The sequence below is a fragment of the Dryobates pubescens genome, unplaced genomic scaffold (genome assembly GCF_014839835.1).
Source record: "Dryobates pubescens isolate bDryPub1 unplaced genomic scaffold, bDryPub1.pri scaffold_75_arrow_ctg1, whole genome shotgun sequence".
Classification (NCBI taxonomy): domain Eukaryota; kingdom Metazoa; phylum Chordata; class Aves; order Piciformes; family Picidae; genus Dryobates; species Dryobates pubescens.
The window spans coordinates 29-65,161 of record NW_026530794.1 but is presented as its reverse complement, the minus strand read 5'-3'; the positions used below and the strand labels follow the sequence as shown (position 1 = coordinate 65,161).

General features: G+C 68.5%; 3 protein-coding genes across 3 annotated transcripts in view; 2 read left to right on the top strand and 1 right to left on the bottom strand.

The window, feature by feature from the left end:
• Window positions 1-2,281, bottom strand: part of CCDC61 (coiled-coil domain containing 61) — a 4,990-nt gene extending 2,709 nt beyond the window's left edge. Inside the window, exons 1-6 of the mRNA XM_054179522.1 lie at window positions 2,132-2,281; window positions 1,926-2,008; window positions 1,448-1,608; window positions 344-496; window positions 197-233; window positions 32-70 (exon numbers count right to left, since the gene is read on the bottom strand). Of these exons, the coding sequence (XP_054035497.1) occupies window positions 32-70; window positions 197-233; window positions 344-496; window positions 1,448-1,608; window positions 1,926-2,008; window positions 2,132-2,279 (621 nt within the window). The 5' untranslated portion in view covers window positions 2,280-2,281. The remainder of the gene's footprint in view (window positions 1-31; window positions 71-196; window positions 234-343; window positions 497-1,447; window positions 1,609-1,925; window positions 2,009-2,131) is intronic.
• A 5,402-nt stretch (window positions 2,282-7,683) lies between these two features.
• Window positions 7,684-59,977, top strand: SYMPK (symplekin scaffold protein). Its single transcript, XM_054179521.1, has 27 exons — window positions 7,684-7,791; window positions 9,433-9,498; window positions 9,604-9,657; window positions 10,591-10,664; window positions 10,780-10,906; window positions 12,646-12,895; window positions 14,761-14,931; window positions 17,644-17,883; window positions 21,866-22,023; window positions 22,736-22,886; window positions 24,840-25,050; window positions 28,799-28,949; window positions 31,922-32,160; window positions 33,727-33,808; window positions 33,918-34,031; window positions 37,016-37,163; window positions 40,012-40,172; window positions 43,258-43,366; window positions 44,322-44,422; window positions 50,702-50,792; window positions 51,674-51,775; window positions 53,661-53,848; window positions 57,505-57,681; window positions 59,215-59,301; window positions 59,414-59,476; window positions 59,594-59,707; window positions 59,816-59,977. Exons 1-27 carry the CDS (start codon window positions 7,684-7,686, stop codon window positions 59,975-59,977), a joined length of 3,699 nt encoding a protein of 1,232 aa, XP_054035496.1.
• A 579-nt stretch (window positions 59,978-60,556) lies between these two features.
• On the top strand, window positions 60,557-64,855 carry DMWD (DM1 locus, WD repeat containing; the record flags this gene model as incomplete). The annotated part of the gene is made up of 3 exons (XM_054179529.1): window positions 60,557-60,763; window positions 62,482-62,664; window positions 63,434-64,855. Coding segments are annotated over exons 1-3 (1,737 nt in total), but the record flags the coding sequence as incomplete, so codon positions are not given.
• Between the last annotated feature and the right edge of the window lie 278 nt (window positions 64,856-65,133).

Sequence of the window (65,133 nt, the reverse complement as noted above, 5' to 3'; positions counted from 1 at the left end):
GCCAGCCCCCTGCCCACCACCAGCCCCCCACCTCGCCGGCCAGCCGCCGGTTCTCCCGCTGGGACCGAGCCTTCTCCCTCCGCAGCTCCTCCTCCAGCCTCTTCATCCCTCGGCGCAGCTCCTCCTCCTCCTCCTCCTCCTCCTCCTCCTCCTCCTTCCCTCCCCCCTGCCGCCGCCGCCGCCGCCGCAGCTCCGCCTCCGCCGCCGCCTTCTCCTCCAGCGCTCGCTGCAGGCTGAGCCGGGGAACGTTACGAGGGGGGGACGGGGAGAGGTGGGGGGGGGGGGTCCCGGAGTCGGGGGGTGGGGGGAGGACCCTCCCTTCCCGTCCCCTCCTCCTCCTCACTCGTCCCGGAGCCGCCGGATCTCCGCCTCCCGCCGCTCGTCCCCGCGCCGTGCCCGCAGCTCCCGCAGCTGCTCCCGGAGCTCCCGCAGCGAGCGGCACAGCTCGGCCGGCTCCGGCCGCCCCGCGTAGCTCAGCGGCAGGGGGTAGTGGATCCTGCAACCGGGTGGGGGGCAAGGGGAGGATGGAGACCCCCACCCACCCCGAGCTGCACGGCCCCTGCTCTGGGGCTCCTCTTTCAGCGACCCCGGCTGGGCTTTGGGAGGTCCCCGGGTGGCTTTTGGGGGTCCTTGGGTAGGATTTGGGGGTCCCAAGGGGGCTTTTGGGGGGGTGTCTCTGGGTGGCTTTTGAGGGCCCCTGGGTGAGTTTGGGGGTCCTTGAGTGGCGTTTGGGGGGTCCTTGAGTGGCATTTGGGGGTCCCCAGGTGGGTGTTGAGGTTCTTGAGTGGCTTTTGCTGGCCCTTGAGTAGCTTTTGAGGGCCCCTGGGTGAGTTTGGGGGTCCTTGAGTGGCGTTTGGGGGGTCCTTGAGTGGCGTTTGGGGGTCCCCAGGTGGGTGTTGAGGTTCTTGAGTGGCTTTTGCTGGCCCTTGAGTAGCTTTTGAGGGCCCCTGGGTGAGTTTGAGGGTCCCTGGGTGGCTTTTGGGGTCCTTGAGTGGGCTTTGGGGGTCCCCAGGTGGGTTTTGGAGGGGTCCTTGTGTAGGATTTGGGGGTCCCTAGGTGGCTTTTGGTGAGCCCAGGCTGGCTCTTGGGGGTCCCCAGGTGGGTGTTGGGGTTCTTGAGTGGCTTTTGGGGGTCCCTGGGTGGCTTTTCGGGGGTCCTTGGGTGGGTGTTTGGGTTCCTGAGTGGCTGTTGGGGATCCCCAGGTGGCTTTGGGGGGGGGGTGTCTCTGGGTGGCTTTTGGGGGCCCCTGGGTGAGTTTGAGGGCCCCTGGGTGAGTTTTGGGGGTCCCAGGGTGGCTTTTGGTGGCCCCTGGGTGAGTTTGAGGGCCCCTGGGTGAGTTTTGGGGGTCCCAGGGTGGCTTTTGGTGGCCCCCGGGTGAGTTTTGGGGGTCCCTGGGTGGCTTTGGGGGATCCCCAGGGTGGCTTTTGGGGGTCCCCCCCCGTGTCACCTGTCGAACTCCACGGAGTAGACCAGGATCAGGTAACGTTTGGTGCCCAGGGGGGAGGGGGCAGCACGGGGGGGGCGGGGGGGGGACACCCCGGTTTTGAGGCTGTGGAGGGTCTTCAGGTCGCTGTAGGTGAGGAGCTCCAGGCTGACAGAGTCACTGCTCTGCAGAAAATGGGGGGGGGGAGGCTTTGGGGGGACCCCCAAAATCCTTCCCCCCTATTTAGCCTCTCACAATCTGCTGTGGGCACCCCCAAACTCCCTCCCCCCCCTTATTTAGCCTCTCACAGCCTGCTCTTGGCACCCCAAAACTTCTTTAGTGCAACCCCAGCAGCCTGGGGTGGGGGTTTGCACCCCCCCCCCCCCCAGCCCCCCCCTTCCTTTGCTGTACCACATCCCCGAGGGTGAAAGCCACCCAAACCGCGGCAGGAAGGGGAGGAAGAGGAGGAGGAAGGCAGCTCTCCCTCTCCCCTCTGCCTCACCTGCAGCAGGGCAGCCTCCAGCATGCTGCAGAAGATGCCAAACTGCTTGAAGTTGCCCGTTTTGTGGCTCAGCTCCTCGATGGCTGCGGGGCAGAGGGGATCAAAAGGCTTCAGCCCGACGCTGCTGGGGGGGGGGGGGGGGGGAGGGCTGGAAGGAAGGGTCCCCTCGCGGGGTGGGGGTTGGGGGGTGGGGGCGGGGGTCTCACCGGCGGCATCGAAGCGACCCCTCCAGCGCTCGGCGCTCCGATGCGCTTCCACCTCCAGCTCCAGCAGCGAGCGGCCGAGGCTCAGGCGCAGGCTGTGCGCCCCCTGGCGGAAGCTGTAGTCGGCCTGCAGGCGCCGAGGCTGCTCCATGGCGCTGCGAGAGGCGACCCGGGGGGAGGGGGGGTGAGGACCCGAGCGGGGCGACCCCTGGAGGGGGGGGGGTGTGGGGGTTTAAGGTGCAGGATGGGTGCACTAAGGGGGGGGGCAGGGGGGAGAGCAGGGCACGGGGGGGGCTGTATGAGGGAGCCCAGGGCATTGGGGGGACTGCTTAAGGGGGAGCAGGGGGGACCCCGGGGCATTGGAGGGCTCCTTGGGGGACCCCAGAGCACTGGGGGGCTCCTTGGGGGTGCCCAGAGCATTGGAGGGGCTGTATGGGAGACCCCATGGCATTGGGGGGCTCCTTGGGAGACCCCAGGGCACTGGGGGGGCTGTATGGGGGACCCCATGACACGGTGGGGGGCTTATGGGGGGACCCCAGGGCACGGGCGGCCTTCATGGGAGGCACAAGGAGGAGCCTGGGGCTGGACTTGGGGTACAGAGGTGGAGGGGACCGGGCCCAGGGGGCTGTTTAGGCGGCAGATCCCGGGGCAGCCCCACCCGAGGGGGGGCTGCTGGGGGTCGGAGAGTCCCCCGCGGACGGTCACCGGGCCGGGGAGAGGGCCCCAACTCGGGGGGGGCGGGGAGGGGGGCAAACGGAGGAACCCCGGTCCCGGGCACTCACCGGCGGCCGCGCTCCTTCCTCGCCTCAGCCGGAGCTCCGCCTCCCCGGCAGCCCTGCCCCCTGCCATTGGCCAGCCGCCGCCCGCCTACCGTCTCATTGGCTGCTGCCGCCGCCTGTCGCCCCACGCCCCGCCTCCCTCCCGGGCTCTTAGCAGCGTCGCGCTTCTCCTCCCGCCCTCCAGCCTCCCTTCCTCTATTGGCTGTGGAGCGGCGCCCGCCTCCCGGCTTCGCACAGTCATTGGATGCTGTAGCTGTCAGCCACCCCCGCTGTGAGGAGGGGAGGAGCGCCCCCGGTTGATGCCGCTTCCTGATGGAAAGAGACCGCGGGTTCGAGGCCGGCGTCGACACTGAACAGGGGGGGACGGACGACCCCCTTGTGACTGGCGGGGGGAGGGGGAGGTGTGACAGGGCTGCACCGGGCGGGGGGGGGCAAAGACCGATCTTGAGAGCTCCGTTCGCTGGGGTCAGAATCCCAGACCCGACGGGGAGGGGAGAAAGTAGCCGCCTGGCGCCGGGGCTGTGCGCATGCGCAGGCCCCCCTCTCCCACCACCTCCCAAGTCGCCCCTCCCGGAGCCGCTGAGCGCACGCGCATTGCCGCCCCGCGCGTGCGCCGCGCCATCCCGCCCCCGCGCATGCGCATTGCCGCCGTCCTCCCGGCCCGCCGCGCTCCCGCTCCCGGTATGTAACGGGAAAGAAGGGAGGGAGGCAAAGGGAGTACCGCCGAGGGGGGGGGGGAGGGGGAGACGAGACTAGAGGGGACCCTCCGAGGGGGAAATCCCTCCGCCGAGAAGGGGCCCTGAGCGGACCTCCTCCCCCCGTGCTGCGGGAGCAGCCCCGGACGGACCCCCGCCGCGGGAGGACCTCCGTGCACCGCAGCCGCGACCGGAGCGAGAGCCCCCGCGGTGAGAGCCCTGGCAGCCGCTCCCTCTGTCCCACCGGAGCGTCCTTGGCCAGCGGGTCCCGGTGGCCCCCTGCAAAGGGTCCTGGCAGCCGGTCCCGGTGCCCCTCTCCCGGCGGATCCCCGCGGCCCCGCCATGCCGTGGCGGCGGCGGCAGTGGTGCTACCTCTGCGACCTGCCTAAGATGCCCTGGGCCGTGGTGTGGGACTTCAGCGAAGCCGTTTGCCGCGGCTGCGTCAACTTCGAAGGCGCCGACCGGATCGAGCCCCTGCTGGCCGCCGCCCGACGCCTCCGGCACAGCCACGCCGAGCCCCGGCCCCACCGGGAAGCCCCGGACGAAGCCCTCCCGGAACGCCGCTGCCCTCCTCCGCCTTTATTGCCGCCGGTGCCTTGCCGCCCGCGGGGCAGCGAATGCTTGGCGGAGCTCAGCGAGGCCATGCGGGGCCACGCCGAGGACTGGCCGGGCAAGCCGCCGGCGGTGCGGGAGCGCTTGGCCGCCCTCGCCGGTTGCGCTCCGTTTAACGTCCGCTTCCGGAAGGATCACGGCTTGGTGGGGAGGGTTTTCGCTTTCGACGCTTCCCCCCGGCCCGGGTTCGAGTTCGAGCTGAAGCTCTTCGCCGAGTACCCCTCCGGTTCCGGCAGCGTTTACGTCGGGGCGCTCGGTTTGGCCAAGCAGATGTTCCAGGACTGCCCGCGGGCACCGGGCAAAGCCATCTCCTCCGGTTACAAGTACCTGGAGTACGAGAAGCGGCAGGGCAGCGGCGACTGGCGGCTGCTGGCCGAACTCTTTACCGAGGCCGTTCGCTTTTTCCGCCACCCCCCGGCCCCCGAAGCCCTCCCGCAGCCTCCTCCCCTCCCTCTCCCCCTCCCTCCCTCTCCCCTTCCTCCTCCTCCTCTCCGCCGCCGCCGCAAAGCGTCGCCGGAACCGGACGAGCGTTTCCCTCCGCGGCAGCAGCACCCCACCGGGGAGGCTTTCGCTCAGGAGGAGCCTTCCGTCGGGGCTGCTCGGCGCTCGCCGGAGGACGCGGCGGTAGCGTTGGCGGCGCCGTTACCGGCAGCGGTCCCGGCGGCGGCGGCGGCGGCAGCGGCGGCGGCTCCGTTCCCGGCGCTGTGCTGCGGTTTGTGCCGGCAGCGTTTGGAGGACACTCACTTCGTGCAGTGCCCCTCGGTGCCCGCTCACCGGTTCTGCTTCCCGTGTGCCCGCCGCGCCATCCGCGCCCGGGGGGGCGCGGGGGGAGCGGAGGTGAATTGCCCCAGCGGGGGGCGCTGTCCCCTCGCCGGTTCCGGGCTGCCCTGGGCCTTCATGCAGGGCGAGATCGCAGCCATCCTGGCCGGGGACGTGCGGGTCAAGAGGGAGAGGGACCCCTGAGGACCCCCGCTCCGCCCCCCCGCTTTGGGTTGGGGAGGGGGAGGGGGGAAGGGTCCTCCCCTCCAGCCCCCTCTCGTTGTGCCTGGGTTGGGGGGCTTTGGGGGGGGGGGGGGGGCCCTTCCCTGGAGGCCCCCTCTGGAGACCCCCTTGGGGTTTTTTGGGGGGGGGGGGTCTCTCCCCTCGAGACCCCTTCCTTGTGCCTCAGTGCTTGGGTTTGGAGGGGTCCTCCCCTCGAGACCCCCTCCTTGTGCCTGGGTTGGTGGTTTTGGGGGGGCCCTCCCCAGAGACCCCTCCCTGGAGACCCCTCTCATTGTTTTTTTTGGGGGGGGTCTCTTCCCTTAAGACCCTCCCTGAAGACCTTCTCATTGTTTCTGGGGGGCTCTCCAGACCCCCTCCTTGTGCCTGGGTTTTGGGGGGGGGGCCTCCCCGAAGCCCCCCTCATTGTTTTGGGGGGTTCCTTTCCCTCCAGACCCCCTCCTTGTGCCTGGGTTTTGGGGGGGGGGGGCCTCCCCGAAGCCCCCCTCATTGTTTTGGGGGGTTCCTTTCCCTCCAGACCCCCTCCTTGTGCCTGGGTTGTTGGATTTGGGGGGGTCCCCCTCCTCGTGCCTCATTGATTGCTTGGGGGGGGGGGGAGGGGCTGAGATCCCCTCCCCCTCATTGTGCCTCTGGTGTTATTGGGGGGAGGGGGGGAAGGGGTCTTTACTGGACTCCACCCCACCCCTGTTGGGTTGGGGGGTACCAAGTGCCTGTCTGGGGGGGGGATCGGGGGGGGGGGGTCCCCCAAAGCTCGGGGTGGGGAGGGGGAGGCTTCCAGTAATAAATTTGGGACTTTTTGGAGGAGTTTGGTTAAATTTTGCCTGGGAGGCAACTGGGGGGGGGGGGGCAGGGGAGGACTGGGAGCAACTGGAGGAGGATTCAGGGCGAGCTGGGGGTGGGGGGCAAAGGGAGGAGTGGGAGGGGGCTGGGGGGGGCGATTGGGGGGCTAGGGTGGGACTGGGAGGCACAATTGAGGGGTCAGGGAAGGGCTGGGGGCAATTTGGGGGGGGGTCAGGGGGAGGACTGGGATGGGGGAGGGGGACGATTGAGGGGTCAGGGAGGGGCTAGGGGGGGCTAGGGGAGGACGGCGGCACCTGGGGGGGGGGGGCAGGGGAGGAGGGGGGTGGGACTGGGGGGGGGGGCGCAATTGAGGGGTCAGAGAGGGGCTGGGGGGGGGGTTAGGGGAGGACTGGGAGGCACCTGGGGGGGGGGGGTGGGGCAGGGAGAGGATGGGGGTGGGACTGGGGGGGTCAGGAAGGGGCTGGGGAGGGGACCTGGGGGGGGGGGGGTAGGGGGGGCTGGGGGCCGATCGGGGGTCCGGGGGTGTGCCGGGACGGAGTCCGTGCAGCGATCGCTGGGCGGGGGGGGGGGGGAAAGCCTGGCCACGCATTCCCCTTGCGTGACGTCATCACGCAGCGCCACGCAGCGCCCCCGCCTCGCGACTTCCGGCGCGGGCGCCGCTCAGTGACGTCACGGCGGCGCGGCGAGGCGGCTGGCGCGAGGGGCGCGCGGGGCGCGCGGGCGGCGGTGAGGCCCCGCGGGGAGGGCTTGGGGGGGGGGGGGGGGAGGGGAGCTGGGGGGTCCCTAGGGGCCGGGGAGGGGTCTGAGGGGGCCACAGGGGCTGGGGGTGAGGCCTGGAGGGTGTGGAGAGGCCTATGGAGGTTGGGGGAGGGAGTCCATAGGGGGTGGGGAGTGGGGTCTGAGGGGGCCGTAGGGCCTGGGGTGGGGGTCCAGAGGGGCTGGGGGGTGCTAGAGGGTATGGAGAGGCCTGGGGGGGCTATGGGGGGGGGTCCATAGGGCCTGGGGTGGAGTCCATAGGCGTTGGGGGTGTCTGAGGGGTTCTTAGGGGCTGGGAGAGTTATGGGAGGGGTCTCTAGGGGGGGTGTAGGAGGTCCATAGGGGCTGGGGAGGGTCTGGAGGGCCTTGGGGGTGTCTGAGGGGTCCATAGGGGCTGGGGGAGTTATGGGAGGGGTCTCTAGGGGGGGTGTTGGAGGTCCATAGGGGCTGGGGAGGGTCTGGAGGGCCTTGGGGGTGTCTGAGGGGTCCATAGGGGCTGGGGGAATTATGGGAGGGGTCTCTAGGGAGCTGTTTGGGGTCAGTAGGATATGGGGGGGGTCCATGGGGGCTGGGGGAGTTATGGGAAGGGTCTCTAGGGGGCTGTTGGGGGTGAGTAGGGTATGGGGGGGGGGCGGGCCATAGGGGCTGGGGGAGTTACGGGAGGGGTCTCTAGGGGGGTGTTGGGGGTTAATAGGATATGGGGGGGGAGGTCCATAGGGGCTGGGGGTGGGGGTCTGAGGGGTCCACAGGTGCTGGGGGGGGAGGCCCTTGGGGGGAGGGGGATTGTCTGTAGCCCCCTATAGGAGGCCGTGGCAGTTTGCACGGTGGGATTGGGGGGGGGGGAGGCCTCCCTGAGGTGTGTGCCCCTCCCCCTCCCTATCCTCTCCTCCCCTCCCCCCCCAGGGCTGGGGGCATGGCTGGGTCAGGGGGACCGGAGGGGCCCAGCCCCCGCATGAGCGTGGCCTCCCAGTTCTTCAGCGAGGAGGAGTGCGGCAGCGACGGCATGAGCACCTCCGAGAGGGTAGGCCTGGGATCCACTGGATCCCCTGGGATCCACCCCGGGGCTGCAGGGAGGGGGCAGCTGGGGGCTGGGAGTGCTGCTGGAATTGGCCTGGGGAGGGAGGCGGGCGGGGGGGGGAGAGGGGGTAAGGTTGGGATCTGCCCTGGAGATCCCCTGGGATCTGCTGTGGAGATCCCCTGGGATCTGCTGTGGAGAGCTTTGGTGTGGTGGTTTGAGGGGAAAGGCTCTGCTTTCCCTCCCCCACTGAGACAGAGACCACGGCTAAAACCCAGTCGGTAGAGCATGGGGCTCTTTAATCTGGGTTGGAGCCCCACGTTGGGCTCCACATTGGGTGCTCTGAGGGGAAAGGCTCTGCTTTCCCTCCCCTGCTGAGACAGAGACCACGGCTAAAACCCAGTCGGTAGAGCATGGGGCTCTTTAATCTGGGCTGGAGCCCCACGTTGGGCACCACGTTGGGTGGTCTGAGGGGAGAGGCTCTGCTTTCCCTCCCCCGCTGAGACAGAGACCACGGCTAAAACCCAGTCAGTAGAGCATGAGGCTCTTTAATCTGGGTTGGAGCCCCACGTTGGGCTCCACGTTGGGTGGTCTGAGGGGAAAGGCTCTGCTTTCCCTCCCCCACTGAGACAGAGACCACGGCTAAAACCCAGTCGGTAGAGCATGGGGCTCTTTAATCTCGGGGTTGTGGGTTGGAGCCCCACGTTGGGCTCCACGTTGGGTGGTCTGAGGGGAGAGGCTCTGCTTTCCCTCCCCCACGGCTAAACCCCAGCGGGAGGAGCGAGCTGGAGCTTCACAAGGGAACAGGTCCTGCGTCACGCCGCGAACGCGGGGGGAAGAGACGAGGACGGTTAGCAGGACAGGGAAAAGCAGCGGGCAGGCCTGGCGCTGGGAGTTAGTTAGCTCTTATCTCTTGGCGAGAAGCCCAGAAGCAGATCCAGCCGAAAGGGACAGCGAAGGAAGGAAGACTGAGAGAAAGTTCCAGCCGCGCTGGGACTAACCTCACCTCCCGCCTCAGCTTGGCCACTCACTTAGAACACCAAAACAGTCTATAAAGGCTTAGCCAGTGTGCCCCGGGGGGGGGTTGGGGGGTGGGGGTGGTGGGAGAGGGTTGGGATCTGCCCCTGGGGCCAAGGGGAAGGATCTGGGATCTGCTGGGAGATCCCCGGGATCGGGGGGTGGGGACGCCGGGGATCCACTGGATCCTCCCCCCTGGGGCTGGAGGGAGGGGGATCCAGGAGCTGCTGGGTGGAGGTGGTCCTGGGAGTGGTGAGGGTGGGGCCAGGATCCGCTGGGTGGTTCCTGGGATCCACCGTGAGGATCCCTGGGATCTGCTGCAGGGATCTCTGGGGTGGGGGGGGGTAGGAGAGGGCTGGAGTCTATTGCCAGGGGACTGGCCCTGGGACTGAGAGGGAGGACCTGGGATCTGCTGTGAGGGTGGGGGGTCTGGGATCCACTGGATCCACACACCCCCACCCCACCCCCCCCGGAGCTGGAGGGAGTGGGGTCCAGGAGCTGGTGGGGGAGGTGGGAGTGGGATCTGTTGGGGGATCTCTGGACTCGGGGAGGGGGGGAGGGGGGGCTGGCTGTGGGAGCAGCTGGCAGATCCCTGGGATCACTCTGGGGACCCCTGGGCGCCCCCTGCAGGTGGTGGAGCTGCTGAACCAGGCTGCCCTCATCAGCAACGACTCCAAGATCAACATCCTCAAGCAGGTCAGCTGGGGGGGGCTGGGGGGGCACAGGGGGGATCAGGGGGGGCACAGGGGAGGGTCTGGGCAGGGGGGGATCCTGTCCCCACTGAGTCTCCTTTGTGCCCAGGTCCAGGAGTTGATCATCAACAAGGATCCAACCCTGCTGGACAACTTCCTGGATGTGAGCAGGGCAGGGGGGGTTGGGATGGATCCCAGGGGGGTTGGGATGGATCCTGAAGGGGTTTGGATGGATCTCAGGGGGATTAGGATGGATCCCTGGGGGGGGGGTGTGGGATGGATCTTGAGGGGGTTGGGATCGACCCAGGGGGTTGGGATGGATCCCAGGAGGTGCAAGCTGGATCTAGGGGGGTTAAGGTGGATCCCAGGGAGACTGGGATCAATCCAGGGGGTATTGGGCTGGATCCAGGGAGGTGTGGGCTGGATCCCAGTGGGGTTGGAATCAATTCAGGAGGGTCCCAGCAGGGATTGGGATCGCTCTAGGTGGGTTGGGCTGGATCCCAAGGGTTGTGGGTTGGATCCCAGGGGGGATTGGGATCGCTCCAGGTGGGTTGGGCTGGATCCCAAGGGTTGTGGACTGGATCCCAGGGGGGATTGGGATCGCTCCAGGTGGGTTGGGCTGGATCCCAAGGGGTGTGGGTTGGATCCCAGGGGCTGTGGACTGGATCCCAGGGGGGATTGGGATCGCTCCAGGTGGGTTGGGCTGGATCCCAAGGGGTGTGGGTTGGATCCCAGGGGCTGTGGACTGGATCCCAGGGGGGATTGGATCGCTCCAGGTGGGTTGGGCTGGATCCCAAGGGGTGTGGGTTGGATCCCAGGGGCTGTGGACTGGATCCCAGGGGGGATTGGGATCGCTCCAGGTGGGTTGGGCTGGATCCCAAGGGGTGTGGGTTGGATCCCAGGGGCTGTGGACTGGATCCCAGGGGGGATTGGGATCGCTCCAGGTGGGTCAGGCTGGATCCCAGCCGAGGGCCCTCGCTGGATCCAAGCGATGGAGCTGGGCCCAGGGGAGGGTTGGGATCAAGCCAAGGGACCCCTGGACCGGATCCCAGTGGATTCTGGGCCGGATCCAGCCTGCTGCTGCTGCCTCCCCCAGGAGATCATCGCCTTCCAGGCCGACAAATCCATCGAGGTCCGGAAGTTCGTGGTGGGATTCATCGAGGAGGCCTGGTGAGGGCCGGGGGGGGGGCTCGGGGGGCGCCCATGGTGGGGGGTCCTCCCTCCCCTCTGCTCTCCCCTGCCCCCTGCTGGTCGCCCCCTCAGCGCCCTGCTGTGCCCCCCCCAGCAAGAGAGACATCGAGCTGCTGCTGAAGCTGATCGCCAACCTCAACATGCTGCTGAAGGACGAGAACGTCAACGTGGTCAAGAAGGCCATCCTGACCATGACCCAGCTCTACAAGGTGGCCCTGCAGGTCAGCTCCTGGCCCCTGGGGGGCGCCACCTCACTCCCCCCCCAGCCCGGGGAGGGGCCACAGCCCACCGCTGGCCAACCCTCCTTGACCTTGCTCGGCCCTCGTTGAGCGTCGGCCAACCGTAGTTGAGCGTTGGCCAACTGGGGTGGGCTTCTGACCAGCCTGGTTGACCTTTAGCCAGCCCTGGTTGACCCTTGGCCAACTGGGGTGGGCTTCTGACCAGCCTGGTTGACCTTTAGCCGGCCCTGGTTGACCCTTGGCCAACTGGGGTTGGCTTCTGACCAGCCTGGTTGAGCTTTAGCCGGCCCTGGTTGACCCTTGGCCAACTGGGGTTGGCTTCTGACCAGCCTGGTTGAGCTTTAGCCGGCCCTGGTTGACCCTTGGCCAACTGGGGATGGCTTCTGACCAACCTGGTTGAGCTTTAGCCGGCCCTGGTTGAGCCTTGGCCAACTGGGGTTGGCTTCTGAGCAGCCAGGTTGACCTTTAGCCGGCCCTGGTTGACCCTTGGCCAACTGGGGTTGGCTTCTGACCAGCCTGGTTGACCTTTAGCCGGCCCTGGTTGACCCTTGGCCAACTGGGGTTGGCTTCTGACCAACCTGGTTGACCTTTAGCCGGCCCTGGTTGACCCTTGGCCAGCTGGGGTTGGCTTCTGACCAGCCTGGTTGACCTTTAGCCGGCCCTGGTTGGCTCTTGGCCAACTGGGGATGGCTTCTGACCAACCTGGTTGAGCTTTAGCCGGCCCTGGTTGAGCCTTGGCCAACTGGGGTTGGCTTCTGACCAGCCTGGTTGACCTTTAGCCGGCCCTGGTTGAGCCTTGGCCAACTGGGGTTGGCTTCTGACCAGCCTGGTTGAGCTTTAGCCGGCCCTGGTTGACCCTTGGCCAACTGGGGTTGGCTTCTGACCAGCCTGGTTGACCTTTAGCCAGCCCTGGTTGACCCTTGGCCAACTGGGGTTGGCTTCTGACCAGCCTGGTTGACCTTTAGCCGGCCCTGGTTGAGCCTTGGCCAACTGGGGTTGGCTTCTGACCAGCCTGGTTGACCTTTAGCCGGCCCTGGTTGGCTCTTGGCCAACTGGGGATGGCTTCTGACCAGCCTGGTTGACCTTTAGCCGGCCCTGGTTGAGCTCTTGGCCAACTGGGGTTGGCTTCTGACCAGCCTGGTTGACCTTTAGCCACCCCTGGTTGGCTCTTGGCCAACCCTAGTGACTCTTGGTTAACCTTGCTTGACTCTTGGCTGACCCTGGTTGACTGTTGGTCAACTCTCATTGACTCTAACCAGCTCTGGTTGACTCTTAGGCAACTGTGGTTGATCATTGGCTAACTCTTGTTGAGTTTTGGCCAACTGTGATTGGCCATTGGGTAACTGTGGTCGACCATTGACCAACCTGATTGGTTCTTAGCCAACTGTGGTTGACTCTTAGCCAACCTGGTTGACCATTGGCCAACTGTGGTTGACTTTAGGCCAACTGTGGTTGACCACTGGCCAACTGTGGCTGACCTTTGACCAACCTGGTTGACTTTAGGCCAACCTGGTTGGCTCTTGGTCAACTGGGGTTGACCACTGGCCAACTGCAGTTGACTTTTGGCCAACGTGGTTGACTTCAGGCCAACTGTGGTTGGCCATTGGCCAACTGTGGTTGACTTTTGACCAACCTGGTTGACTCTTGGCCAACCTGGTTGACTCTTGGCCCACCCCACTTGCCCGTTGGCCAACCCTTGGCCTCCTCTCGCCTTGCCTCAGTGGATGGTGAAGTCCAAGGTGATCAGCGAGCTGCAGGAGGCCTGCTGGGAGATGGTGGCCACCATGGCCAGCGACATCATCCTGCTGCTGGACTCGGACAACGACGGCGTCCGCACCCACGCCATCAAGTTCGTGGAGGCCCTCATCATCACCCTGTCCCCCAGGGTGGCCGACTCCGAGGTGCCCAAGCGGCAGGAGAACGACATCAGCCTGGAGAAGGTGCCCAAGGACCACCCCTACATCAAGTACAGTGAGTCCCAGCCCCCCCTCCCCCATTTCCCTCTCCCCTCCCCCATTTTGCTCTCCCCTCCTCCACTTTGGTCTCCCCTCTACACTTTTGGCCTCCATTCCCCCCTCTTCTGACCTCCCTTTCCTCCCTTTCGGCCTCCCCTCCCTCCCTTTTGATCTTCCCTTTCTCCCTTCTGGTCTCCCTCCCCCACTTTTGCTCTCCCCTCATCCATTTTGCTCTCTTCTCCTTCCCTTTTGGTCTCCCTCCCCCCCCTTTTAGCCTCCCCCATCCTTTTGGCCTCTCCTCCCTCCCTTTTGATCTTCCCTCCCTCCCTTTTGGTCTCCCTCCCCCACTTTTGCTCTCCCCTCATCCATTTTGCTCTCCCCTCCCCCCTTTTGGCCTCCCCTTCTCCGCATTTTGACCTCCCCTCCCTCCCTTTTGATCTTCCCTTCCTCCCTTTTGGTCTCCCTCCCTCCCTCTTGGTCTCCCTCCCTCCCTTTTGATCTTCCCTGCCTCCCTCTTGGTCTCCCTCCCTCCCTTTTGAAGTCCCCTCCCCACTTTTCTCTCCCCTCATCCATTTTGCTCTCCCCCACCCTGTTTTTGGTCTCCCCTCCCTCCCTTTTTTGCCTCCCCTTCCCCCACTTCTGGTGTCCACTCCTCCACTTTTGCTCTCCCCCCACACACTTTTGCTCTCCCCCTTACCCCCTTTTGGCCTCCCCCCTCCCTCCCTGTTGGTCTCCCCTCCCCTTTACTCTTCCTCCCCTTACTTTTAGTCTCCTTTCCCTCCCTTTTGACTTCCTCTCTCTCCCCCATTTGTTCCCTTCTCCTTCCCTTTTGACTTCCTCTCTCTCCCCCATTTGTTCCCTTCTCCTTCCCTTTTGACTTCCTCTCTCTCCCCCTTTTTGCTCCCTTCTCCTTCCCTTTTGACTTCCTCTCTCTCCCCCATTTGTTCCCTTCTCCTTCCCTTTTGACTTCCTCTCTCTCCCCCTTTTGTTCCCTTCTCCTTCCCTTTTGACTTCCTCTCTCTCCCCCATTTGTTCCCTTCTCCTTCCCTTTTGACTTCCTCTCTCTCCCCCATTTGTTCCCTTCTCCTTCCCTTTTGACTTCCTCTCTCTCCCCCTTTTTGCTCCCTTCTCCTTCCCTTTTGACTTCCTCTCTCTCCCCCTTTTTGCTCCCTTCTCCTTCCCTTTTGACTTCCTCTCTCTCCCCCATTTGTTCCCTTCTCCTTCCCTTTTGACTTCCTCTCTCTCCCCCATTTGTTCCCTTCTCCTTCCCTTTTGACTTCCTCTCTCTCCCCCTTTTTGCTCCCTTCTCCTTCCCTTTTGACTTCCTCTCTCTCCCCCTTTTGCTCCCCTCTTCTTCCCCACCTCTTGACCTCCTCTCCCTCCCTTTTGACTTCCTCTCTCCTCTCCCTCCCCTCCTCTTGACCTTCTCTCCCTCCCTTTTGACTTCTTCTCTTTCCCCCTTTTGCTCCCCTTTTCCTCCCCTCCTCTTGACCTCCTCTCCCTCCCTTTTGACTTCCTCTCTCTCCCCCTTTTGCTCCCCTCTTCTTCCCCACCTCTTGACCTCCTCTCCCTCCCTTTTGACTTCCTCTCTCCTCTCCCTCCCCTCCTCTTGACCTTCTCTCCCTCCCTTTTGACTTCTTCTCTTTCCCTCTTTTGCTCCCCTCTCCTTCCCCTTCTCTTGACCTCCTCTCCTTCCCTTTTGACTTCCTCTCTCTCCCCCTTTTGCTCTCCTCTCCCTCCCCTCCTCTTGACCTCCCCTTCCCTTGCTCTCCCCTCTCCCACCCCTCAACCCTCCTCAGGCCTCCCCACCCCTCCGGGCTCCCCCTTGGGCCTCCCCTGGGGGTGTCCATCGCCTCAGGAGGCCTCTGTGGTGCCTTGCAGACGTGCTGTGGGAGGAGGGGAAGGCAGCCCTGGAGCAGCTGCTGCGCTTCATGGTGCACCCTGCCATCTCCAGCATCAACCTCACCGCGGCCCTGGGCTCCCTGGCCACCATCGCTCGCCAGCGCCCCATGTTCATGGCCGAGGTCATCCAGGCCTACGAGACCCTGCACGGTAATGGGGCTGGGGGGGGGGCTGGGGGGCACCTCCAGCAGCGGCCTGGGGCAGCCAGCAGCTCCTCCAGGGCTCCCTGGGGCAGCCAGCAGCTCCTGCAGGGCTCCCTGGGGCACTCAGCAGCTCCTGGGGGCAGCCAGCAGCTCCTGCAGGGCTCCCTGGGGCAGCCAGCAGCTCCCTGGGGCAGCCAGCAGCTCCTGCAGGGCTCCCTGGGGCAGCCAGCAGCTCCCTGGGGCAGCCAGCAGCTCCTGCAGGGCTCCCTGGGGCAGCCAGCAGCTCCTAGGGGCAGCCAGCAGCTCCTGCAGGGCCCCCTGGGGCAGCCAGCAGCTCCTAGGGGCAGCCAGCAGCTCCTGCAGGGCTCCCTGGGGCAGCCAGCAGCTCCTGCAGGGCCCCCTGGGGCAGCCAGCAGCTCCTAGGGGCAGCCAGCAGCTCCTAGGGGCAGCCAGCAGCTCCTGCAGGGCTCCCTGGGGCAGCCAGCAGCTCCTGCAGGGCTCCCTGGGGCAGCCAGCAGCTCCTGCAGGGCTCCCTGGGGCAGCCAGCAGCTCCTGCAGGGCTCCCTGGGGCAGCCAGCAGCTCCTGCAGGGCTCCCTGGGGCACTCAGCAGCTCCTAGGGGCAGCCAGCAGCTCCTGCAGGGCCCCCTGGGGCAGCCAGCAGCTCCCTGGGGCAGCCAGCAGCTCCCTGGGGCACTCAGCAGCTCCTGCAGGGCCCCCTGGGGCAGCCAGCAGCTCCTGCAGGGCCCCCTGGGGCAGCCAGCAGCTCCTGCAGGGCTCCCTGGGGCACTCAGCAGCTCCTGGGGGCAGCCAGCAGCTCCTGCAGGGCCCCCTGGGGCAGCCAGCAGCTCCTGCAGGGCCCCCTGGGGCAGCCAGCAGCTCCTGCAGGGCTCCCTGGGGCACTCAGCAGCTCCTGGGGGCAGCCAGCAGCTCCTGCAGGGCTCCCTGGGGCAGCCAGCAGCTCCTGCAGGGCTCCCTGGGGCAGCCAGCAGCTCCTGCAGGGCTCCCTGGGGCAGCCAGCAGCTCCCTGGGGCACTCAGCAGCTCCTAGGGGCAGCCCCATCTCCCCCACCCACCTCCAGCTCACCACCAACTCTACATCTCCAGAGCCCAACTCCAGCTCTCCCCCACCCAACTCCAGCTCCTCCCCACCACCTCTGCACCTCCATAACCCTGCTCCAACTCCTCACCACCCATCTCCAGCTCCTCACCACCACTGCTCATCTCCACCACCCACCTCCAGCTCCTCACTATTAGCTCCACATCTTCAGAGCCAGACTCCAGGTCCCTACCATCACATCTACATCTCCAGCACCCACCTCCAGCTCCTCACCACCCACCTCCAGCTCCTCACCACCCACCTCCAGCTCTCCACCACTCACCTCCAGCTCCTCACCACCCACCTCCAGCTCCTCACCACCCACCTCCAGCTCCTCACCACCCACCTCCAGCTCCTCACCACCCACCTCCAGCTCTCCACCACTCACCTCCAGCTCCTCACCACCCACCTCCAGCTCCTCACCACCCACCTCCAGCTCCTCACCACCCACCTCCAGCTCCTCACCACCCACCTCCAGCTCTCCACCACTCACCTCCAGCTCTCCAGCACCCACCTCCAGCTCCTCCCCACCACCTCTGCACCTCCATAACTCAACTGTAGGTCTTCACCACCCACCTCCAGCTCCTCCCCACCACCTCTACACCTCCATAACTCAACTGTAGGTCTTCCCCACCCAACTCCACACCTCCAGCACCCAACTCCAGCTCCTCACCACCCACCTCCAGCTCCTCCCCACCACCTCTACTCCTCCATAACTCAACTGTAGGTCTTCCCCACCCACCTCCAGCTCTCCACCACCCACCTCCAGCTCCTCCCCACCACCTCTACACCTCCATAACTCAACTGTAGGTCTTCCCCACCCACCTCCACACCTCCATCACCCACCTCCAGCTCCTCCCCACCACCTCTACTCCTCCATAACTCAACTGTAGGTCTTCCCCACCCACCTCCAGCTCCTCACCACCCACCTCCAGCTCCTCCCCACCACCTCTACTCCTCCATCACTCAACTGTAGGTCTTCACCACCCACCTCCAGCTCCTCCCCACCACCTCTGCACCTCCATAACTCAACTGTAGGTCTTCACCACCCAACTCCACACCTCCAGCACCCAACTCCAGCTCCTCACCACCCACCTCCAGCTCTCCACCACCCACCTCCAGCTCTCCAGCACCCACCTCCAGCTCCTCCCCACCACCTCTGCACCTCCATAACTCAACTGTAGGTCTTCCCCACCCAACTCCACACCTCCACCACCCACCTCCAGCTCTCCACCACCCACCTCCAGCTCCTCCCCACCACCTCTGCACCTCCATCACTCAACTGTAGGTCTTCCCCACCCACCTCCAGCTCCTCACCACCCAGCTCCACACCTCCAGCACCCAACTCCAGCTCCTCACCACCCACCTCCAGCTCCTCCCCACCACCTCTGCACCTCCATCACTCAACTGTAGGTCTTCCCCACCCAACTCCAGCTTTCCACCACCCAACTCCAGCTTTCCACCACCCACCTCCAGCTCCTCACCACCCACCTCCAGCTCCTCACCACCCACCTCCACACCTCCACCACCCGCCTCCAGCTCCCTACCACCGCACCTCCCCCCTGCCCCCCTCCAGCTCTCTCCCCCCTCACCTCCCCCCTGCTCCCCCCCCTCCCCCCGCAGCCAACCTGCCTCCGACGCTGGCCAAGTCGCAGGTGAGCAGCGTGCGGAAGAACCTGAAGCTGCAGCTGCTGAGCGTGCTGCGGCACCCCTGCGCCGCCGACTTCCAGCCGCAGATCACCACCCTGCTGCTGGACCTGGGCACGCAGCAGGCGGAGCTGGCGCGCAGCCTGCCCGGCGCCCGCGAGCCCCGCAAGCGCGCGCGCGACGAGCCCGAGCCCGGCCTCAAGCGCGTCAAGCTGGGTGAGGGCGCCCCGGGGTGCCCCCTGCTCCTCAGCCCCGGGGTGCCCCCTGCTCCTGACCCCTGGAACCCCCTGCTCCTGACCCCCGGGGTGCCCCCTGCTCCTGACCCCTGGAACCCCCTGCTCCTCATCCCCGGGGTGCCCCCTGCTCCTCACCCCCTGGGTGACCCATGCTCCTCACCCCCTGGGTGCCCCCTGCTCTGCCCCCTGCTGCTCTGCCCCTGGGTGTCCCCTGCTCCTCACCCCCTGGGTGCCCCCTGCTCCTGACCCCCGGGGTGCCCCCTGCTCTGCCCCCTGCTCCTCACCCCCTGGGTGCCCCCTGCTCCTGACCCCCGGGGTGCCCCCTGCTCTGCCCCCTGCTCCTCACCCCCTGGGTGCCCCCTGCTCCTGACCCCCGGGGTGCCCCCTGCTGCTCACCCCGGGGTGCCCCCTGCTCCTCAGCCCCGGGGTGCCCCCTGCTCCTCGGCCCCGGGGTGCCCCCTGCTCCTCGCCCCCGGGGTGCCCCCTGCTTCTCACCCCCGGGGTGCCCCCTGCTCTGCCCCCTGCTGCTCTGCCCCCTGGGTGCCCCCTGCTCCTCACCCCCGGGTGCCCCCTGCTCCTCACCCCCGGGGTGCCCCCTGCTCCTCACCCCGGGGTGCCCCCTGCTCCTGACCCCTGGCACCCCCTGCTCCTGACCCCCGGGGTGCCCCCTGCTCTGCCCCCTGCTCCTCGCCCCCAGGGTGCCCCCTGCTCCTCACCCCCTGGGTTTCCCCTGCTTCTCACCCCCAGGGTGCCCCCTGCTCCTCACCCCGGGGTGCCCCCTGCTCCTCACCCCCGGGGTGCCCCCTGCTCCTCACCCCCGGGGTGCCCCCTGCTCCTGACCCCGGGGTGCCCCCTGCTCTGCCCCCTGGGTGCCCCCTGCTCCTCGCCCCCTGGGTGCCCCCTGCTCCTGACCCCTGGCACCCCCTGCTCCTGACCCCCGGGGAGCCCCCTGCTCCTCACCCCCGGGGTGCCCCCTGCTCTGCCCCCTGCTCCTCACCCCCGGGGTGCCCCCTGCTCTGCCCCCTGCTCCTCGCCCCCGGGGTGCCCCCTGCTCTGCCCCCTGCTGCTCTGCCCCCTGGGTGCCCCCTGCTCCTGACCCCCTGGGTGCCCCCTGCTCCTCACCCCCTGGGTGCCCCCTGCTCCTCACCCCGGGGTGCCCCCTGCTCCTGACCCCCTGGGTGCCCCCTGCTCCTGACCCCCTGGGTGCCCCCTGCTCCTGACCCCCTGGGTGACCCCTGCTCCTCACCCTGGGGTGCCCCCTGCTCTGCCCCCTGCTGCTCTGCCCCCTGGGTGCCCCCTGCTCCTCGCCCCCTGGGTGCCCCCTGCTCCTCGCCCCGGGGTGCCCCCTCCTCCTCACCCCCTGGGTGCCCCCTGCTCCTGACCCCCTGGGTGCCCCCTGCTCCTCGCCCCGGGGTGCCCCCTGCTGCTCACCCCCTGGGTGCCCCCTGCTCCTCACCCCGGGGTGCCCCCTGCTCCTGACCCCTGGGTGCCCCCTGCTCCTCGCCCCCGGGGTGCCCCCTGCTCCTGACCCCCTGGGTTCCCCCTGCTCCTCACCCCCTGGGTGCCCCCTGCTCCTGACCCCGGGGTGCCCCCTGCTCTGCCCCCTGCTGCTCTGCCCCCCGGGTGCCCCCTGCTCCTCACCCTTGGGTGCCCCCTGGGTGCCCCCTGCTCCTCACCCTGGGGTGCCCCCTGCTCTGCCCCCTGCTGCTCTGCCCCCTGGGTGCCCCCTGCTCCTCGCCCCCTGGGTGCCCCCTGCTCCTCACCCCCTGGCTGCCCCCTGCTCCTCACCCCCTGGGTGCCCCCTGCTCCTGACCCCTGGGTGCCCCCTGCTCTGCCCCCTGCTCCTCACCCCCTGGGTGACCCCTGCTCCTCACCCCGGGGTGCCCCCTGCTCCTCACCCCTGCTCTGAACCCTGCTGCTCTGCCCCCTGGGTGCCCCCTGCTCCTGACCCCCGGGGTGCCCCCTGCTCTGCCCCCTGCTCCTCGCCCCCGGGGTGCCCCCTGCTGCTCTGCCCCCTGGCACCCCCTGCTCCTGACCCCCGGGGTGCCCCCTGCTCCTCACCCCGGGGTGCCCCCTGCTCCTCACCCCCGGGGTGCCCCCTGCTCCTGACCCCCTGGGTGCCCCCTGCTCCTGACCCCCTGGGTGCCCCCTGCTCCTGACCCCCTGGGTGCCCCCTGCTCTGCCCCCTGCTCCTGACCCCCTGGGTGCCCCCTGCTCCTCGCCCCCTGGGTGCCCCCTGCTCCTCATCCCCTGGGTGCCCCTTGCTCCTCACCCCCTGGGTGCCCCCTGCTCCTCACCCCCTGGGTGCCCCCTGCTCCTGACCCCTGGAACCCCCTGCTCCTGGCCCCGGGGTGCCCCCTGCTCCTGACCCCCAGGGTGCCCCCTGCTCCTCACCCCAGGGTGCCCCCTGCTCTGCCCCCTGCTGCTCTGCCCCCTGGGTGCCCCCTGCTGCTCTGCCCCCTGGCACCCCCTGCTCCTGACCCCCTGGGTGCCCCCTGCTCCTCGCCCCCTGGGTGCCCCCTGCTCCTCACCCCCTGGGTGCTCCCTGCTCCTCACCCTTGGGTGCCCCCTGCTCCTCACCCTTGGGTGCCCCCTGGGTGCCCCCTGCTCCTCACCCCCTGGGTGCCCCCTGCTCTGCCCCCTGCTGCTCTGCCCCCTGGTACCCCCTGCTCCTCATCCCCTGGGTGCCCCCTGCTCCTCACCCCGGGGTGACCCCTGCTCCTGACCCCTGGCACCTCCTGCTCCTCACCCCGGGGTGCCCCCTGCTCTGCCCCCTGCTGCTCTGCCCCCTGGGTGCCCCCTGCTCCTGACCCCGGGGTGCCCCCTGCTCCTCACCCCCTGGGTGCCCCCTGCTCCTCGCCCCTGCTCTGTCCCCTGCTGCTCTGCCCCGGGGTGCCCCCTGCTCCTCACCTCCTGGGTGCCCCCTGCTCCTCGCCCCGGGGTGCCCCCTCCTCCTCACCCCCCGGGGTGCCCCCTGCTCCTGACCCCCTGGGTTCCCCCTGCTTCTCACCCCCTGGGTGCCCCCTGCTCCTCACCCCCTGGGTGCCCCCTGCTCCTGACCCCCTGGGTTCCCCCTGCTCCTGACCCCCGGGGTGCCCCCTGCTCCTGACCCCGGGGTGCCCCCTGCTCTGCCCCCTGCTGCTCTGCCCCCTGGGTGCCCCCTGCTCCTCACCCCCGGGTGCCCCCTGCTCCTCACCCTTGGGTGCCCCCTGGGTGCCCCCTGCTCCTCACCCTGGGGTGCCCCCTGCTCTGCCCCCTGCTGCTCTGCCCCCTGGCACCCCCTGCTCCTCACCCCCTGGGTGCCCCCTGCTCCTCGCCCCCTGGGTGCCCCCTGCTCCTCGCCCCCTGGGTGCCCCCTGCTCTGACCCCTGGGGTGCCCCCTGCTCTGCCCCTTGGCAACTCCTGGTATCTCCTGCTCTGCCCCCTGGCACCTCCTGGCACCCCTTGCTCCAACCCCTGGCAACCCCTCCTGCTCTGCTCCCTGGCCTCCCCTGGCATCTCCTGGTGCCCCCTGCTGCACCCCCCACTCTGCCACTGGGACCCCCTGGTACCTCCTGCTCTGCCCCCTGCTCTGCCCAGTCCTCCTAGTGCCACCCAAGGTCTTCCAGTGCCACCTAGGGTTATCCTGGTGCCACCCAAAGTCCTCCCTAGGGACACAGATTGGCACAAGGTAGCCTTGGAGGCCTCCCAGTGCCACCCAAGGTCCACCCAGTGCCACCCAAAGTCCTCCCAGTGCCACCCAAGCTCCCCCTGGTGCCACCCAGGCTCCCAAACCCCCCTCCCTGTGCCACCCAAGCTGCCCCCAGTGCCACCCAGACTCCCAAACCCCCCTCCCTGTGCCACCCAAGCTGCCCCCAGTGCCACCCAGACCCCCCTCCCTGTGCCACCCTTCCCCCCCCGTGCCCACCCCCCACCCCCTTCCTGTCCCTCCCCGGTGCCACTTTGCCCTCTCCCCCTGGCAGAGCCCCCCCTGGGTGAGGATGATGAAGACAAAGACCTGGAGCCCCCTGGCACGGTGGCAGTGCCCAAGGGGGGTGGCCAGGGCATGGTGCCCTCCGACACCGACATCACTGCCGAGTTCCTGCAGCCCCTGCTCAGCCCTGAGAACGTCGCCAACCTGGTGAGGGGCAGGGGGTGGGCACCCCAGGGGGCACCCCTGGCACCCCCTTGGCCCTGTGGGCACCACCATGGCCCTGATGGGCACCCCAGGGGGCACCCCTGGCACCCCCTTGGCCCTGTGGGCATCCCCTTGGCTCTGATGGGCACCCCAAGGGGCACCCCTGGCACCCCCTTGGCCCTGTGGGCACCACCATGGCCCTGATGGGCACCCCAAGGGGCACCCCTGGCACCCCCTTGGCCCTGTGGGCACCACCATGGCCCTGATGGGCACCCCAAGGGGCACCCCTGGCACCCCCTTGGCCCTGTGGGCATCCCCTTGGCTCTGATGGGCACCACCTTGGCCCTGGTGGGGGTCTGGGCCCTGATGGGCACCCCCTTGGCCCTGATGGGCACCCACTAGGCTCTGATGGTCACCCCCTTGGCCCTGGTGGGGGTCTGGGCCCTGATGGGCACCCCCTTGGCCCTGATGGGCACCCACTAGGCTCTGATGGGCACCCCCTTGGCCCTGGTGGGGGTCTGGGCCCTGATGGGCATCACCCTGGCCCTGGGTGGGGGTCTGGGCTCTGATGTGCACCCACTGGGCTCTCGTGGGCATCCCCTTGGCCCTGTGGGCACCACCCTGGCCCTGCTGGGCACCACCTTGGCTCTGCTGGGGCTCTGGGCCCTGCTGGGCAGCACCCTGGCCCTGATGGGCACCCCTTGGCACTCCCCAGGTGCTGATCAGCATGGTGTACCTGCCCGAGGCGATGCCAGCCTCCTTCCAGGCCACCTACACCCCGGTGGAGTCGGCTGGCACCGAGGCCCAGATCAAGCACCTGGCACGGCTGATGGCCACCCAGATGACTGCTGCAGGCCTGGGGCCAGGTGGGCATCACTGGGGGCATCACTTGGGGGCATCACTGGGGGCATCACTTGGGGGCATCACTTGGGGGCATCACTGGGGGCATCACTGGGGGCATCACTGGGGGCATCACTTGGGGGCATCACTTGGGGGCATCACTGGGGGCATCACTTGGGGGCATCACTGGGGGCATCACTGGGGGCATCACTGGGGGCATCACTTGGGGGCATCACTGGGGGCATCACTGGGGGCATCACTGGGGGCATCACTTGGGGGCATCACTGGGGGCATCACTTGGGGGGGGCATCACTGGGGGCATCACTGGGGGCATCACTGGGGGGGGCATCCCTTGACATCCCTTTGCTATTGGCCAATCACTGCTGACCAAAGACCACTGACCGGTGACCAAAGACCGATGGCCACTGACCGACAGCCATTGATCAACAGCTGTTGACCATTGGTCATTGACCGCTGCCCACTAGCCCCTGGCCATTGCCCACCACCCATTGTCCATTGACCACTGCCCAATGCCCATTGACCACTGTCTGTTGACCACTGACCATTGACTACTGACCATTGCCCATTGCCCACCACCCATTGACCGCTGACTATTATCCACCAACCCCTGACCAATGACCACTGGCCACTGCCCAAAGGCTGTTGCCCACTGCCCACCAACTACTGCCCACTGCCCATTGCCCACTGCCCACCACCCATTGCCCACTGCCCATTGCCCACTGACTGTTATCCACCAACCCCTGACCAATGACCACTGACCATTGCCCAAAGGCCACTGACCATTGCCCACTGCCCATTGCCCACTGACTGTTATCCACCAACCCCTGACCAATGACCACTGACCATTGCCCAAAGGCCACTGCCCATTGCCCACTGACCATTGCCCACTGACTGTTATCTACCAACCCCTGACCAATGACCACTGACCATTGCCCAAAGGCCACTGACCATTGCCCACTGACCATTGCCCACTGACTGTTGTCCACCAACCCCTGACCAATGACCACTGACCATTGCCCGTTGCCCACTGCCCATTGCCCACTGACCATTGCCCACTGACTGTTATCTACCAACCCCTGACCAATGACCACTGACCATTGCCCGTTGCCCACTGACCATTGCCCACTGACTGTTGTCCACCAACCCCTGACCATTGCCCACTGACCATTGCCCACTGACTGTTATCTACCAACCCCTGACCAATGACCACTGACCATTGCCCAAAGGCCACTGACCATTGCCCACTGACCACTGCCCACTGACTGTTATCCACCAACCCCTGACCAATGACCACTGACCATTGCCCGTTGCCCACTGACCATTGCCCACTGACTGTTATCTACCAACCCCAGACCAATGACCACTGACCACTGCCCACTGACTGTTATCTACCAACCCCTGACCAATGACCACTGACCATTGCCCGTTGCCCACTGACCATTGCCCACTGACTGTTGTCCACCAACCCCTGACCATTGCCCACTGACCATTGCCCACCGCCCATTGCCCACTGACTGTTGTCCACCAACCCCTGACCAATGACCACTGACCATTGCCCACCGCCCATTGCCCACTGACTGTTGTCCACCAACCCCTGACCAATGACCACTGCCCATTGCCCACTGCCCATTGCCCACTGCCCATTGCCCACCATCCACTGCCCACCACCCACTGCCCATTGTCCATTGCCCACTGACTGTTATCCACCAACCCCTGACCAATGACCATTGCCCAAAGGCTATTGCCCACTGACTGCCCACTGACTGCCCATTGACTGCCCACTGACCATTACTCACTACCCATTGTCCACTGACCCTTGCCCACTGCCCACCATCCATTGCCCACTGGCTATGATCCACCAACCCCTGCCCAGTGCCCACTGCCCATGGCCCACTGCCCCTTGCCCCCTGCCCGGCGCCCGGCCGGGCCGCAGCCTCAGGGCAGGGCTCCCCCTGCAGGCGTGGAGCAGACCAAGCAGCTGAGGGAGGAGCCCAAGGAGGAGAAGGCCTCCAAGGCCGAGAGCGTGGTGATCAAGCGGCGCCTCTCGGCCCTGGGCCAGGGCCAGGCCATCGCCGTGCTGGGGGCCCAGGGCTGCGGCCCCAACCCCCTGGAGGAGGCTCCGCAGGCCAAGCGGCGCCCGGAGCCCATCCTGCCGGCCAGCCAGCCCAGGTGGGCACTGCCCCCCCCTGCCCCCCCCCCCGCCTGGCACCTGCTTGGCACCGGGAGGGGCTCGGCTGGGTGATACCGGGAGGGGGCACTAGGTGGTGATACCGTGAGGCTCCACCAGGGGGAGCCAAACCGATGGCACCAGGGGAGCTCAGCTGGGTGATGCCAGGAGGGGGCACTAGGTGGTGACACCGAGAGGCTCCACCAGGGGGAGCCAAACCGATGGCACCAGGGGAGCTCAGCTGGGTGATGCCAGGAGGGGGCACTAGGTGGTGACACCGTGAGGCTCCACCAGGGGGAGCCAAACTGATGGCACCAGGGGGGGCTCAGCTGGGTGATGCCAGGAGGGGGCACTAGGTGGTGACACCGTGAGGCTCCACCAGGGGGAGCCAAACTGATGGCACCAGGGGAGCTCAGCTGGGTGATACCGGGAGGGGGCACTAGGTGGTGACACCGAGAGGCTCCACCAGGGGGAGCCAAACCGATGGCACCAGGGGAGCTCAGCTGGGTGATGCCAGGAGGGGGCACTAGGTGGTGACACCGAGAGGCTCCACCAGGGGGAGCCAAACTGATGGCACCAGGGGAGCTCAGCTGGGTGATGCCAGGAGGGGGCCACTAGGTGGTGACACCGAGAGGCTCCACCAGGGGGAGCCAAACCGATGGCACCAGGTGGGGCTCAGCTGGGTGATGCCAGGAGGGGGCACTAGGTGGTGACACCGTGAGGCTCCACCAGGGGGAGCCAAACCGATGGCACCAGGTGGGGTTCAGCTGGGTGATGCCAGGAGGGGGCACTAGGTGGTGATACCGTGAGGCTCCACCAGGGGGAGCCAAACCGATGGCACCAGGGGAGCTCAGCTGGGTGATGCCAGGAGGGGGCCACTAGGAGGTGACACCGAGAGGCTCCACCAGGGGGAGCCAAACCGATGGCACCAGGGGGGGCTCAGCTGGGTGATGCCAGGAGGGGGCACTAGGTGGTGACACCGTGAGGCTCCACCAGGGGGAGCCAAACCGATGGCACCAGGGGAGCTCAGCTGGGTGATACCAGGAGGGGGCACTAGGTGGTGACACCGTGAGGCTCCACCAGGGGGAGCCAAACCGATGGCACCAGGTGGGGTTCAGCTGGGTGATGCCAGGAGGGGGCACTAGGTGGTGACACCGTGAGGCTCCACCAGGGGGAGCCAAACCGATGGCACCAGGTGGGGTTCAGCTGGGTGATACCGGGAGGGGGCACTAGGTGGTGACACCGTGAGGCTCCACCAGGGGGAGCCAAACCGATGGCACCAGGGGAGCTCAGCTGGGTGATGCCAGGAGGGGGCCACTAGGTGGTGATACCGTGAGGCTCCACCAGGGGGAGCCAAACCGATGGCACCAGGGGAGCTCAGCTGGGTGATACCGGGAGGGGGCACTAGGTGGTGACACCGTGAGGCTCCACCAGGGGGAGCCAAACCGATGGCACCAGGGGGGGGCTCAGCTGGGTGATGCCAGGAGGGGGCACTAGGTGGTGACACCGAGAGGCTCCACCAGGGGGAGCCAAACCGATGGCACCAGGTGGGGTTCAGCTGGGTGATGCCAGGAGGGGGCACTAGGTGGTGACACCGTGAGGCTCCACCAGGGGGAGCCAAACCGATGGCACCAGGGGAGCTCAGCTGGGTGATGCCAGGAGGGGGCACTAGGAGGTGTCCCCACAAGGTGCCCCCCAGAGGTGCCCACCTGGTGCCACCAGGAGGTATCCTCAAGGGGTGCCAGACCTTAGTGCCAGGCTGTGATGCCAAGCCTCAGTGCCATGCTGCGGTGCCAAGCCATGGTGCCAGGCCTCAGTGCCAATGTGTGGTGCCAAGCCGTGGTGCCAGGCCTCAGTGCCAATGTGTGGTGCCAAGCTGCAGTGCCAGGCCTCAGTGCCAGGCTGTGATGCCAAGCTGTGGTGCCTGGCCTCGGTGCCAGGCCTCAGTGCCAGGCCTTAGTGCTAGGCTTCACTGCCAAGTCTCAGTGCCAGGCTGCGGTGCCATGCTGTGGTGCCAAGCCATGGTGCCAGGCCTCAGTGCCAATGTGCGGTGCCAATCTGTGGTGCCAATGTGCGGTGCCAACCTTTGGTGCCAGTCTGTGGTGCCAACCTTTGGTGCCAACGGGTGGTGCCAATCTTTGGTGCCAATGTGTGGTGCCAGCCGGTGGTGCCAACCTTTGGTGCCAACCTTTGGTGCCAAGGGGTGGTGCCATTGCTTGGTGCCAACGGGTGGTGCCAACCTTTGGTGCCAAGGGGTGGTGCCATTGCTTGGTGCCAACGGGTGGTGCCAACCTTTGGTGCCAATGTGTGGTGCCAGCCGGTGGTGCCAACCTTTGGTGCCAACCTTTGGTGCCAAGGGGTGGTGCCATTGCTTGGTGCCAACGGGCGGTGCCAACCTTTGGTGCCAAGGGGTGGTGCCATTGCTTGGTGCCAGCGGGTGGTGCCAACCTTTGGTGCCAACGTGTGGTGCCATTGCTTGGTGCCAACGGGTGGTGCCAACCTTTGGTGCCAACGGGCGGTGCCAACCTTTGGTGCCAAGGGGTGGTGCCATTGCTTGGTGCCAACGGGTGGTGCCAACCTTTGGTGCCAAGGGGTGGTGCCATTGCTTGGTGCCAACGGGTGGTGCCAACCTTTGGTGCCAAGGGGTGGTGCCAACCTTTGGTGCCAACGGGCGGTGCCAACCTTTGGTGCCAACGGGCGGTGCCAACCTTTGGTGCCAAGGGGTGGTGCCATTGCTTGGTGCCAACGGGTGGTGCCAACCTTTGGTGCCAGTGTGTGGTGCCATTGCTTGGTGCCAAGGGGTGGTGCCAACCTTTGGTGCCAAGGGGTGGTGCCATTGCTTGGTGCCAACGTGTGGTGCCAACCTTTGGTGCCAAGGGGTGGTGCCATTGCTTGGTGCCAACGGGTGGTGCCAACCTTTGGTGCCAAGGGGTGGTGCCATTGCTTGGTGCCAAGGGGTGGTGCCAACCTTTGGTGCCAACGGGCGGTGCCAACCTTTGGTGCCAAGGGGTGGTGCCATTGCTTGGTGCCAACGGGTGGTGCCAACCTTTGGTGCCAGTGTGTGGTGCCATTGCTTGGTGCCAACGGGTGGTGCCAACCTTTGGTGCCAAGGGGTGGTGCCATTGCTTGGTGCCAACGGGCGGTGCCAACCTTTGGTGCCAAGGGGTGGTGCCATTGCTTGGTGCCAACGGGTGGTGCCAACCTTTGGTGCCAACGGGTGGTGCCAACCTTTGGTGCCAGTGTGTGGTGCCATTGCTTGGTGCCAACGGGTGGTGCCAACGGGTGGTGCCAACGGGTGGTGCCATTGCTTGGTGCCAGCGGGCGGTGCCAACCTTTGGTGCCAATCTTTGGTGCCAACCTTTGGTGCCAACAGGTGGTGCCAACGGGTGGTGCTGGTGGTGCCAACGTGTGGTGCCATTGCTTGGTGCCAACGGGTGGTGCCAACGGATGGTGCCAACATGTGGTGCCAACGGGTGGTGCCAACCTTTGGTGCCAAGGGGTGGTGCCATTGCTTGGTGCCAATGGGTGGTGCCAACCTTTGGTGCCGGGGGGTGGCGCCATTGCTTGGTGCCAGCGGGCGGTGCCAACCTTTGGTGCCAAGGGGTGGTGCCAACCTTTGGTGCCAACCTTTGGTGCCAGTGTGTGGTGCCATTGCTTGGTGCCAGCGGGCGGTGCCAACCTTTGGTGCCGGGGGGGTGGCGCTGAGGGGCGGTGCCACCCGTTGGTGCCACCCTTGGGTGCCCGTGCCAGGCTGGCGGGCGCGGGGGGCCGCAAGAAGGTCTTCCGGCTCGGGGAGGTGCTGAAGCCGCTCAGCGACGTCCAGCTGGAGAAGCTGAAGCTGGCAGCGCTGCGCCGCATCCTGCGGGCAGAGCGCGCCGTGGCCTGCAGCGGCGCCGCCCAGGTGCCAGCCCCGGCGCGGGGGCACCGGCGGGGGGTGCCCTGGGGGGGGTTGGTGATGCCCTGGGGGGGGTTGGTGGTGCCCTGAGGGACATTAGTGATGCCCAGGGGGAGGTTGGTGGTGCCCTGGGAGGGGTTGGTGGTGCCCTGGAGGGGGTTGGTGATGCCCTGAGGGACATTAGTGATGCCCAGGGGGAGGTTGGTGGTGCCCTGGGAGGGGTTGGTGGTGCCCTGGGGGGGGTTGGTGGTGCCCTGGGGTTGGGTGGTGGTGCCCTGAGGGACATTAGTGATGCCCAGGGGGGGGTTGGTGATGCCCTGGGGGGGGTTGGTGGTGCCCTGAGGGACATTAGTGATGCCCAGGGGGGGGTTGGTGATGCCCTGGGGGAGGTTGGTGGTGCCCTGGGGGGGGTTGGTGATGCCCTGAGGGACATTAGTGATGCCCAAGGGGAGGTTGGTGGTGCCCTGGGAGGGGTTGGTGATGCCCAGGGGGGGGTTGGTAATGCCCAGGGGGGGGTTGGTGATGCCCAGGGGGAGATTGGTGCCATCCTGGGAGGGGTTGGTGCCACCCTGGAGGTGGTTGGCGGTGCCCTGAGGGACATTAGTGATGCCCAAGGGGAGGTTGGTGATGCCCTGGGAGGGGTTGGTGGTGCCCTGGGAGGGGTTGGTGATGCCCTGGGGGGGGTTGGTGGTGCCCTGGGGGGGGTTGGTGGTGCCCTGGGAGGGGTTGGTGATGCCCTGGGGGAGGTTGGTGGTGCCCTGGAGGGGGTTGGTGATGCCCTGGAGGGGGTTGGTGGTGCCCTGGGGGGGGTTGGTGATGCCCAGGGGGGGGTTGGTGGTGCCCTGGGGAGGTTGGTGGTGCCCTGGGGAGGTTGGTGATGCCCAGGGGGGGGTTGGTGGTGCCCTGGGGGGGGGTTGGTGGTGCCCTGGGAGGGGTTGGTGATGCCCTGGGGAGGTTGGTGGTGCCCTGGGAGGGGTTGGTGGTGCCCTGAGGGACATTAGTGATGCCCAAGGGGAGGTTGGTGGTGCCCTGGGGGAGGTTGGTGGTGCCCTGGAGGTGGTTGGTGATGCCCTGGAGGGGGTTGGTGGTGCCCTGGGGGGGGTTGGTGATGCCCTGGGGAGGTTGGTGATGCCCTGGGAGGGGTTGGTGATGCCCTGGGAGGGGTTGGTGGTGCCCTGGGGGGGGGTTGGTGGTGCCCTGGGGGGGTTGGTGATGCCCTGGGGAGGTTGGTGGTGCCCTGGGGGGGTTGGTGATGCCCTGGGAGGGGTTGGTGATGCCCTGGGGTTGGGTGGTGATGCCCTGGGGGAGGTTGGTGATGCCCTGGGGAGGTTGGTGGTGCCCTGAGGGACATTAGTGATGCCCAGGGGGGGGTTGGTGGTGCCCTGGGGGGGGTTGGTGATGCCCTGGGGGGGGTTGGTGATGCCCTGGGGTTGGGTGGTGGTGCCCTGGGGGAGGTTGGTGATGCCCTGGGGAGGTTGGTGGTGCCCTGAGGGACATTAGTGATGCCCAGGGGGAGGTTGGTGGTGCCCTGGGAGGGGTTGGTGATGCCCTGGAGGTGGTTGGTGGTGCCCTGGAGGGGGTTGGTGGTGCCCTGGGAGGGGTTGGTGGTGCCCTGAGGGACATTAGTGATGCCCAAGGGGAGGTTGGTGATGCCCTGGGAGGGGTTGGTGATGCCCTGGGGGTGGTTGGTGATGCCCTGGAGGGGGTTGGTGGTGCCCTGGGGGGGGTTGGTGGTGCCCTGGGGAGGTTGGTGGTGCCCTGGGGGGGGTTGGTGGTGCCCTGAGGGACATTAGTGATGCCCAGGGGGGGGTTGGTGATGCCCTGGGGGTGGTTGGTGATGCCCAGGGGAGGTTGGTGATGCCCTGGGAGGGGTTGGTGGTGCCCTGAGGGACATTAGTGATGCCCAGGGGGAGGTTGGTGGTGCCCTGGAGGGGGTTGGTGGTGCCCTGGGGGGGGTTGGTGGTGCCCTGGGGGGGGTTGGTGATGCCCTGGGGGAGGTTGGTGGTGCCCTGGGAGGGGTTGGTGGTGCCCTGGAGGGGGTTGGTGATGCCCTGGGAGGGGTTGGTGCCGCCCTGGAGGGGGGTTGGTGATGCCCTGGGAGGGGTTGGTGCCGCCCTGGAGGGGGGTTGGTGATGCCTAGGGGGGGTTGGTGATGCCCTGGGAGGGGTTGGTGGTGCCCTGAGGGACATTAGTGATGCCCTGGGGGGGGTTGGTGATGCCCAGGGTGGGGTTGGTGATGCCCAGGGGGAGATTGGTGATGCCCTGGGGAGGTTGGTGATGCCCTGGGAGGGGTTGGTGGTGCCCTGGGGGGGGTTGGTGATACCCTGGGGAGGTTGGTGATGCCCTGGGGAGGTTGGTGGTGCCCTGGGGGGGGTTGGTGGTGCCCTGGGGGAGGTTGGTGATACCCTGGGGAGGTTGGTGATGCCCTGGGAGGGGTTGGTGGTGCCCTGGGGGAGGTTGGTGGTGCCCTGGGGGGGGTTGGTGATACCCTGGGGAGGTTGGTGATGCCCTGGGGAGGTTGGTGATGCCCTGGGAGGGGTTGGTGGTGCCCTGGGGGAGGTTGGTGGTGCCCTGGGGGGGGTTGGTGATGCCCTGGGGAGGTTGGTGGTGCCCTGGGGGGGGTTGGTGGTGCCCTGAGGGACATTAGTGATGCCCAGGGGGGGGTTGGTGATGCCCTGGGGGTGGTTGGTGATGCCCTGGGGGGGTTGGTGGTGCCCTGGGGGGGGTTGGTGATGCCCTGGAGGGGGTTGGTGGTGCCCTGGGGTTGGGTGGTGGTGCCCTGGGGGTGGTTGGTGGTGCCCTGGGGGGGTTGGTGCCACCCTGGAGGTGGTTGGTGATGCCCTGGGGAGGTTGGTGATGCCCAGGGGGAGGTTGGTGATGCCCAGGGCGGGAGGTTGGCACCCCCCATGGGAGCGGGCGGCGGCGGCCTGGCGGCCCCGGCGCGCTCAGCCAGCCGCCCGTGCCCGCCGCGGTGCCAGGCCCGGGTGCGGATCTTGGCCTCCCTGGTGACCCAGCTGGAGCTGCCCCTCAAGGGGGAGGTCTTGGCCTTCATCCTGGAGGACGTGCGGGGCCGCCTGGAGCTGGCATTCGCCTGGCTCTACCAGGAGTACTGTGCCCACCTGGCACGGGGGGCACCGCCCGGCGCCCCCGAGCCCTACGACCACTGCCTCATCGGCCTGCTGGCAGGCCTGCAGGAGAAGCCTGACCAGAAGGATGGGTGAGGAGGAGGAGGAGGAGGGGGCTGGCACCCCTGCCCTGGCACACACACCCCCCCCCCCTGGCAGGGGTGGGCACCGGGGAGGGCACCGGGGGGAGGCGGCCGGGGGAAGGGGGATGGCGGCAGGGAGGGGGCCAGGGGAGGGCACCAGGGAGGGCACCGGGGAGGGGATGGTGGCACCAGGGAGGGCACCAGGGAGGGCACCGGGGAGGGGATGGTGGCACCAGGGAGGGCACCAGGGAAGGGGTGATGGCAGCAGGGAGGGCGCCAGGGAGGGCATGGTGGCAGCAGGGAGGGCAGCAGGGAGGGGATGGTGGCAGCAGGGAGGGCACCAGGGAGGGCATGGTGGCACCAGGGAGAGGATGGTGGCACCAGGGAGGGCACCAGGGAAGGGGTGATGGCAGCAGGGAGGGCGCCAGGGAGGGGATGGTGGCAGCAGGGAGGGCACCAGGGAGGGGATGGTGGCACCAGGGAGGGCACCAGGGAGGGCATGGTGGCACCAGGGAGAGGATGGTGGCAGCAGGGAGGGCGCCAGGGAGGGCATGGTGGCACCAGGGAGGGGATGGTGGCACCAGGGAGGGCGCCAGGGAGGGCATGGTGGCACCAGGGAGGGGATGGTGGCAGCAGGGAGGGCACCAGGGAGGGCATGGTGGCAGCAGGGAGGGGATGGTGGCAGCAAGGAGGGCCCCCAAGGGTTGCCTGGGGAAGTCCCTCCCCTACTGCTGTCCCACTGGCACCCCCTTGATGCCCCTTAGTGCCCCTTGGCACCCCCTCCCTGCCCCTTGCTGCACTTTGCTGCTCTTTGCTGCCCCTTAATGCCCCTTTGCTGCCCCTTGATGCCCCTTAACACCCTCTTGATGCCCTCTGCTGCCCCTTGCTGCCCCATTGATGCCCCTTAATACCCATTAACACCCTTGTGATGCCTCCTGATGCCACTTAATGCCCCTTGGCTGCCTTTACCATCACTTACTGCCCCCCTGATGCCCTCTGCCACCCCTTTGATGCCCTTTGCTGCCCCTTAATGCCCCTTTGCTGCCCCTTAATGCCCCTTAACACCTTCCTGATGTTCTCTGCTGCCCTTTAATGCCCCTTTGATGCTCTTACTGCCCCCCTGATGCCCTCTGCTGCCCTCTGCCGCCCCTTAGGTGCCCCCAGATGCCCCCTGCTGCCCTCTGCCGCCCCCCTGCTGCCCCCTGCCACCCTCTGATCCCCTTTAATGCCCCCTCTGATGCCCCCTGCTGCCCTCTGCCGGCCCCCTGCTGCCCTCTGCCACCCCTCAGACGCCCCTCTGCTGCCCTCTGCCGCCCCCCTGATGCCTTCTGCTGCCCTCTGCCACCCCTCTGCTGCCCTCTGCCACCCCTCTGCTGCCCTCTGCCGCCCCCCGATGCCTTCTGCTACCCTCTGCCACCCCTCTGTTGCCCTCTGCCGCCCCCCGATGCCTTCTGCTGCCCTCTGCCACCCCTCTGTTGCCCTCTGCTGCCCCTTTGATGCCCTCTGCTGCCCTCTGCCGCCCCCCTGATGCCCTCCGATGCCCCCCCTGATGCCCCCCTGCCCCCTTGCCCGCAGCATCTTCACCAAGGTGGTGCTGGAGGCGCCGCTGATCACCGAGAGCGCCCTGGAGGTCATCCGCAAGTACTGCGAGGACGAGGTGGGCACAGCGCCCCCTGGCGGCGCGGCGGAGGCAGCGCCGGGCACCACCACCCCCCGCCTTGCCCTCGCCCTGATGCCCTCCCCGCCCTGGCACTGCCCCCAAGCAGAGCAGAAGCTACCTGGGCATGGCCACCCTGCGGGACCTGATCTTCAAGAGGCCTTCCAGGCAGTTCCAGTACCTGCACGTCCTGCTGGACCTCAGCTCCCACGAGAAGGACAAGGTGCTGCCGGCGGGCACCGTGCCAGGGGGCGCTGCCAGGGGGGCGCTGCCAGCTGGCACCCTGCCAGGGCACCATGCTAGGGCACCGTGCCAGGGGGCGCTGCCAGCTGGCACCTGCCAGGGGGTGCTGCCGGCAGGCATGGTGCCAGGGGGGGCGCTGCCAGCAGGCACCATGCCAAGGGGCGCTGCCAGCTGGCACCTGCCAGGGGGCGCTGCCAGCTTGCACCGTGCCAGGGGGGTTGCTGCCGGCGGGCACCGTGCCAGGGGGCGCTGCCAGGGGGGTGCTGCCGGCGGGCACCGTGCCAGGGCACCATGCCAGGGGGTGCTGCCAGCTTGCACCGTGCCAGGGCACCGTGCTGGGGGGGGCGCTGCCAGCTGGCACCCTGCCAGGGCACCATGCTAGGGCACCGTGCCAGGGGGGTGCTGCCGGCGGGCATGGTGCCAGGGGGGGCGCTGCCAGCTGGCACCGTGCCAGGGGGTGCTGCCGGCGGGCACTGTGCCAGGGGGCGCTGCCGGCAGGCATGGTGCCAGGGGGGGCGCTGCCAGCGGGCACCGTGCCAGGGGGTGCTGCCAGCTTGCACCGTGCCAGGGGGCGCTGCCAGCTGGCACCGTGCCAGGGGGTGCTGCCAGCTTGCACCGTGCCAGGGGGGCGCTGCCGGCGGGCACCGTGCCAGGGGGGTCGCTGCCAGCTGGCACCTGCCAGGGGGCGCTGCCAGCTTGCACCGTGCCAGGGGGGTCGCTGCCAGCTGGCACCGTGCCAGGGGGTGCTGCCGGCGGGCACTGTGCCAGGGGGCGCTGCCGGCAGGCATGGTGCCAGGGGGGGCGCTGCCAGCGGGCACCGTGCCAGGGGGTGCTGCCAGCTTGCACCGTGCCAGGGGGTGCTGCCGGCGGGCACCGTGCTGGGGGGGTGCTGCTGGTGGGCACCGTGCCAGGGGGGGCGCTGCCGGCGGGCACCGTGCCAGGGGGGGTGCTGCCAGCTGGCACCTGCCAGGGGGCGCTGCCAGCTTGCACCGTGCCAGGGGGGTCGCTGCCAGCTGGCACCGTGCCAGGGGGTGCTGCCAGCTGGCACCTGCCAGGGCACCCTGCTAGCTGGCACCATGCCAGGGCACCATGCTAGAGCACCGTGCCAGCTGGCATCTGCCAGGGCACCGTGCCAGGGCACCGTGCTAGCTGGCATCTACCAGGGCACCATGCCAGGGCACCATGCCAAGGGGGGGTGCTGCCAGCTGGCACCATGCCAGGGCACCATGCCAGCTGGCACCGTGCCAGGTCACCATGGCCTGGGGGGGGGGGGTGCTGCCAGCTGGCACCTGCCAGGGCCCAGGGGCAGGGGAGCATTGGAGGCAGCAGGGAGGGCACCAAAGAGGGCAGGGTGGCACCAAGGGGGGGATGCTGGCACCATAGGGGGGCTGGTGGCAGCTGAGAGGGTGCCAGGGAGGGGAGGGTGTCAGGGAGGGGGTGAGGGCAGCAGGGAGGATGCCAGGGAAGGAAGGTGCCGGGGGGGGGTCAGGGGGCAGGGAGGGTGCCAGGGAGGGCAAGGTGCCAGGGAGGGGCTGCTGCCAGGGGGGGTGCCAGGGAGGGGCAGGTGCCAGGGAGGGAAGGTGTCAGGGAGGGGCTGGTGCCGGGGGGGGTGCCAGGGAGGGGCAGGTGCCAGGGAGGGGCTGGTGCCAGGGAGGGGCTGGTGCCAGAGGGGGTGCCAGGGAGGGCAAGGTACCAGGGAGGGGCTGCTGCCAGGGGGGGTGCCAGGGAGGGGCTGGTACCAGGGAGGGGAAGGTGCCAGGGAGGGGCTGGGGGCAGCAGGGTGGCTCCGGGAGGGGCTGGGGGCAGCAGGGGAGGGTGCCAGGGAAGGTGCCAGGGAGGGGCTGGTGCCAGGGGGGGTGCCAGGGAGGGGAAGGTACCAGGGAGGGGCAGGTGCCAGGGAGGGGAAGGTGCCAGGGAGGGGCTGGTGCCAGGGGGGGTGCCAGGGAGGGGAAGGTACCAGGGAGGGGAAGGTGCCAGGGAGGGGCTGGGGGCAGCAGGGGGAGGGTGCCAGGGAAGGTGCCAGGGAGGGGCTGGTGCCAGAGGGGGTGCCAGGGAGGGGAAGGTGCCAGGGAGGGCAAGGTGCCAGGGAGGGGCTGGTGCCAGAGGGGGTGCCAGGGAGGGCAAGGTACCAGGGAGGGGCTGGTACCAGGGAGGGGCTGGTGCCAGGGAAGGCAAGGTGCCAGGGAGGGGCTGGTGCCGGGGGGGGTGCCAGGGAGGGGCTGCTGCCAGGGGGGGTGCCAGGGAGGGCAAGGTGCCAGGGAGGGGAAGGTGCCAGGGAGGGGCTGGGGGCAGCAGGGGGAGGGTGCCAGGGAAGGGGCCAGGGAGGGGCTGGTGCCAGAGGGGGTGCCAGGGAGGGCAAGGTACCAGGGAGGGGAAGGTGCCAGGGAGGGCAAGGTGTCAGGGAGGGGCTGGTGCCAGGGAGGGCAAGGTGCCAGGGAGGGGCTGGTGCCAGGGGGGGTGCCAGGGAGGGCAAGGTGCCAGGGAGGGGAAGGTGCCAGGGAAGGGAAGGTACCAGGGAGGGGCTGGTGCCAGGGGGGGTGCCAGGGAGGGCAAGGTACCAGGGAGGGGCTGGTGCCAGGGAGGGAAGGTTCCAGGGAGGGGCTGCTGCCAGGGGGGGTGCCAGGGAGGGCAAGGTGCCAGGGAGGGGAAGGTGCCAGGGAGGGGCTGGGGGCAGCAGGGTGGCTCCGGGAGGGGCTGGGGGCAGCAGGGGAGGGTGCCAGGGAAGGTGCCAGGGAGGGGCTGGTGCCAGGGAGGGCAAGGTGCCAGGGAGGGGCTGGTGCCAGGGAGGGGAAGGTGCCAGGGAGGGGCTGGGGGCAGCAGGGGGAGGGTGCCAGGGAAGGGGCCAGGGAGGGGCCGGGGGGGCAGCAGGGAGGCTCCGGGAGGGGCTGGGGGCAGCAGGGAGGCTGCCTGGGGGCGCTGCCAGCCCGGTGCCAGCCCGGTGCCAGCCGTGCCCCCCGCTGCCAGGTGCGGCAGCAGGCTCTGCTCTTCATCAAGAGGATGTATGAGAAGGAGCAGCTCAGGGACTACGTCGAGAAGTTTGCCCTCAACTACCTGCAGCTGCTGGTGCATCCCAACCCCCCCTCCGTGCTCTTTGGCGCTGACAAGGACACAGGTGGGCACTGCTGCCCCCCTGGTGCCACCCTGCTGCCACCCTGCTGCCCCCTGGGGGCCTGGACGGGGCTGGGTGCCAGCCCGGCCGGCTGAGCCTTGGGGCGCAGCAGTGGCCTTGGAGGCGGCAGGGGAGGCCTGGAGGGGGCTGGGAGCGCCCCAGGGAGGGCACAGGTGGCACTGGTGCCACCCTGGTGCCACCTGGGTGACCTAGAGGTGGCCTGGAGGGGGCTTGGAGCACCCCAGGGAGGGCACAGGTGGGCACTGGTGCCCCACAGGTGGCATTGGTGCCACCTAGGTGACCTAGAGGTGGCCTGGAGGGGGCTTGGAGCGCCCCAGGGAGGGCACAGGTGGCATTGGTACCCCCCTGGTGCCACCTGGGTGACCTGGAGGTGGCTTGGAGCACCCCAGGAAGGGCACAGATGGGCACTGGTGCCACCCTGGTGCCACCTGGGTGACCTGGAGGTGGCTTGAAGCACCCCAGGGAGGGCACAGATGGGCACTGGTGCCACCCTGGTGCCACCTGGGTGACCTAGAGGTGGCCTGGAGGGGGCTGGGAGCACCCCAGGGAGGGCACAGATGGCACTGCTGCTCCCCTGGTGCCACCTCGGTGACCTGGAGGGGGCTTGGAGGGGGCTTGGAGCACCCCAGGGAGGGCACAGATGGGCACTGCTGCCCCCCTGGTGCCACCTGGGTGACCTAGAGGTGGCTTGGAGCACCCCAGGAAGGGCACAGGTGGCACTGGTGCCACCCTGGTGCCACCTGGGTGACCTGGAGGTGGCTTGAAGCACCCCAGGGAGGGCACAGATGGGCACTGGTGCCACCCTGGTGCCACCTGGGTGACCTAGAGGTGGCCTGGAGGGGGCTTGGAGCACCCCAGGGAGGGCACAGGTGGCACTGGTGCCACCCTGGTGCCACCTGGGTGACCTAGAGGTGGCCTGGAGGGGGCTTGGAGCACCCCAGGGAGGGCACAGGTGGGCACTGGTGCCACCCTGGTGCCACCTGGGTGACCTAGAGGTGGCCTGGAGGGGGCTTGGAGCACCCCAGGGAGGGCACAGATGGGCACTGCTGCCCCTCTGGTGCCACCTGGGTGACCTGGAGGTGGCTTGGAGCACCCCAGGGAGGGCACAGGTGGGCACTGCTGCCCCCCTGGTGCCACTTGGGTGACCTGGAGGTGGCTTGGAGCACCCCAGGAAGGGCACAGGTGGCACTGGTGCCACCCTGGTGCCACCTGGGTGACCTAGAGGTGGCCTGGAGGGGGCTGGGAGCGCCCCAGGGAGGGCACAGATGGGCACTGGTGCCACCCTGCTGCCACCCTGCTGCCCCCTGGGGGCCTGGAGGGGGCTGGGAGCGCCCCAGGGAGGGCACAGGTGGGCACTGGTGCCACCCTGCTGCCACCCTGCTGCCCCCTGGGGGCCAGGAGGGGGCTGGGAGCGCCCCAGGGAGGGCACAGGTGGGCACTGGTGCCACCTTGGTGCCACCCTGGTGCCACCCTGCTGCCCCCTGGGGGCCTGGAGGGGGCTGGGAGCGCCCCAGGGAGGGCACAGGTGGTACTGGTGCCCCCCTGGTGCCACCTGGGTGACCTGGAGGTGGCTTGAAGCACCCCAGGGAGGGCACAGATGGGCACTGGTGCCACCCTGGTGCCACCTGGGTGACCTAGAGGTGGCTTGGAGCACCCCAGGAAGGGCACAGGTGGCACTGGTGCCACCCTGGTGCCACCCTGGTGCCACCTGGGTGACCTGGAGGTGGCCTGGAGGGGGCTTGGAGCACCCCAGGGAGGGCACAGGTGGCACTGCTGCCACCCTGGTGCCACCTGGGTGACCTGGAGGTGGCTTGGAGCACCCCAGGGAGGGCACAGGTGGGCACTGCTGCCCCCCTGGTGCCACCTGGGTGACCTGGAGGTGGCTTGGAGGGGGCTTGGAGCACCCCAGGGAGGGCACAGATGGGCACTGGTGCCACCCTGGTGCCACCTGGGTGACCTGGAGGTGGCTTGGAGGGGGCTTGGAGCACCCCAGGGAGGGCACAGGTGGCACTGCTGCCACCCTGGTGCCACCTGGGTGACCTGGAGGGGGCTTGGAGCACCCCAGGGAGGGCACAGGTGGCACTGGTGCCACCCTGGTGCCACCTGGGTGACCTAGAGGTGGCCTGGAGGGGGCTTGGAGCACCCTAGGGAGGGCACAGATGGGCACTGCTGCCCCCCTGGTGCCACCTGGGTGACCTGGAGGGGGCTTGGAGCACCCCAGGGAGGGCACAGGTGGCACTGGTGCCACCCTGGTGCCACCTGGGTGACCTAGAGGTGGCCTGGAGGGGGCTTGGAGCACCCCAGCCTGGACCTGGCTGAGCTTGGGTGGCCAAGAGGAGGCCTTGGTGGCACCTTGGGTGGCATAGAGGTGGCTTGGAGCACCCCAACAAGGACCTTGATGACCTTTGGTGGCCAAGAGGTGACCTTGATGCCACCCTGGGTCACCTAGAGGTCACCTAGAGGTGGCTTGGAGCTCCTCTACAAGGACCTTGATGACCTTTGGTGGCCAAGAGGTGACCTTGATGCCACCCTGGGTCACCTAGAGGTCACCTAAAGGTGGCTTGGAGCCCCCCAACAAGGACCTTGATGACCTTTGGTGGCCAAGAGGTGACCTTGATGCCACCCTGGGTCACCTAGAGGTCACCTAGAGGTGGCTTGGAGCCCCTCAACAAGGACCTTGATGACCTTTGGTGGCCAAGAGGTGACCCTGCTGCCTCCCTGGCTCCTCTGTGGTGGCCACCAGGGACCTGGCTGAGCCTCGGTGGCCCCATGGGTGACCCTGGTGACCCCAGGTGGGTGACCCTGGTGACCCCTGGCTGTCCCCCCCTAGAGGTGGCTGCCCCCTGGACAGAGGAGACCATCAAGCAGTGCCTGTACCTGTACCTGGCCCTGCTGCCCCTCAACCACAAGCTCATCCACGAGCTGGCCTCAGTCTACACCGAGGCCATCGCCGACATCAAGAGGACAGTGCTGAGGGTCATCGAGCAGCCGGTCAGTGGCGCCCCCAGCCGGCCACAAGGGGCCCCAAGTTAGCCCCAGGGGTCCCCAGGTTAGCCCCAAGGGTCCCCAAGGGTCCCCAAGTTAGCCCCAAGGGTCCCCAAGGGTCCCCAAGTTAGCCCCAGGGGTCCCCAGGGGTAACCAAGTTAGCCCCAAGGGTCCCCAAGTTAGCCCCAGGGGTCCCCAGGGGTAACCAAGTTGACCCCAGGGGTCCCCAGGGATAACTAAGTTGGCCCCAAGTGTCCCCAGGAGTAACCAAGGGGTCCCCAAGTTGGCCCCAAGTTAGCCCCAAGGGTCCCCAAGTTGGCCCCAAGGGTCCCCAAGTTGGCCCCAGGGGTCCCCAGGGGGCCCCAAGTTAGCCCCAGGGGTCCCCAGGGGTAACCAAGTTAGCCCCAGGGGTCCCCAGGGATAACTAAGTTGGCCCCAAGTGTCCCCAGGAGTAACCAAGGGGGCCCCAAGGGTCCCCAAGTTAGCCCCAGGGGTCCCCAAGTTGGCCCCAAGGGTCCCCAAGGGTCACCAAGTTAGCCCCAGGGGTCCCCAGGGGTAACCAAGTTAGCCCCAGGGGTCCCCAGGTTAGCCCCAAGGGTCCCCAAGGGTCCCCAAGTTAGCCCCAGGGGTCCCCAGGGGTAACCAAGTTGGCCCCAAGTGTCCCCAAGTTGGCCCCAAGGGTCCCCAAGTTGGCCCCAAGGGTCCCCAAGTTAGCCCCAAGGGTCCCCAAGGGTCCCCAAGTTAGCCCCAAGGGTCCCCAAGTTGGCCCCAAGGGTCCCCAAGGGTCCCCAAGTTAGCCCCAGGGGTCCCCAGGGGTAACCAAGTTGACCCCAGGGGTCCCCAAGTTGGCCCCAAGGGTCCCCAAGGGTCCCCAAGTTAGCCCCAGGGGTCCCCAGGGGTAACCAAGTTGACCCCAGGGGTCCCCAGGTTAGCCCCAAGGGTCCCCAGGGGGCCCCAAGTTAGCCCCAGGGGTCCCCAAGGGTCCCCAAGTTAGCCCCAAGGGTCCCCAAGTTGGCCCCAAGGGGCCCCAAGGGTCCCCAAGTTAGCCCCAGGGGTCCCCAGGGGTAACCAAGTTGGCCCCAGGTGTCCCCAGGGATAACTAAGTTGGCCCCAAGTGTCCCCAGGAGTAACCAAGGGGGCCCCAAGGGGCCCCAAGTTAGCCCCAAGGGTCCCCAAGTTGGCCCCAAGGGTCCCCAAGGGTCACCAAGTTAGCCCCAGGGGTCCCCAGGTTAGCCCCAAGGGTCCCCAAGGGTCCCCAAGTTAGCCCCAGGGGTCCCCAGGTTAGCCCCAAGGGTCCCCAAGGGTCCCCAAGTTAGCCCCAGGGGTCCCCAAGGGTCCCCAAGTTAGCCCCAGGGGTCCCCAGGGGTAACCAAGTTGGCCCCAAGTGTCCCCAGGAGTAACCAAGTTGGCCCCAAGGGGCCCCAAGTTAGCCCCAAGGGTCCCCAAGTTGGCCCCAAGGGTCCCCAAGGGTCCCCAAGTTAGCCCCAAGGGTCCCCAAGTTGGCCCCAAGGGTCCCCAAGGGTCCCCAAGTTAGCCCCAAGGGTCCCCAGGTTAGCCCCAAGGGTCCCCAAGGGTCACCAAGTTAGCCCCAGGGGTCCCCAGGTTAGCCCCAAGGGTCCCCAAGGGTCACCAAGTTAGCCCCAGGGGTCCCCAGGTTAGCCCCAAGGGTCCCCAAGGGTCCCCAAGTTAGCCCCAGGGGTCCCCAGGGGTAACCAAGTTGGCCCCAAGTGTCCCCAGGAGTAACCAAGGGGGCCCCAAGGGGCCCCAAGTTAGCCCCAAGGGTCCCCAAGGGTCCCCAAGTTAGCCCCAAGGGTCCCCAAGTTGGCCCCAAGGGTCCCCAAGGGTCACCAAGTTAGCCCCAGGGGTCCCCAGGGGTAACCAAGTTGACCCCAGGGGGCCCCAGGTTAGCCCCAAGGGTCAGCAGGGGGCCCCAAGTTGGCCCCAGGTGGCCCCAAGGGTCCCCAAGTTAGGCCCAAGGGTCCCCAGGGGGCCCCAAGTTAGCCCCAGGGGTCACAAAGGGTCCCCAAGTTGGCCCCAAGGGTCCTCAGGGGTAACCAAGTTAGCCCCAAGGGTCCCCAAGTTAGGCCCCAGGGGTCCCCAAGGGTCCCCAAGCTGTCCCTAAGCCTCCCCAGCCCTGGGGGGCACTGGGTGGCTGTGCCCAGCCCTGGGGGGCTCTGCCCAGCCCTGGGGGGCACTGGGTGGCTGTGCCCAGCCCTGGGTGACTCTGACCAGCCCTGGGGGGCACTGGGTGGCTGTGCCCAGCCCTGGGTGGCTGTGCCCAGCTCTGGGGGGCACTGGGTGGCTGTGCCCAGCCCTGGGGGGCACTGGGTGGCTGTGCCAGCCCTGGGGGGCACTGGGTGGCTGTGCCCAGCCCTGGGTGACTCTGCCCAGCCCTGGGGGGCACTGGGTGGCTGTGCCCAGCCCTGGGTGGCTGTGCCAGCCCTGGGGGGCACTGGGTGGCTGTGCCCAGCCCTGGGTGACTCTGCCCAGCCCTGGGTGGCACTGGGTGGCTGTGCCCAGCCCTGGGTGGCTCTGCCCAGCCCTGGGGGGCACTGGGTGGCTGTGCCCAGCCCTGGGGGGCACTGGGTGGCTGTGCCCAGCCCTGGGTGACTCTGCCCAGCCCTGGGGGGCACTGGGTGGCTGTGCCCAGCCCTGGGTGGCTGTGCCAGCCCTGGGGGGCACTGGGTGGCTGTGCCAGCCCTGGGGGGCACTGGGTGGCTGTGCCCAGCCCTGGGTAGCTCTGCCCAGCCCTGGGGGGCACTGGGTGACTCTGCTCAGCCCTGGGGGGCACTGGGTGGCTGTGCCCAGCCCTGGGTGACTCTGCCCAGCCCTGGGTGGCTGTGCCCAGCCCTGGGGGGCACTGGGTGGCTGTGCCCAGCCCTGGGTGGCTGTGCCAGCCCTGGGGGGCACTGGGTGGCTGTGCCCAGCCCTGGGGGGCTGTGCCCAGCCCTGGGGGGCACTGGGTGGCTGTGCCAGCCCTGGGTAGCTGTGCCAGCCCTGGGGGGCACTGGGTGGCTGTGCCAGCCCTGGGGGGCACTGGGTGGCTGTGCCCAGCCGCGGGGGCAGTGCTGAGGGCGCCCCCTGCTGGCAGATCCGCGGCATGGGGATGAACTCTCCGGAGCTGCTGCTGCTGGTGGAGAATTGCCCCAAGGGAGCTGAGACCTTGGTGACTCGGTGCCTGCACAGCCTCACCGACAAGGGTGCGGCACCCCCGGGCACCCCCGGGCACCCCCGGGCACCAGGGGGCAGGGGGGCACCGGGGAGGGCACCAGGGAGGGCAGCAGGGAGGGGAGGGTGGCACTAAGGGGGGTGGTGGCATCAGGGTGGGCAGCAGGGAGGGGAGGGTGGCACTAAGGGGGGTGGTGGCATCAGGGTGGGCACCAGGGAGGGCAGGGTGGCACTGAGGGGGATGGTGGCACCAGGGAGGGCACCAGGGAGGGGAGGGTGGCACTAAGGGCGGTGGTGGCACCAGGGAGGGCACCAGGGAGGGGAGGGTGGCACTAAGGGGGGTGGTGGCATCAGGGTGGGCACCAGGGAGGGCAGGGTGGCACTGAGGGGGATGGTGGCACCAGGGAGGGCACCAGGGAGGGGAGGGTGGCACTGAGGGGTGTGGTGGCAGCTGGGAGGGCACCAGGGAGGGGAGGGTGGCACTAAGGGCGGTGGTGGCACCAGGGAGGGCACCAGGGAGGGGAGGGTGGCACTGAGGGGGGTGGTGGCAGCTGGGAGGGCATCAGGGAGGGCAGGGTGGCACCAGGGAGGGCATCAGGGAGGGGATGGTGGCATCAGGGAGGGTAGCAGGGAAGGGAGGGTGGCACTGGGGGGTGGTGGCATCAGGGTGGGCACCAGGGAGGGCAGGGTGGCACTGAGGGGGGTGGTGGCACCAGGGAGGGCACCAGGGAGGGGATGGTGGCATCAGGGAGGGTAGCAGGGAAGGGAGGGTGGCACTGGGGGGTGGTGGCATCAGGGTGGGCACCAGGGAGGGCATCAGGGAGCAGAGGGTGGCACAGGGCAGGGAGACACCAAGAGGGCACCGGGGGGGGGGGGGGGGGGGGGGGGGGGGGGGTTGGCACCCTGGGGGGCACTGGGGGGGGGGGTGGCACCCTGGGGGGCACCGTGCCAGGCGTGGGTGCTGAGCCTGGTGCCCCCTGCTGGCAGTGCCACCCTCCCCTGAGCTGGTGAAGAGGGTCAGGGAGCTCTACCACAAGCGGCTGCCGGACGTTCGCTTCCTCATCCCGGTGCTCAACGGCCTGGAGAAGGTTTGGGGGGGCACAGGGGGTCCCCAGAGTGTCCCCAAGGTGTCCCCAAGGAGTCCCCAAGGTGTCCCCAAAGGGTCCCCAAGGAGTCCCCAAGGAGTCCCCAAAGGGTCCCCAAGGAGTCCCCAAGGAGTCCCCAAAGGGTCCCCAAGGTGTCCCCAAGGTGTCCCCAAGGTGTCCCCAAAGTGTCCCCAAGGTGTCCCCAGGGTGTCCCCAAAGGGTCCCCAAGGAGTCCCCAAAGGTTCCCCAAAGGGTCCCCAAAGGGTCCCCAAGGAGTCCCCAAGGAGTCCCCAAAGGGTCCCCAAGGGGTCCCCAAAGGGTCCCCAAGGAGTCCCCCAAAGGGTCCCCAAAGGGTCCCCAAGGAGTCCCCAGAGGGTCCCCAAAGGGTCCCCAAGGTGTCCCCAAGGAGTCCCCAAGGTGTCCCCAAAGGGTCCCCAAGGTGTCCCCAAGGAGTCCCCAAGGTGTCCCCAAAGGGTCCCCAAAGGGTCCCCAAGGTGTCCCCAAGGAGTCCCCAAGGAGTCCCCAAGGTGTCCCCAAAGGGTCCCCAAAGGGTCCCCAAGGTGTCCCCAAGGTGTCCCCAAGGAGTCCCCAAGGTGTCCCCAAAGGGTCCCCAAAGGGTCCCCAAGGTGTCCCCAAGGAGTCCCCCAAAGGGTCCCCAAGGAGTCCCCAAAGGGTCCCCAAGGGGTCCCCAAAGGGTCCCCAAGGAGTCCCCCAAAGGGTCCCCAAAGGGTCCCCAAGGAGTCCCCAAGGTGTCCCCAAGGTGTCCCCAAAGGGTCCCTAAGGAGTCCCCAAGGAGTCCCCCAAAGGGTCCCCAAAGGGGTCCCCAAGGTGTCCCCAAGGTGTCCCCAAAGGGTCCCCAAGGAGTCCCCAAGGAGTCCCCAAAGGGTCCCCAAGGTGTCCCCAAGGAGTCCCCAAGGAGTCCCCCAAGGTGTCCCCAAGGGTCCCCAAGGAGTCCCCAAGGTGTCCCCAAAGGGTCCCCAAGGGGTCCCCAAGGTGTCCCCAGGGAGTCCCCAAAGGGTCCCCAAGGAGTCCCCAAGGTGTCCCCAAGGAGTCCCCAAGGTGTCCCCAAGGAGTCCCCAAGGAGTCCCCAAGGGGTCCCCAAGGTGTCCCCAAAGGGTCCCCAAGGGGTCCCCAAGGAGTCCCCAAGGAGTCCCCCAAAGGGTCCCCAAAGGGTCCCCAAGGTGTCCCCAAGGAGTCCCCCAAAGGGTCCCCAAGGAGTCCCCAAAGGGTCCCCAAAGGGTCCCCAAGGAGTCCCCAAAGGGTCCCCAAAGGGTCCCCAAGGAGTCCCCAAGGTGTCCCCAAGGTGTCCCCCATAGGGTCCCCAAGGAGTCCCCAAGGAGTCCCCCAAGGGTCCCCAAAGGGTCCCCAAGGTGTCCCCAAGGTGTCCCCAAAGGGTCCCCAAGGAGTCCCCAAGGAGTCCCCAAAGGGTCCCCAAGGTGTCCCCAAGGAGTCCCCAGGGTGTCCCCAAGGTGTCCCCAAGGTGTCCCCAAGGTGTCCCCAGGGTGTCCCCAAGGTGTCCCCAAGGTGTCCCCAGGGTGTCCCCAAGGTGTCCCCAAGGTGTCCCCAGGGTGTCCCCAAGGTGTCCCCAGGGAGTCCCCAAAGGGTCCCCAAGGAGTCCCCAAAGGGTCCCCAAGGTGTCCCCAAAGGGTCCCCAAGGAGTCCCCAAGGTGTCCCCAAAGGGTCCCCAAGGTGTCCCCAAGGAGTCCCCAAGGAGTCCCCAAGGTGTCCCCCAAGGGTCCCCAAGGGGTCCCCAAAGGGTGTCCCCAAGGAGTCCCCAAGGTGGTCCCCCAAGGAGTCCCCAAGGCAGGTCCCCAAGGGGTCCCCAGGTGTCCCCAAGGGTCCCCAAGGGGTCCCCAAGGAGTCCCCAAAGGGTTCCCCAAGAGTCCCCAAGGGGGGTCCCCAAGGTGTCCCCAAGGTGTCCCCAAAGGGTCCACAAGGGGTCACAAGGAGTCCCCCAAGGTGTCCCCAAGGGGTCCCCAAGGGGGTCCCCAAGGGGTCCCCAAAGGGTCCCCAGGGGTCCCCAAAGGGTCCCCAAGGTCCGTAAGGTGTCCCCAGGGTGTCCCCAAAGGGTCCCCAAAGGAGTCCCCAACGGGTCCCCAACGGGTCCCCAAGGTGTCCACAAGGAGTCCCCAAAGGGTCCACAAGGAGTCCCAGGTGTCCCCAAGGTGTCCCCAGGAGTCCCCAAGGTGTCCCAAAGGGTCCCCAGGTGTCCCCAAGGTGTCCCAAGGAGTCCCCAAAGGGTCCCCCAAGGTGTCCCCAAGGAGTCCCCAAGGTTGTCCCCAAGGAAGGTCCCCAAAGGTTCCCCCAAGGGTGTCCCCAAGGCTGTCCCCTAGGTGTCCCCAAGGAAGTTCCCCAACGGTGTCCCCAAGGAAGTCCCAAAGGGTCCCCAGGCGGTCCCCAGGTAGTCCCCAAGGTTCCCCAAAGGGTCCCCAAGGAAGGTCCCCAAGGTGTCCCCAAGGTTGTCCCCAAGGAGCCCCCAATTGTTGTCCCCAAAGGGTCCCCAAGGTGTCCCCAAGGAGTCCCCAAAGGGTTCCCCAAGGAAGATCCCCAAGGAGTCCCCAAGCGTGCCCCAAGGGTCCCCAAGGAGGTCCCCCAAGGAGTCCCCCAAGGAGTCCCCAAGGTGTCCCCAAGGTGTCCCCAAAGGGTCCCCAAGGGGTCCCCAAGGAGTCCCCAAGGTGTCCCCAAGGAGTCCCCAAGGGGTCCCCAAGGTGTCCCCAAAGGGTCCCCAAGGGGTCCCCAAAGGGTCCCCAAGGTGTCCCCAAGGTGTCCCCAGGGTGTCCCCAAAGGGTCCCCAAGGAGTCCCCAGGGTGTCCCAAAGGTGTCCCAAGGTGTCCCCAAGGAGTCCCCAAAGGGTCCCCAAGGAGTCCCCAAGGGTCCCCAAGGTGTCCCCAAGGAGTCCCCAAGGTGTCCCCAAAGGGTCCCCAAGGTGTCCCCAAGGTGTCCCCAAGGAGTCCCCAAAGGTGTCCCAAGAGTCCCCAAGGAGTCCCCAAGGTGTCCCCAAGGAGTCCCCAAAGGTGTCCCCCAAGGTGTCCCCCAAGCTGTCCCCCAGGTGTCCCCCAGGTGTCCCCAAGGTGTCCCCAAGGAGTCCCCAAAGGTGTCCCCAAAGGGGTCCCCAAGTAGTCCCCAAGGGTCCCCAAATGGGTCCCCAAGGAGTCCCAAGGTTCCCCAATGGGTCCCCAAGGAGCCCCAAGGTGTCCCCAAAGGGTCCCCAAGGTGTCCCCAAGGATGTCCCCAAAGGGTCCCCAAAGGAGTCCCCAAGGAGTCCCCAAGGTGTCCCCAAAGGGTCCCCAAGGAGTCCCCAAGGTGTCCCCAAGGTGTCCCCAAGGAGCCCCCAAGGTGTCCCCAAAGGGTCCCCAAGGTGTCCCCAAAGGGTCCCCAAGGAGTCCCCAAGGTGTCCCCAAGGTGTCCCCAAAGGGTCCCCAAAGGGTCCCCAAGGAGTCCCCAAAGGGTCCCCAAGGTGTCCCCAAGGAGTCCCCCAAAGGGTCCCCAAGGAGTCCCCCAAAGGGTCCCCAAGGTGTCCCCAAGGTGTCCCCAAGATGTCCCCAAGGAGTCCCCAAGGAGTCCCCCAAGGAGTCCCCAAGGTGTCCCCAAAGGGTCCCCAAGGAGTCCCCAAAGGGTCCCCAAGGAGTCCCCAAGGTGTCCCCAAAGGGTCCCCAAGGAGTCCCCCAAGGAGTCCCCAAGGAGTCCCCAAGGAGTCCCCAAGGTGTCCCCAAGGAGTCCCCAAAGGGTCCCCAAGGTGTCCCCAAGGAGTCCCCAAAGGGTCCCCAAGGAGTCCCCAAGGTGTCCCAAAGGGTCCCTAAGGTGTCCCCAAGTGTCCCCAAAGAGTCCTCAGCTGTCCCCAAGTGTCCCCAAAGAGTCCCCAAAGGGTCCCCAAAGAGTCCCCAAGGAGTCCCCCAAAGGGTCCCCAAGGGTCCCCCAAGGAGTCCCCAAGGAGTCCCCCAAAGGGTCCCCAAAGTGTCCCCAAGGAGTCCCCAAAGGGTCCCCAGGGTGACCCCAAAGGGTCCCCAAGGAGTCCCCAAGGTGTCCCCAAGGAGTCCCCAAAGGGTCCCCAAGGAGTCCCCAAGGAGTCCCCAAGGAGTCCCCCAAGGAGTCCCCAAGGGGTCCCCAAGGAGTCCCCAAAGGGTCCCAAGGGGTCCCCAAGGAGTCCCCAAGGAGTCCCCAAAGGGTCCCAAGGGGTCCCCAAGGAGTCCCCAAGGAGTCCCAAAGGGTCCCCAAGGAGTCCCCAAGGAGTCCCCCAAGGTGTCCCCCAAAGGGTCCCCAAGGTGTCCCCAAGGTGTCCCCAAAGGGTCCCCAAGGGGTCCCCAAGGAGTCCCCAAGGTGTCCCCAAGGTGTCCCCAAGGAGTCCCCAAGGAGTCCCCAAGGTGTCCCAAAGGGTCCCCAAGGTGTCCCCAAAGGGTCCCCAAGGAGTCCCCCAAGGAGTCCCCATGGTGTCCCCAAAGGGTCCCCAAGGTGTCCCCAAGGAGTCCCCAAGGAGTCCCCAAGGGTCCCCAAGGTGTCCCCCAAGGTGTCCCCAAGGAGTCCCCCAAGGTGTCCCCAAGGTGTCCCCAAAGGGTCCCCAAGGAGTCCCCAAGGGTCCCCAAGGTGTCCCCAAGGAGTCCCCAAGGAGTCCCCAAAGGGTCCCCAAGGTGTCCCCAAGGAGTCCCCAAAGGGTCCCCAAGGAGTCCCCAAAGGGTCCCCAAGGTGTCCCCAAGGAGTCCCCAAGGGGTCCCCAAGGTGTCCCCAAGGAGTCCCCAAAGGGTCCCCAAGGTGTCCCCAAAGGGTCCCCAAGGAGTCCCCAAAGGGTCCCCAAGGAGTCCCCCAAAGGGTCCCCAAGGAGTCCCCAAAGGGTCCCCAAGGAGTCCCCAAAGGGTCCCCAAAGGGTCCCCAAAGGGTCCCCAAGGAGTCCCCAAGGTGTCCCCAAGGGGTCCCCAAGGTGTCCCCAAGGAGTCCCCAAGGTGTCCCCAAAGGGTCCCCAAAGGGTCCCCAAAGGGTCCCCAAGGTGTCCCCAAGGTGTCCCCAAAGGGTCCCCAAGGTGTCCCCAAGGAGTCCCCCAAAGGGTCCCCAAGGTGTCCCCAAGGAGTCCCAAAAGGTGTCCCCAAAGGGTCCCCAAGGAGTCCCCAAGGAGTCCCCAAAGGGTCCCCAAGGAGTCCCCAAAGGGTCCCCAAGGAGTCCCCAAGGAGTCCCCAAGGAGTCCCCAAAGGGTCCCCAAGGTGTCCCCAAGGTGTCCCCAAAGGGTCCCCAAGGAGTCCCCAAAGGGTCCCCAAGGTGTCCCCAAAGGGTCCCCAAGGTGTCCCCAAGGAGTCCCCAAAGGGTCCCCAAGGTGTCCCCAAGGTGTCCCCAAGGTGTCCCCAAAGGGTCCCCAAGGTGTCCCCAAGGAGTCCCCAAGGTGTCCCCAAAGGGTCCCCAAGGAGTCCCCCAAGGTGTCCCCAAGGAGTCCCCCAAAGAGTCCCCAAAGGGTCCCCAAGGTGTCCCCAAGGTGTCCCCAAGGTGTCCCCAGGGTGTCCCCAAGGTGTCCCCAGGGTGTCCCCAAGGTGTCCCCAAGGTGTCCCCAAAGGGTCCCCAAAGGGTCCCCAAGGAGTCCCCAAGGTGTCCCCAAGGGGTCCCCAAAGGGTCCCCAAGGTGTCCCCAAGGAGTCCCCAAGGAGTCCCCAAAGGGTCCCCAGGGAGTCCCCAAGGTGTCCCCAAGGAGTCCCCAAGGGGTCCCCAAGGAGTCCCCAAAGGGTCCCCAAGGTGTCCCCAAGGAGTCCCCAAAGGGTCCCCAAGGAGTCCCCAAGGTGTCCCCAAGGTGTCCCCAGGGTGTCCCCAAAGGGTCCCCAAGGGGTCCCCAAGGGTCCCCAGCGGTGCCAGGCGGTGCCAGGCCATGCCCAGGTGGTGCCCAGGCGGTGCCAGCCGGTGCCAGGCGGTGCCAGGCCATGCCCAGGTGGTGCCCAGGTGGTACCCAGGTGGTGCCAGGCGGTGCCAGGCCATGCCCAGCTGGTACCCAGGCGGTGCCAGGCGGTGCCAGGCCATGCCCAGGCGGTGCCAGGCGGTGCCAGGCGGTGCCAGGCCATGCCCAGGTGGTACCCAGGCGGTGCCAGGCCGTGCCAGGCCGTGCCCAGGCGGTGCCAGGCGGTGCCAGGCCATGCCCAGGTGGTACCCAGGCGGTGCCAGGCGGTGCCAGGCCATGCCCAGGTGGTACCCAGGCGGTGCCAGGCCATGCCCAGCTGGTACCCAGGCGGTGCCAGGCGGTGCCAGGCCATGCCCAGGTGGTACCCAGGTGGTGCCAGGCGGTGCCAGGCGGTGCCAACCCTGCCCCCCCCCGCAGAAGGAGGTGATCCAGGCCCTGCCCAAGCTGATCAAGCTCAACCCAATCGTGGTCAAGGAGGTCTTCAATCGCCTGCTGGGCACCCAGCACGGTGAGGGCACCGCCTGGCACCGGCCTGGGCTGGCACCCAGCTGGGCACAGGGCTGTGGGGTGGCACCCAGCTGGGCACAGGGCTGTGGGGTGGCACCAAGCTGAGCACTGGGGCTGTGGGGTGGCACTGAAATGGGTAGAGGGGCTGTGGGGTGGCACCCAGCCGGGCACTGGGGCTGTGGGGTGGCACCCAGCTGGGCACAGGGGCTGTGGGGTGGCACTGAGATGGGTACAGGGGCTGTGGGGTGGCACCCAGCTGGGCACAGGGCTGTGGGGTGGCACCAAGCTGAGCACTGGGGCTGTGGGGTGGCACTGAAATGGGTAGAGGGGCTGTGGGGTGGCACCCAGCCGGGCACTGGGGCTGTGGGGTGGCACCAAGCTGGGCACTGGGGCTGTGGGGTGGCACTGAAATGGGTACAGGGGCTGTGGGGTGGCACTGAGATGGGTACAGGGGCTGTGGGGTGGCACCAAGCTGGGCACAGGGGCTGTGGGGTGGCACCCAGCCGGGCACAGGGGCTGTGGGGTGGCACCAAGCCGGGCACAGGGGCTGTGGGGTGGCAATGAGATGGGTAGAGGGGCTGTGGGGTGGCACCAAGCCGGGCACAGGGGCTGTGGGGTGGCAATGAGATGGGTAGAGGGGCTGTGGGGTGGCACCAAGCTGGGCACTGGGGCTGTGGGGTGGCAATGAGATGGGTACAGGGGCTGTGGGGTGGCACCAAGCTGGGCACTGGGGCTGTGGGGTGGCACCAAGCCGGGCACAGGGGCCCTGGGCTGGCACCCAGCCGGGCACAGGGGCCCTGGGCTGGCCCCAGGCGCCGTCCCTGCTCCCCGGGGCCGTGCCCAGCCCGGTGCCAGGCTGATGCCAGGCGCTGTGCCCGCCAGGGGAGGGCTCCTCGGCCGTGTCGCCGCTCAACCCCGGGGAGCTGCTGATCGCCCTGCACAACATCGACTCTGCCAAGTGCGACATGAAGTCCATCATCAAAGGTGCCAGGGTGCCAGGGCGGTGCCAGGGCGGCGCCAGGGCGGTGCCAGGGCGGCGCCAGGGCGGCGCCAGGGCGGCTGGGGGTGCCAGGGGGGCGCTGGGAGGCTGCCAGGGGGGCGCTGGGGGTGCCATGGGGGAGGTGTGGGGGCACCGTGGGGGCACTGTGGGTGCCATGGGGGCAGTGTGGGCACTGTTTGGGCACTGTGGGTGCCATGGGGGTGGCGTGGGCGCACTGTGGGCACTGTGGGAGCACTGTGGGCACCGTGGGCGCGCTGTGGGTGCCATGAGGGTGGTGTGAGGGCACCATGGGGGCACTGTGGGTGCCATGGGGGCAGTGTGGGCACTGTTTGGGCACTGTGGGTGCCATGGGGGTGGCGTGGGCACACTGTGGGCACCATGGGGGCGCTGTGGGTGCCATGGGGGTGGTGTGAGGGCACTGTGGGCACCATGGGGGCACTGTGGGTGCCATGGGGGTGGCGTGGGGGCGCTGTGGGCCCCGTGGGGGTGCTGTGGGCCCCATGGGGGCACTGTGGGTGCCATGGGGGTGGCGTGGGCGCGCTGTGGGCACCGTGGGGGCGCTGTGGGTGCCATGGGGGTGGTGTGAGGGCACTGTGGGCCCCGTGGGGGCGCTGTGGGTGCCATGGGGGTGGTGTGAGGGCACTGTGGGCCCCGTGGGGGCGCTGTGGGCCCCGTGGGGGTGCTGTGGGCCCCGTGGGGGTGCTGTGGGCCCCGTGGGCGCGCTGTGGGTGCCATGGGGGCGCTGTGGGTGCCATGGGGGTGGTGTGAGGGCACTGTGGGCCCCGTGGGGGCGCTGTGGGTGCCATGGGTGCACTGTGGGTGCCATGGGGGTGGCGTGAGGGCACTGTGGGCCCTGTGGGGGCGCTGTGGGCACCATGGGGGCGCTGTGGGTGCCATGGGGGTGATGTGAGGGCGCTGTGGGCACCGTGGGGGCGCTGTGGGCCCCGTGGGGGCGCTGTGGGTGCCATGGGGGTGGTGTGGGTGCCATGGGGGCGCTGTGGGTACCATGGGGGTGGTGTGGGTGCCATGGGGGTGGCGTGGGCACACTGTGGGCACCATGGGGGCACTGTGGGTGCCATGGGGGTGGCGTGAGGGCACTGTGGGCCCCGTGGGGGCGCCGTGGGTGCCATGGGGGTGGTGTGAGGGCACTGTGGGCACCATGGGGGCGCTGTGGGTGCCATGGGGGTGGCGTGGGCACGCTGTGGGCACCATGGGGGCGCTGTGGGTGCCATGGGGGTGGTGTGAGGGCGCTGTGGGCCCCGTGGGGGCGCTGTGGGCCCCGTGGGCGCGCTGTGGGCACCGTGGGCGCGCTGTGGGTGCCATGGGGGTGGTGTGAGGGCACTGTGGGCACCATGGGGGCGCTGTGGGTGCCATGGGGGCGCTGTGGGTGCCATGGGGGTGGCGTGGGCACGCTGTGGGCCCCGTGGGGGCACTGTGGGTGCCATGGGGGTGGTGTGAGGGCACTGTGGGCCCCGCGGGGGCGCTGTGGGCACCGTGGGGGCACTGTGGGTGCCATGGGGGTGGCGTGGGAGCACTGTGGGCACCATGGGGGCACCATGGGGGCACTGTGGGCCCCGTGGGAGCACTGTGGGGGCGCTGTGGGTACCATGGGGGCGCTGTGGGTGCCATGGGGGTGCTGTGGGTGCCATGGGGGTGGTGTGAGGGCACTGTGGGCCCTGTGGGGGCGCTGTGGGCACCATGGGGGCGCTGTGGGTGCCATGGGGGTGGTGTGAAGGCGCTGTGGGCACCATGGGGGCGCTGTGGGTGCCATGGGGGTGGCGTGGGCGCGCTGTGTGCCCCGTGGGCGCGCTGTGTGCCCCGTGGGGGGTCCCATGGGGGCACTGACCGGAGGGGGGCGCCCGCGGGCAGCCACCAGCCTGTGCCTGGGGGAGCGCAACGTCTACACCTCGGAGGTGCTGGCCGTGGTGCTGCAGCAGCTGCTGGAGCAGAGCCCCCTGCCGGTGCTGCTGATGCGCACCGTGATCCAGGCCCTGGCGCTCTACCCGCGCCTCGGCGCCTTCGTCATCAACATCCTGGCGCGCCTCATCATGAAGCAGGTGCCCCACCCCCCCCCTGGGCGGCCCCTGGTAGCCCCCTGGGGTCCCTTGGTAGCCACTGGTATCCCCTTGGGGTCCCTTAGTAGCCACTGGTATCCCCTTGGGGTCCCTTGGTAGTAGCCACTGGTATCCCCTTGGGGTCTCTTGGTAGCCCCTGGTATCCCCTTGGGGTCCCTTAGTAGCCACTGGTATCCTCTTGGTGTCCCTTGGTAGTAGCCACTGGTATCCCCTTAGGGTCCCTTGGTAGCCCCTGGTATCCCCCTGGTATCCCCTTGGGGTCCCTTGGTAGCCCCTGGTATCCCCTTGGGGTCCCTTGGTAGCCACTGGTATCCCCCTGGTATCCCCTTGGGGTCCCTTGGTAGTAGCCACTGGTATCCCCTTGGGGTCTCTTGGTAGCCCCTGGTACCCCCTTGGGGTCCCTTGGTAGCCCCTGGTATCCCCCTGGTATCCCCTTGGGGTCCCTTGGTAGCCACTGGTATCCCCCTGGTATCCCCTTGGCATCCCCTTGGGGTCCCTTGGTAGCCCCTGGTATCCCCCTGGCATCCCCTTAGGGTCCCTTGGTAGCCCCTGGTATCCCCTTGGGGTCCCTTGGTAGCCCCTGGTATCCCCCTGGTACCCCCTTGGCATCCCTTGGCTCCTCTCAGTATCCCTTTGGTATCCCTTTGGCATCCCCTCAGTATCCCCTTGGCCTCCCCTTGGTACCTCCTTGGGCATCCCTTGGTATCCCCTTGGCATCCCTTGGCATCCCCTTGGCCTCCCCTTGGTACCCCCTTGGTACCCCCTTGGCATCCCTTGGTGGCTCCTGGTATGCCCTTGGCATCCCCTTGGCATCCCTGACCCCACCCCCTGCCCACTCCCCCTGCCCCGTGCCCACCCCCCCACCCCGCCCTCCGCTGCTGCCCCTCTGACACCGGTGGGGCGGGCAGGGGGCTGAGGGGGGCAGGGGGCTGAGGGCTGTGCCCCCCACCCCTGCCAGGTGTGGAAGTACCCCAAGGTGTGGGAGGGGGGCAGGGGGCTGAGGGGGGCAGGGTGGCAGCGGTGGGGCGGGCAGGGTTGGCAGCGGTGGGCAGGGGTCTGAGGTCTGTGCCCCCCTGCTGCCAGGTGTGGAAGTACCCCAAGGTGTGGGAGGGGGCAGGGGGCTGAGGGGGGCAGGGTGGCAGCGGTGGGGCGGGCAGGGGGCCGGGTTGGGCAGGGTTGGCAGCGGTGGGCAGGGGTCTGAGGGCCGTGCCCCCCACTCCTGCCAGGTGTGGAAGTACCCCAAGGTGTGGGAGGGGGGCAGGGGGCCGAGGGGGGCAGGGTTGGCAGTGGTGGGCAGGGGTCTGAGGGCCGTGCCCCCCTGCTGCCAGGTGTGGAAGTACCCCAAGGTGTGGGAGGGGGGCAGGGGGCTGAGGGGGGCAGGGTTGGCAGCGGTGGGGCGGGCAGGGGGCTGGGTTGGGCAGGGTGGCAGTGGTGGGGCAGGCAGGGGGCTGAGGGGGGCAAGGTTGGCAGCGGTGGGGTGGGCAAGGGGGCCGGGTTGGGCAGGGTGGCAGCGGTGGGGGGGGCAGGGGGCTGGGTTGGGCAGGGTTGGCAGCGGTGGGCAGGGGTCTGAGGGCCGTGCCCCCCACCCCTGCCAGGTGTGGAAGTACCCCAAGGTGTGGGAGGGGGGCAGGGGGCTGAGGGGGGCAGGGTTGGCAGTGGTGGGGCGGGCAGGGGGCTGGGTTGGGCAGGGTGGCAGCGGTGGGGCAGGGGTCTGAGGTCTGTGCCCCCCACCCCTGCTGCCAGGTGTGGAAGTACCCCAAGGTGTGGGAGGGGGCAGGGGGCCGAGGGGGGCAGGGGGCCGGGTTGGGCAGGGTGGCAGCGGTGGGGCAGGCAGGGTTGGCAGCGGTGGGGCAGGCAGGGGGCCGGGTTGGGCAGGGTTGGCAGCGGTGGGGCAGGGGTCTGAGGGCCGTGCCCCCCACCCCTGCTGCCAGGTGTGGAAGTACCCCAAGGTGTGGGAGGGGGGCAGGGGGCTGAGGGGGGCAGGGGGCTGGGTTGGGCAGGGTGGCAGCGGTGGGGCGGGCAGGGGGCTGGGTTGGGCAGGGTTGGCAGCGGTGGGCAGGGGTCTGAGGTCTGTGCCCCCCTGCTGCCAGGTGTGGAAGTACCCCAAGGTGTGGGAGGGGGGCAGGGGGCCGAGGGGGGCAGGGTTGGCAGCGGTGGGGCAGGCAGGGTTGGCAGTGGTGGGGTGGGCAGGGGGCTGGGTTGGGCAGGGTTGGCAGCGGTGGGGTGGGCAGGGGGCTGGGTTGGGCAGGGTGGCAGCGGTGGGCAGGGGTCTGAGGGCCGTGCCCCCCTGCTGCCAGGTGTGGAAGTACCCCAAGGTGTGGGAGGGGGGCAGGGGGCTGAGGGGGGCAGGGTTGGCAGCGGTGGGGCAGGCAGGGGGCTGGGTTGGGCAGGGTGGCAGCGGTGGGGCAGGCAGGGTTGGCAGCGGTGGGCAGGGGTCTGAGGGCCGTGCCCCCCACCCCTGCTGCCAGGTGTGGAAGTACCCCAAGGTGTGGGAGGGGGGCAGGGGGCTGAGGGGGGCAGGGGGCTGGGTTGGGCAGGGTGGCAGCGGTGGGGCAGGCAGGGGGCTGGGTTGGGCAGGGTTGGCAGCGGTGGGGCAGGTAGGGTTGGCAGTGGTGGGGCGGGCAGGGGGCTGGGTTGGGCAGGGTTGGCAGCGGTGGGCAGGGCTCTGAGGGCCGTGCCCCCCACTCCTGCCAGGTGTGGAAGTACCCCAAGGTGTGGGAGGGGGGCAGGGGGCTGAGGGGGGCAGGGGGCCGGGTTGGGCAGGGTGGCAGCTGTGGGGCGGGCAGGGTTGGCAGCGGTGGGCAGGGGGCTGAGGGCCGTGCCCCCCACCCCTGCCAGGTGTGGAAGTACCCCAAGGTGTGGGAGGGGGGCAGGGGGCTGGGTTGGGCAGGGTGGCAGCAGTGGGGCAGGCAGGGGGCTGAGGGGGGCAAGGTTGGCAGCGGTGGGGCGGGCAGGGGGCCGGGTTGGGCAGGGTTGGCAGCGGTGGGCAGGGGTCTGAGGGCCGTGCCCCCCACCCCTGCTGCCAGGTGTGGAAGTACCCCAAGGTGTGGGAGGGGGGCAGGGGGCTGGGTTGGGCAGGGTGGCAGCGGTGGGGCAGGCAGGGGGCTGGGTTGGGCAGGGTTGGCAGCGGTGGGGCGGGCAGGGGGCCGGGTTGGGCAGGGTGGCAGCAGTGGGGCAGGCAGGGTTGGCAGTGGTGGGGCGGGCAGGGGGCCGGGTTGGGCAGGGTTGGCAGCGGTGGGCAGGGGTCTGAGGGCCGTGCCCCCCACCCCTGCTGCCAGGTGTGGAAGTACCCCAAGGTGTGGGAGGGGGGCAGGGGGCTGAGGGGGGCAGGGGGCCGGGTTGGGCAGGGTGGTAGCGGTGGGGCAGGCAGGGTTGGCAGTGGTGGGGCGGGCAGGGGGCTGGGTTGGGCAGGGTGGCAGCGGTGGGGCAGGCAGGGTTGGCAGCGGTGGGGCAGGGGTCTGAGGGCTGTGCCCCCCACCCCTGCTGCCAGGTGTGGAAGTACCCCAAGGTGTGGGAGGGGAGCAGGGGGCCGAGGGGGGCAGGGTTGGCAGCGGTGGGGCGGGCAGGGGGCTGGGTTGGGCAGGGTTGGCAGCGGTGGGCAGGGGTCTGAGGGCCGTGCCCCCCACCCCTGCTGCCAGGTGTGGAAGTACCCCAAGGTGTGGGAGGGCTTCCTGAAGTGCTGCCAGCGCACCAGGCCCCAGAGCTTCGCGGTGCTGCTGCAGCTGCCCCCTCCCCAGCTGGCTGCCAGCCTGGAGCGCTGCCCGGAGCTGCGCGAGCCGCTGCTGGCACACGCCCGGGCGCTGCCCCCGCACCAGGTGAGGCGCGGCGGGCACCGCCCCTGGGCACGCCCACTGCGGGCACCGCCCCCCCCGGGTACCCCCGCTATGGGCACCGCCCCTCCTGGGCACGCCCACTGCGGGCACCGCCCCCCCCGGGTACCCCCACTATGGGCACCGCCCCCCCCTGGGTACCCCCACTATGGGCACCACCCCCCCTGGGCACCTCCCCACTATGGGCACCGCCCCCCCTGGGTACCTCCCCGCTATGGGCACCGCCCCCCCTGGGCACCCCCCCTGTGGGCACCGCCCCCCTGGGCACCCCCACTGTGGGCACTGCCCCCCCTGGGCACCCCCACTGCGGGCACCGCCCCCCCTGGGTACCTCCCCACTATGGGCACTGCCCCCCCTGGGTAACCCCTGCTATGGGCACCACCCCCCTGGGCACACCCACTGTGGGCACCGCCCCCCCTGGGCACCCCCACTGTGGGCACCGCCCCTGGGCACCCCCACTGTGGGCACCGCCCCCCCTGGGCACCCCCACTATGGGCACCGCCCCCCCTGGGCACCCCCGCTATGGGCACCACCCCCCCTGGCCACTCCCACTATGGGCACCGCCCCCCTGGGCACCCCCACTGTGGGCACTGCCCCTGGGCACCCCCACTATGGGCACCACCCCCCCTGGCCACTCCCACTATGGGCACCGCCCCCCCTGGGTACCTCCCCACTGTGGGCACCGCCCCCCCTGGGTACCTCCCCACTATGGGCACCGCCCCCCCTGGCCACTCCCACTATGGGCACCGCCCCCCCTGGGTACCCCCGCTATGGGCACTGCCCCCCTGGGCACGCCCACTGTGGGCACCGCCCCCCCTGGGTACCCCCACTGTGGGCACCGCCCCCCCTTGGGCACCCCCGCTATGGGCACCACCCCCCTGGGCACCTGGGGTTGGCATCACCCCCAGGAGGCACTGGGAGTGCCAGGGGGGGTTGGCATCGCTCCCAGGATGCATTGGGGTTGGCATCACTCCCAGGAGGCACTGGGAGTGCCAGGGGGGGTTGGCATCGCCCCCAGGAGGCACTGGGAGTGCCAGGGGAGGTTGGCATCGCTCCCAGGATGCATTGGGGTTGGCATCGCCTCCAGGAGGCACTGGGAGTGCCAGGGGAGGTTGGCATCGCTCCCAGGATGCATTGGGGTTGGCATCGCTCCCAGGAGGCACTGGGAGTGCCGGGGGGGGGGTTGGCATCGCTCCCAGGAGGCACTGGGGTTGGCATCACCCCCAGGAGGCACTGGGAGTGCTGGGGGGGGTTGGCATCGCTCCCAGGAGGCACTGGGGTTGGCATCACCCCCAGGAGGCACTGGGAGTGCCGGGGGGGGTTGGCATCGCTCCCAGGAGGCACTGGGAGTGCCGGGGGGGGGGTTGGCATCACTCCCAGCATGCCCCGGGGCAGGCTTGGGAGTGCCCTGCTGCCCCCCTCCCCCCCAGCCCTGCCTCTGACCCCCTCTGTGCCCCCTCTGTGCCCCCTCTGTGCCCCCTCTGTGCCCCCTCCGTGCCCGCCCGGTGCCCGCCGCAGCAAGCCCACATCCCCCTGGCCTCCATGGCCGTCCTGGAGGCCTCTGCCCGGCACGAGCCTGATGCCCAGGAGGTGCCACCCGGGGAGGTGAGGACGGCTCGGGGGGGGGGGGGGGGGGGGGGAGAGGGTCTGGGGGGTGCCCCCTGCCCCCCCCCCCCCTCACCCCTCTCCCCCCTCGCTCTGTGCCCCCCCCCCAAAGGAGAAGGCTGCGAAGAGGCCAAGCGAGGAGGAAGGGAAGGGCAAAGCTCCGGCCGCAGCCTCTGCCTCCTCCTCCTTCTACTCCTCCTCCTCCTCCTCTTCCTCCTCTTCCTCCTCCTCTTCCTCCTCCTCCTCCTCGGCCGGGGGGGCAGGGCCCAGCGCTGGGCTGCCCTCTACCGAGACCCCCCCCGAGGGGGACCTGGAGGCCCCTCCCATCTTCATCAGCGTCCCTGAGGACGAGGAGAGCTCCGGGGGCACCGAGTCCCCCCCGGACACTGCCCTGGACCCCCCCAAGGTACCTCCAGGACCCTTCCCCTCCCTCCCCTCCCTGCCCCCTCCCCCCCCGTGCCCCCTCTCTGCCCTCCCCCGGCTCCTCCTCCGCTCTCTCTCTCTCTCTCTCCAGGACTCCTCTGCCGGCAGCGACCCCTCCTCAGCCGGGACCCCCTCGGCCGAGGCTCCCTCCGGCAGCGACCCCTGCTCGGAGCCCCCTCCCCCTGGCACCCAGAGCCCGGAGGTGCCCCCGGGGCCGGGGCCTGATGCCGCTCCCGGCCCGGCTGAGGCTTGAGGCCGCCGGAGGCTGCCCCCTGCCCGGGGGCTGTGGCTCAATAAAAGGCTTGGGAGCAGCTCCGGGGGCTCTCGGCTGTGGTTTTTTGGGGGGGGGGTCCGCGTTGCCGTGGCGACCGCGGCGCGGCCGGGAGCACTTCCGGTAGCGCTAGAGCAGCGGAGCCTGGCACTTCCGGCCGGCTGTGCCGTACTTCCGGTGGCAATATGGCGGCGGGGGTTGGAATCCTGTCGGATGGCTGCGCCGTACTTCCGGTGGCAATCCGGCGGCGGGGCCGGACTCCTTTCGCCTGGCGGTGACGCACTTCCGGTAGTAGCATAGCCGCGGCCCAAGGGGCACTTCCGGCTACCTTTGCCGCACTTCCGGCGGGTGGGCACGCCCCGTTCCGGCGGCAAGATGGCGGCGGCGGCGGCGGCCCCGGGGGCGGCGGAGGGTCCGGCGTCGCTGCCGGCGCAGCCGCTGGAACTCAAGAGCCAGTTCCGCACCCGCGAAGGCTCTTACCGGCTGCTGGGCCCCGAGCCCCGCCCCCGAGCCGGCCCCGCCGCCGCCGCCTCCTCCTCCTCCACCACCGCCGGCGGCCCCGGGCCCTCCCCTCCCGCCTGCGGTCCGGGCTCGGCCGCCCCGGTGCCGCCCGCTCTGCCGCCGGTGCGGTTGTCCATGGTGCGCTTGGCTCTGCCGCCCGCGGAGGAGCCGGGAGGCGCCGCCGAGCGGAGCAGAGTCTGCTTCAACCTGGGCCGGGAGCTCTACTTCTACGGCGGCAGCGGCGCCGGCGGCCGCGGGAGCCGCAGGGTAAGCACCGGGGGGGGAGGCTGGGTGGGCACCAGGCTGGGCTTGGGTGGCACAGGCTGGCTTTGGGTGGGCACAGGGTGGGCAGCAGGCTGGGTTTGGGTGGTACCAAACCGATTTGAGTGGCTTTGGATGGCACCAGCCTGGCCCTGGTTGGCACGGGGTGGGCACCAGGCTGGCCCTGGTTGGCACGGGGTGGGCACCAGGCTGGCTTTGGGTGGCACCAGGCTGGCCCTGGTTGGCACGGGGTGGGCACCAGGCTGGCCCTGGTTGGCACGGGGTGGGCACCAGGCTGGCTTTGGGTGGCACCAGGCTGGCCCTGGTTGGCACGGGGTGGGCACCAGGCTGGCTTTGGGTGGCACCAGGCTGGGCTCGAGTGGGTTTGGATACGTTTGGTTGGCGCAGGTTGGCTTTGGCTGCTGCTGGGCGGGTTGGGGGTGGTGCCAGGCTGGCTTTGGTTGGCACCAGGCTGGGCTTGAGCACGTTTGGGTGGGCGCAAGGTGGCTTTGGGTGGCACCAGGCAGGCTTTGGGTGGGCACTAGGCTGTATTTGAATGGGTTTGGGTGGCTTTGCTTGGCACCAGGCTGGGTTTGAGTGGCTTTGGGTGGGCACAGGCTGGCTTTGGTTGGCACCAGGGCAGCTTTGGGTGGCACCTGGCTGGCTTTGGATGGGCACAGGCTGGCTTTGGGTGGGTTTGGGTGGCACAGGCTGGCTTTGGGTGGGCACAGGGTGGGCACAAGGTGGCTTTGGGTGGGCACAGGGTGGGCACAAGGTGGCTTTGGGTGGCACCAGGCTGGCTTTGGGTGGGTACAGGCTGGCTTTGGGTGGGCACAGGCTGGCTTTGGGTGGGTTTGGGTGGCACAGGCTGGTTTTGGGTGGGCACTAGGCTGTATTTGAATGGGTTTGAGTGGCTTTGGGTGGGCACAGGCTGGCTTTGGGTGGGCACAGGCTGGCTTTGGGTGGGCACAGGCTGGCATTGGGTGGGTTTGGGTGGCACAGGCTGGTTTTGGGTGGGCACTAGGCTGTATTTGAATGGGTTTGAGTGGCTTTGCTTGGCACCAGGCTGGGTTTGAGTGGCTTTGGGTGGGCACAGGCTGGCTTTGAGTGGTACCAGGCTGGCTTTGGGTGGGCACAGGCTGGCTTTGGGTGGTACCAGGCTGGCTTTGGGTGGGCACAGGCTGGCTTTGAGTGGTACCAGGCTGGCTTTGGGTGGGCACAGGCTGGCTTTGGTTGACACCAGGGCAGCTTTGGGTGGCACCAGGGCAGCTTTGGGTGGCACCAGGGCAGCTTTGGGTGGCACCAGGGCAGCTTTGGCTGGCTTTGGGTGGCACCAGGGCAGCTTTGGGTGGCACCAGGGCAGCTTTGGGTGGCTTTGGGTGGTACCAGGGCAGCTTTGGTTGACACCAGGGCAGCTTTGGGTGGCTTTGGGTGGTACCAGGGCAGCTTTGGTTGACACCAGGGCAGCTTTGGGTGGCTTTGGGTGGCACCAGGGCAGCTTTGGCTGGCTTTGGGTGGCACCAGGGCAGCTTTGGGTGGCACCAGGGCAGCTTTGGTTGACACCAGGGCAGCTTTCGGTGGCTTTGGGTGGCACCAGGGCAGCTTTGGCTGGCTTTGGGTGGCACCAGGGCAGCTTTGGGTGGTACCAGGGCGGCTTTGGGCGGCATGGGGAGGGCGAGGTGCCAGGGGGCAGGCTTGGCACCGCTGCCCACCTGCCTTGGCAGTGCCTGGACCTGCAGAGGCCGATCGACAAGCGCAGCTACAAGGGCACCCAGCCCACCTGCCACGACTTCAACCAGGCCACGGCTGGCACCGACTCCATCGCCCTCCTGGTCGGCTTCTCGGCTGGGCAGCTCCAGTGCCTCGACCTGGTCAAGAAGGACTCCAGCAGGACCTTCAACGAGGAGGTTGGCCCCGGCCCCGCCCCCGGGCCCCGCCCCCGGCCCCACCCCGGGCCCCGCCCCGGGCGGCCAAGCCTGGAGGGCTGCAGTGCCCAACCCCGGGGAGGGGTGGGCAGGAGGGTGCCAGGAGTGGGCAGTGGTGGTCAAGGAGGGCAAGGGCAGGGTGGTCTCTCTTCTCCTTTCCTCCTTCCCTCCCTCTCTCTTCCCTCCCTCTCTCTCCTTCCCTCCCTCCCTCCTCCTCCTTGCCCAAACTAAGCCTCACAACCTCCTTCCCCTCTCTCCTTTCTTCTTGTCCCTCTCTCTGCTGCTTCTTCTCTTTCTGCTCTCTCCTCCTCTCTTCTCTTTCTCTCTCCTTCCTCTTCTCCCCCCCCTCCTCTCCTCCTCCTTCCCTCTTCTCCTTCCCTCTTCTCCTTCACTCTCCTCCTTCACTCTCCTCCTCTTCTCCTTCACTCTCCTCCTCCTCCCCTCTTCTTCACTCTCCTCCTTCCCTCTTCTCCTCCTCCTTCCCTCTTCTCCTCCTCCTTCTTTCCTCTTCCCTCTCCTCCTCCTCCTCCTCCCCTCTTCTTCACTCTCCTCCTTCCCTCTTCTCCTCCTCCTTCCCTCTTCTCCTCCTCCTTCTTCTCCTCCTCTTCCTTCCCTCTCCTCCTTCTCCTCCTCCCCCCTTCTCCTTCACTCTCCTCCTCCCTCCTCCTCCTCCTCCCTCTCTTCTTCTTCCTCCTCACCGCAACCAAACCTCACCTCCCTCTCTCCCCCCACTCCCCTACCCCCCCCGCAGCGCCTCATCGACAGCACCAAGGTCACCTTCGTCAAGTGGCTGCCGGGCACCGAGAGGCTCTTCCTGGCCTCCCACGCCAGCGGCCGCCTCTACCTCTACGACGCCGCCCACCCCTCCCCCCCTTCCCCCCCGCACTACAGCCTGGTGGCGCAGGGGGAGGGCTTCCGCGTCTTCTCCTGCAAGGGGAAGGGGCCCCGCAACCCCCTGCTGAAGTGGGAGGTGGGGGAGGGCCCGCTGAACGAGTTCGCCTTCTCCCCCGACGGCCGCTGGCTGGCCTGCGTCTCGCAGGACGGCTGCCTCCGCGTCTTCCACTTCGAGGGCCGCCTGCTGCGGGGGATGATGAAGAGCTACTTCGGCGGCCTGCGCTGCGTCTGCTGGAGCCCCGACGGCCGCTACGTCGTCACCGGCGGCGAGGACGACCTGGTCACCGTCTGGTCCTTCGCCGAGGGCCGGGTGGTGGCCCGCGGCCGCGGCCACAAGTCCTGGGTCAACGCCGTCGCCTTCGATCCTTTCGCCGGCGAAGGAGTCGGGGCCGGCGGCGCCGGCGGCGGGGAGGAAGGGGAGGAGGGAAAGGAAAGGGAAGGGGCGGCCGAGAGCCTCCCCGGCTCCTCCTCTTCTTCCTCCTCCTCCTCCTCCTCGTCGCCCCCCGCGCCGCCTCTTTCTCCTCCTCCCCTTCCTCGCCCCCCGCCCCCCGCCGTGACTTACCGCTTCGGCTCGGCGGGGCAGGACACTCAGTTCTGCCTCTGGGACCTGACCGAGGAGGTCCTCTCCCCGCCCCGACCCTCTCTCTCCCGGCCCCGCACCCTGCCCGGCTCGCCGGACGCCTCCCTGTCCTCCCCACCACCACCTCCTCCCTCTCCTCCTCCTCCTCCTCCTCCGGGGCTCCCTCGTTCCCTCTCCCGTTCCAACAGCCTCCCGCAGCCGGCGGCGCCGGGGAGCGGCGGCGGCGGCGGCTCCGCTCCTGCCTCCTCCTCTTCTTCTTCCTCCTCCTCCTCCTCCTCCTCCTCCTCCCGCGGCTCCGGCGCTGCCCCGGCGGCACCGGGCGGGGGTCGCTTCGCTACTTTAACCCTGCAGGAGCGGAAGGCAGCCCCGGGGGGAGGGGGAGGGGAGAGGGAGCACAAGCGGTACCACAGCCTGGGCAACATCAGCCGCGGCGGCGGCGGCGGGGGGGAGAAACCGGGAGGCGGCGGGGGAGGGCTCGGCGGAGGGGGGGTCCCGGGGGGCGGGGGGAGCAAGCTGGACGCGGCCAAGGTGCTGGGCACGGCGCTGTGCCCCCGGCTCCACGAGGTGCCCCTGCTGGAGCCCCTGGTGTGCAAGAAGATCGCCCACGAGCGGCTGACGGTGCTGCTCTTCCTGGAGGACTGCATCGTCACCGCCTGCCAGGAAGGACTCATCTGCACCTGGGCCCGGCCCGGCTCCGCCGTGAGTGCCGCCCCCGGGGGGCCGGGGAGAGGGGCGGGGGAGAGGGAGGGCCCCGCCGCAAGCCGGAGGGCAGAGGAGAGGGCACCAAAGGGCTCTGCTGCGAGCCAGAAGGGAGAGGAGAAGGCAAGGAGGGGTGGGGAGAGGGCAGGGAGGGTGAAGGAAGGATGGGGAGAGGGTACAAAAGGGCTCTGCTGCAAGCCAGAGGGGAGAGGAGAGGGCAAAGAGGGGTGGGGAGAGGGCAGGGAGGGTGAAGGAGGGGCAGGGAGGGGGCAGGGAGA

What these genes read in the sequence shown, in the direction of transcription:
- SYMPK (XM_054179521.1), top strand. Translation starts at nt 7,684, where the DNA reads ATGGCTGGGTCAGGGGGACCGGAGGGGCCCAGCCCCCGCATGAGCGTG. An exon ending in TGCTGGACAACTTCCTGGAT is followed by an intron (nt 9,658 to 10,590) that starts GTGAGCAGGGCA and finishes TGCCTCCCCCAG; the next exon opens with GAGATCATCGCCTTCCAGGC. An exon ending in GGATTCATCGAGGAGGCCTG is followed by an intron (nt 10,665 to 10,779) that starts GTGAGGGCCGGG and finishes TGCCCCCCCCAG; the next exon opens with CAAGAGAGACATCGAGCTGC.